The following is a 72,089-nucleotide window of genomic DNA, read 5'->3' as shown; positions in this document are numbered from 1 at the left end:
TGATATGTTGACAGTTATTGGACTAAGGAAAAGAGAAAAACACCTGAAGGGCTATTTTGCCCATGGGCAGTCAGGAAGGGAAGGGCTTTGGAATATCCTAGGTGGTATTCCCTTTGAACTTGGTAAGACCTCAGGAAGTGCTTTCTTATGTTGATTTGGCTACCTGATTGGGGGCAGAGTCAGCCTGGAGAGATAAGGGAGTTGCAAAGAGAGAAAACATCATGGCATGATGGAGAGACTAGCAAGGGGGACAGACAGAGAAGAATTTAGAAGAGTACAGGGGCAGGGAAGTGGAGAAAAAGAAGGCTCAGATGGGAGATGGAGCATGGAGAGATAATGGAATTGGAGAGAGAAGCAGAGGAGTCAGGAGTGAAGGAAGAGAGGATAGCAATAAACTGCAATGAATACCTATCAACCTGGCTCTTGCATCTTCCTTTGTCTGCCCTTGGCCAACAACTGTCACAATCCAGGCCACACACAGCAACTCAGGAGCACTGAACACGGGCGGTGATACAGAGCGGACCAGAGAGCCCGCAAACACACAACCTTGTGCGTGCATATTTTTTTACATAAATCCATTTTTATTATGATTTCAAACAAGATTATGGGAATGTATTATTATGGGAGAATTGCTTCTAGTTTTTTTTTTATATATTGGTGGTTGATGGTGTCCTTAGAGCATGGATAGAATAGATATTTTGAAAACTATATGGAAGGTAAATGTTACATATTTCCTTTATATAGAGCTGGAGCGATGCCACAGAGGTAGAGCGTTTGCCTTACAAGCAGTCAACATGGGCGACCCGAGTTCGATTCCTCAGCCACTCTCGGAGAGCCTGGCAAGTTACCGAGAGTATCTTGCCGCACGTAGAGCCTGGCAAGCTACCCGTGACGTACTCAATATGCCAAACACAGTAACAACAAGTCTCACGATGGAGACGTTAATGGGCCCGCTCAAGCAAATCGATGAACAATGGGAGGACCGGGACCATGACATCATTTATGATAGTTTCTTTTCCATGCTTTTTATCACTTTCATTCATTCTATTCAAAACATTTTCTTCTAATTTGAAAACAAACTTTCAGTATACTCATTCTCTTTCCTAATTTTATATGCTGATAAATACATGCATGAAGTTTCCCATTTTGTAATTACCTATTTCTTCTTTTTGAGTGATCTCTTCCATTTTCAGCAAATAAATCTTTAAATGAAAATTTTTATTTATATATATATTTTTCTTCTTACATTCATTTTGCCAATTTAAAACTGGTATCTCTGAGAACCTCACTGATCATTACTTAAAATATCCCTTCCTCATGGTAGCAAAGTGATCCACTACATCTGAAATTGGAAAGGGAGATCATGAGACATTACGAGGGTGGCATTATCGAATGTGAATGGAAGCCCCAAAAAGTTGAAAAACATTACTGGAACTAAAAGAACCAATGAATGCTGATTGTCAGGGCGTTTTGACCAGTTTATAAACATCATGTAATATCTGAGAGTAGAAGAGAACTTACTGGAAATAAAACAAATCTCATATGCACATTTTTATATAACCTTGACATACAAATCAAGAGTCACTAACCTAACTGGTTTTAAATTAACAAAATCTCATTTATATTACTCCAAACCTTAATGAAGAAATTTTAATGTGCTCCATTTACAAGTTTAATTTAGGTATTTTTGATAGTTTATTATGCAATAATATATAAACACAATATTACCCTTCAAATGTCCACTGGAATCATTGTGGGGTGTTTTTTTTTCTTTTTGGGTCATACCCAGCGATGCACCAGAATTACTCCTGGCTCATGCACTCAGGAATTACTGTTGGCGATGCTGGAGGACCATATGGCATGCTGGGAATCGAACTCAGGATGGCTGCCTGCAAGGCAAATGCCCTAACCACTGTGCTATTGCTCCAGCCACTATATTCACTTTTTATTTTTAAAATTTCCTGATAGATTATGTCAGGATTCCTCATAGAAATTGAAATTCTCTCCCCACAAAGAATACATAAATGTGATCAACAAAGACAAGCTTTATTTATTTTAAAAATCTTTCTTACAGCTGACTTAACAGCTTTATTTCTCAGGCTGTAGATCATTGGATTGAATGTTGGTGGAACTATTGTATACATAATAGTGAGTAAAATATCTGACACCGTTGGAGAGTCTGAATGAGATTTAAAGTACTCAAATGCAGCTGTAGAAAGAAATAATAAGACAACAGCGAGGTGGGGGAGGCAAGTGGAAAAGGCCTTAGCTCTGCCCTCTGCAGATGGCATCCGCAGTACAGAAGAAAATATGTGCATGTAGGAGAATCCAATAAAGGTAAAACAAAGAAATGTCACCAAACCCAGGAAAACAGAGACACTGAGCTCATAGATATAGTCATTAGAGCAGGACAGTTTCATAATCTGGGGGATATCACAGAAGAACTGGTGAATGACACGGGTACCACAGAAGTGGATGGAGAAAGTAGCTGCTGAATGCATGACTCCAGAGATGACCCCACTGACCCAGACGCCAGCAACTCCATGGACACAGGTTCTGACGTCCATGATGATGTCATAGTGCAGGGGCAGGCAGATGGCCACGTAGCGGTCATAGGACATCAGCGTGAGCATGGCCATCTCTGCACCTGAACAGAGGATGAAGAAAAAGCACTGAAAAACGCATTCCCAGAAGGAAATGTTTCCTCTATGCATGAAAGAGTTGATAACAAATCTTGGTACAGTCACGGAAATGTAGCAGAGATCCAGCAAGGAGAGATGCTTCAGGAAGAAATACATGGGAGACTGGAGACTGTCATCCAGGGAAGTTGTTGTGATGATGAGCATGTTGCCAGTTAAAGCCAACAAGTACAGAATGAGGAACAAAGAAGCATAGAAGATTTCTAGCTCAGGCTTGGTAGAAAATCCTATGAGGAGAAACCCACTTGTCGTGAAATTAGTCATAGTCTTCATTAACTTTATATGATGTTTGTTGGAAATCACAGGTCAACTCTCTAGAGTTGCAAAACAATGGTAAAGTAAACAAACCAATAAATTAATATCTAAATATAAGTCTATCTCTTCATAAATACAAAAATGATATGTTTGAGATAATGCCTATAAGTAATGATGTAAAAGTAACAATTATATTACCATAATCATCAATTGGGCTGGAGTGTTAGCACAGTGGGTAAGGCATTTGCCTTCCATGCGGCTGACATGGCCGACCAGGATTTGATTCCTCTTCCTGTCTCAGAGACCCCGGCAAGCTACTGAGAGTATCTTGCCCACATGGCAAAGCCTGACAAGCTTCTTGTGACATATTCAAAATGCCAAACACAGTTAACAACAAGTCTCACAATTTGTTGTGAGAGAGTACTGGTGCCCGCTCAAGCAAATTGATGAACAACGGGAGGACAGTATTACAGTGCTAATCATCAATTAACCCAAATCCTATCGATTAATAAATTTATATAATTCTTATTTCAAAATGTCTAAAGAAAAGCTTTGAAATCTTTTTTGAAAAATAAAATTACCTGTCCAATTACTACTGATTACATAAACAGTATCATTTATAATCATTTTTATTAAAATAAGAATAATAGAACTGCAAAATTTTTAAGTAATTTTGTATGTAACATATAAAACTTTTTGTACATTATATACTTATACCATTCGACAAACATTATTTTATCAGGAAAGTTATCTAAAATATATACTATCACGGTCAATTTGTGCCTATATTTTGAAAAAGATCAGAATATTTAACAGAAGATAATTAGTCTATAAATTAAAATAAGTTCATTTACATATAAATAACACTTTGATATAATTAGTAAGTAATTTGCAGCACTGTGGCACTGTCCTCCCATTGTTCATCAATTCACTCATGCTGGCACCAGTAATGTTTCACAACAAATTGTGAGACTTATTACTCTTTTTGGCATATTGAATACATCAGGGGTAGTTTGCCAGACATTGCTGTTTAGGGCCCTGGATATTTCACAGTGCCAGAGTACTGAGGTACTAACGTATGAGTGAGGCAATGAGATCAGTTCTATGCACTTGAAAAAGAAAAGAGAGAAAAATCTATCTCACAATGATTTGCTTATTTATTGAATCACTGTGAGATAGACCCTTAGAAAGCTGTTCACGATTATATTTCAGTGTTCTAATATCCATCCCTCCACCAGTGTACATTTCCTAGTGTCCCGAGATCCCCTTCCATCACCCCATCGTCTCTCTCTCTCTCTCTCTCTCTGTCTCTCTCTCAATTCTTTTATAGTAAGTACAATAGTAAAAACGGACAAATTCTGAAATTAAATGAATAGAAGTTTTTAGATGCTTGAAAATTATGTTATACTTCACCAAGGATATTATATCTAGGATATCAAATGCATGAATTGATAGAATGGAAATGGACACTAAAAAATTAGAAGGTAAAAAAGAACATAGTGTGCAATTAGTTTTCTTTAGAGAATATATGATTGTTTATGTGACTAATAGACTTTCACCCTAAATCTGAGACACACAGAAAAACACTGATCTTGCTGTAAGATTTTTATCACTAGAAAAATTCCAAGGATTAGACTGTACTGATTTAAGATGAAGTCATGTAGTTTCCTTGCATCTCTTATGATTGTAGCACTTACTCCAGTGGGCACCAGTAACTTCTCCATTGTTGTTACTGTTTTCGTCATATCAAATACGCCACAGGGAGCTTGCGAGGCTCTGCCATGCTGGTGGGAAACTTTGGTAGCTTGCTGGCTCTCTGAGAGGGATGGAGGAATCAAGGCCGGATGCAAGGCAAACACCCTACCTGCTGTGCTATCGTTCCAGCTCTCCAAATAATTATACTGGGAAAGCATTCAAGTCTGAATTGAATAAGGACACCATCTCTCAGAACTCAAAAACACAGCACAGATCAAATTTTATATTTCTGGAGATCAATTCACCCTCAATTTCTTGTGTGTGTGTTTGTGTGTGTGTGTGTTCCACAGAAGTCATAAAATAAGATTTAAACTAAATTAAACTATTTAGTTTTATACAAGTATACAGGTACTGGTAAAAGAAAGACTTTGTAGACAATTCTTCTTGAGATCATAATGGGACATTTACTCAATTAGGCATTCTCCTCAGGCCTCTTCAACTTACCAGCTCAATTTTTGTAGCCTCCAGAAGCTTCTTCCATATCAATATATTTGAGAGCATCTGCTTATTTTTCTAGATGGAAATCAAGAAACAATTTATATACATGGAAATTTTGTTCATTAATCCTAAAATCTTATTCTTGATCACTAATATGAAGATGAATGAGAAAATGCAATAGACAGAAACTCATTGTCTTTAGATAGGCCCAATTTGGAATGGAAACATCTATTCAGTCCAAAATCACAATTTACATATACATCTTCGATTCATTGCATGTCTCTGTATTCCTGAAATCGAAGAAAACATGTATATTAAATAATTTTTTTAAATACAGGGCTTCTAATACAGTTGACTACAGAAAATGAACATATTCTTGGGAAAACTGAGTTTATGAATAAAGATGTGTATTTGCAATATTTGAGTTAAGAGAAGGTAAATATCAACATTTATATCACAAATTTAGCTGATTAAATTATATTAATTGGACAAATTGACTAAATTTCATTTTACTTTTAAAGATTATAATTCAAGGTTTTACATCTAAGTGCTAAAAAAGAAATGTATTGGGGCTAGAACAATACAGTGATGGTTTGGATACAAACAGTCAGCTCCCTTAGCTGCCATCTTATAGTCATTTTCTACTTGGATGAAATTTCAAAATGCCTCTAGCTACCTACTTTCAATATGATCCCAATACTTAGAGTTCACTTAAATCCTTGTTTTTGCACAGTGGACAATACCATCCTCTGGAGGGCAGGGGTTGGGAGGGAGGTAGTCGATCAAGAGGGCTCTAGTAGCTGTGATTGCTGTTGGGTGCAAGTTCTCTTTAGTCACTTTTAAATTTCTAGGCGTGGTTTGTTTTCTGAATAGGGGTGCCGAGTTTCATTTGAATTTTTTTCTGACAAATGATTGGCAAACACAGAAGATTTGCAACCAGTCTTTTAGGTGGAGTTGGATGAATTTTAAATATAACCAATGTTTCACGATACACTTATGAAATTTACTATTATTTTTCATAATTTGCTCTCCATTTTTTAATATTTTGACCGTTCATATATCCATTGTAGAACTTTTCTTAAATTTCTTTCTGTCAAAATTCATCTCACCTCCTCCCAAGGTAGAAAAAGTCAGAAATCTGAAGTGGATTGATATTAAATAAAATGTGATCATTCATCATACGCTGACAAAGTTTACCTAGAATTACTTTTGGACAAAAGAAATGTGGTTATTATTGGGGAAGAAAATGTGGTTGCCCAAGCTTTATCAGCTTTTATATTTGTTTATTTGAACAATATGCCTGCAATCTCTAATATGGAAAGTATTTAATAAGTTATGTAATTAAATTTTACAGCATTCATGAATATAAAGATAGAGCAATAAATAATTCTGTCCATTGATCCACACATTCACCCTGAATTACTTCTTATTTGTCTATATGAAGAAAGAAATTCCCCACTCCGCACCCCCGATCATTCCAAAATATGTTGTCTACAGTGTTCTCTTCCATATACCTAGTTTTTATGGACGTTTCTTAGCTCATGCGTTTCCTTTCATTTCTCAAGTCAAGGACAATGATATTTTATCTTATCCAGTCAGAAGTTCTACCTTAGAGGCATTCCACTGTTCAACCCACTCTGTCTTTCTGAAACCTTTGACTCACCAGATGACAGACAGGAGCCTCTTCCCTCAACATAAGGACAGGCATCAGTGGGTGTAATTCGCACTTAGTGAAGGTTTGATCTCTGTAATGAACCAACCTCAGAAAACTATCTTCTTCTGAGAGAAAGAAATTAGTCTATTTCAATCCTCAATGGTCTCAAGAGGTTACACCAGGAATTTATTCAAAGCAAACTTCCTGACCTCTGGATATTTTGAAGTCTTAATAAATTCCCTTGGGTCAGAACTTGAAATTATATGTTGGAGCTGATTTAATGACCATAATAAGCAAGGTGAGTTTTTATTTTTTTTGTGTGTCCATGGAATAATTTATTGAAAAACACTAATCTCTATTTATAATTCAAGGATAGCCTACAATTGATTTCATCAATTAAAGTAGCTATTGTGGGAAATCACACTGTCCTGAAAGCCCTGTCCTGGGCTATTGTGGGAAATCACACTGTCCTGAATGCCCTAAGATATGTGCAGTGTCCCGGGTTAAATAAGCCTAAAGGACACAGTGTTCCTTGGATTTCTACAGTAATACTGAGAGAGGGAATTCGACACTGCTGCTGGGACTGGTGTTAAAACACTATCTTCCTCGAACTGACTATCAATAACTTTGTAAATCACAGTTCTTTAAATTTATAAAACTTTTTAATAAAGAAAAACATTTCCTTGGTAAGGCACCTGCCTTGCATGCAGCTGACCCCAGGTTCAACCCCCAGGACTCCAGATAGCCCCTGAGCTCACCAGAAATGAATCTTGGGTGCAGAACCAGGAGTAAGCCCTGAGCACTGCCAGGTATGGCCCCAAAAGTAAAAATGCATTTTCTTCCCTTAAAAGTTTCAAAACTGAATGAGTGCTTATTTTTGGGTGAAGTCTAAAACACAAATTACCTGCATGACCTCTGTTATAATGAACAGCATTCCTTCTATGCCTTATTTTTTGTGTGCTTTTTGTGAGGAAGAGTGGGGTGGTTGGATGCTTTGCCAAATGTTTTTCATTGTTTCTTATTGTCTGTTCAATATTTGTTATTTCTACCACTAACTTTGGGCTGGATCGATAGCACACCTGGAAGGGTGTTTGCCTTACATCCGGCCGACCCGGGTTCAATTCCTTCGTCCCTCTTGGAGAGCCGGTAAAGGTAAAAAGGTAAAGGCCCTCCCGTTGATCGTCGATTTGCTCGAGCGGGCCCAGTAACGTCTCCATTGGAGACTTTGTTGTTACTGTGTCTGGCATATCAAATACTCTCGGTAGCTTGCCGGGCTCTCCGAGAGGGGCGGAGGAATCGAACTCGGGTCGGCCATGTTAGCCGCTTGTAAGGCGAACGCCCTACCCACTGTGCTATCGCTCCAGAGCCGGTAAGCTACCAAAACTATCCTGCCCGCACAGCAGAGCCTGGCAAGCTCCCCAATGGCATATTCCATATACCTAAAACAGTAACAGGGAGTCTCACAATAGAGACATTACTGGTGCCTGCTCAAGCAAATTGGTGAACAACGTGATGAAAATGCTACAGTGCTATCACTGACTTCACTTAACTAACATACCCTCCAATTCCCTCTAAAATATAGGGAAATGCATTGTTCTATCTTTGTTACAACCCCATTGGGTTTATGGGTATATATATATACCCTATGTGATATATATATATATATATATATATATATATATCACAACTTATTATTTTATTCATCTCTGTTTGAATATTTCAGTTGCCTTCACATCGTGATTATTGTACCAGGTGTTCCACTGGACTTAGGTTGCACATACCTTTTAAGATAGATGTTTTTTTGGTTGAAAGTCAGATGCCAAGAAGTAGAATTGCTGGATCCAGTGGGAGTTCTGTTCCTACTTACTTGGAGATTTTTAAGGATGACTTCATGGTCACGGTCACGGTCCTCCCGTTGTTCATCGATTTGCTCAAGTGGGCCCAATAACGTCTCCATCATGAGACTTGTTGTTACTGTGTTTGGCATATCGAATACGCCGCGTGTAGCTTGCTAGGCTTTAGCTTGCCAGACTTTGCCGTGCGGGGGAGATACTCTCGGTAGCTTGGTGGGCACTCCGAGAGGGGCAGAGGAATTGAACTTGGGCCGGCCATGTTGGCTGCATGCAAGGCAAATGCCCTACCGCTGTGCTATCGCTCCAGCCCAATGATGACTTCGATAGAGAAAATTCAGAAGTAAATTCCAGCAACAGTGAATATCCCACATCTCTGCCAATACTCATTGTTTCCATTCTTTTTCCATATGTGTTGTTTTCACTGCTGTGAGACGCTATCTTACTGTTGTTTTGATTTGTATTTCCCTGATAATAGTGACACTGAAAACGTTTTCACTCTCTTCTTCAGGCAAGTGTCTATACGTCTATCCCTCCCATATTTTTATAGCTTATTGAATTTCTTACTGTTGATATTTTAGTGCTTTAAAAATCTAGGATAGTAACTTTTTATATATATATATATAACTCATATATAAAGTGTGAAAATGCTTTCTTCCTCTCATTGAGGTTACTTTAACAAATTAAATTAAATTAATTAAATTAAATTACTGTGAATTAAATTAAATTACTAAATTAAAGGCCCTTTGAAATATTTAGTATTATCCTGTTTACATATACATATATAAAAATGTTTAGGAGCGATAGCAGAGCAATTAGGGCATTTGCCTTGCATGCAGCCAACATGTTCGACCCGAGATTGATTGCTTTGCCTCTCTCGGAGAGCCTGGCAAGTTACCAAGAGTATTTCGCACGCATGGCAAAGCCTGTCAAGCTCCCCGTGACGTATTCGATATGCCAAACACAGTAACAACAAGTGTCACAATGGAGACATTACTGGGCCCGCTTGACTAAATCGATGAACAGTGGGAGGACCGTGACTGTGACTGTGACTATGATCATTATAGTTCAGTGATCATGATTTAATGATATAAGAATTGCAATTAAAATTTACAACTTAAGTCCTACTCAACCTAGAGTTCCAAGTAAACATAAAAGATAAACCGTAGTTTTAAATCCTGAGATGGAAAAATTAAAAACCTTTCATCACAGATAATAGTGTTTACATAGAAAATCAGAGCAACCTGTGAAGTTTCTATCATAAGAAAACTGAACAAATCCATTAACATCACTTGATCACTGATCCCCCGTTATTCATCGATTTACTCGAGCAGGTGCAAGTAACATCTCCATTCAACCCTGTTGCGTGCTAGCATAGCCCAATGGCATCTGTTTGTTCAAGGAACATGCAGAGCCTCAAACCGAGCATTCTGGGTCTTGACGAAGAAGTCTGACCATCTTGTAGGTGGGCGTCCTTGTGATCTTTTGTCGTCCCGTGGAATCCAGTCAGTAATGGCTCTAGTCCAGCGGTTGTCTGTAAACCTCATTACGTGTCTAACCCATCTTATTATTGATGCCTTGGCAAATGAGACAGCGTCCCTGATTCTTGAGTGTTGATGGAGATCAGAACTCCGGATTCAATCTCTCATTTCAGTGAATCGTGATATTCCAAGCATAGCTCTTTTGATTCCTCTTTGAGAGACCCAAATAGTGTTCTCATCCTGTTTTCATAGGGCCCAGGTCTTTGAGGCATATGTTAGCAGGAAGAACATTGGAATCTAAGAGATGTGCTTATAGCTGGAGGTTCTTTGTCCTCTTAGTTATATCTTCGATGCTCTTGAAGGCATTCCAAGCCGCTCTCTTCCTCCTGCGCAACTGAGGTGCCAGGTCATTCATCATGTTGATTTCTCAACCTAGGTATATATATCTGTTGCATTCGGAGATGGTGGCTCCATTGAGAGCAAATGGAGCGTCAGGAACAAGACTGTTTCTCATAAACATTGTCTTCGTAAGATTCAGCTGTAGTCCGACCTTTCCACACTCACGGTCTAAGTCGGCCAGCATTTGTGCCTCTTGGCTGATGTTTGGTGTCATTAGAATGATGTCATCAGAAAAGTGGAGGTGGTGCAGTTGCCAACCCCATTCTTCACTCCCATTCTTTCCCATTCCAGTCATCGCATATTGCTCTCGAGGGTGGCACTGAAGAGTTTTGGTGAAATGGCATCACCCTGCCAAACCCCTCTCTTGACAAGGATGATTACTTCTTTGTAGAATGGTGAGATCCTGGTAGTGAATCCGCAATAGAGCTCATGGAGAATCTTGATGTACTGGGCTTGAATGCCCTGATTGGGTAGGGCTTCTATGACTTCTTCTGTCTCAACAGAATCTAAGGCCTTCTTTATATCAGTGAACGTTAGACAGAGCGGCATCTGGAACTCCTGAGAAACCTCAATGAGCTTATTAATCGTGTGGATATGGTCGATGGTACTGAATCCTTTTCGGATTCTGGCTTGTTCACATGGTTTCCTTCATCTAGTGTTCTGCTAATCCTATTCAGGATTGCATTCAGACAGGTAGCGTGTGAATAGCCGAGCCAGTGTATTGATGAGTACTGATGGTAAGTTCTTCAGGTGTTTGGGTCTGATCTTGTCTGGGCCAGGTGTTCTTTGTATCTTTACCGACGAGATGGCATGTTGGATTTCGGAAGGGCGAACATTGGGAACGACATATCCATCATGCGGAATGTGGTATGTGGGCAAGTGGAAGTGGTTATTAAAGAGATCTGATTAGAAATCATGAATAATCTTCTCCATTGCCCTTCTGGAAGATGTGATAGATCCATCAGGATGTCAGAGGGCAGTCACTTTGGTCCTGTAGTTGCTGAATTACAAATGCTTTTCCCGGCTTCTGCCACATCTACCAGAATCACTTCTCTCCTTTCTTGGAGGTCATCCTTGATGGCTTCTCTGCATTGTTTTGTCAGCTTGGACGTTCGCTTGTGGTTACCTGAGGCATGTGCCAAGTCACGTTGGCAAATAAGTTCAAGAGTGTTCGACGAAAGGTGGTTTTTTGTGGTTATCTCTCTCTTGGCATTCCTCGCACAATCATGGAGGTGCTGAATCATTCGATTGTATTGCTCATCAATGTTGTCTATGACGGCATCTTCCATGTTGCCACAACAGAGCCAAAGAGCTCCCCAGTTGGTGGTCATTCTGGGAGTCCTCTTTTTAAACTTTGTATTCTTTTCTCCTCGTTCTGTGAGGTCGAATTTTGCACAAAGGAGATGGTGCTCTGATCCCGTTTGGAATTTTGGGACAACAGCAACATCGGTTAGGCAAAACCGCCGATTGAATATGATGTGGTCTATTTCATTGTGGATCTGTCCACCGGGAGAATCCCATGTCCAACATTTAGATTCAGCCTTTTGGAACTGTGAGTTACCATGGAAGTTCTTGGTTGACATGATGAACTCAGTCAGTTTGGCACCCTGTTCGTTCCATTCTAGGCCATGGGTCCCAATGTGGAATTCATCAACTGATCTTCTTGGTCCTATCTTGGCATTAAAATCACCGACAATGATCTTGTAGAAGGTGTAATCTTTATAGAACTTCTCCAGCTCCATGTAGAACTTCTCAATTTCTCTTTCACTATAATTGGATGTTGGTGCATAGAAAACAAAGATAGAAACTCCCGGCAGTGAGCCACTTCTATTCAAGTGTAATCGTCCGATTCGGGTTGTTAGGCATTCTAATGAATCAATGCTCTTGACTAAGTTTGTGTTGACAAGGATACTGACACCACTGATGCCTCTTTTATCACATGTTCCAAGGAACAGTTCTTCTCCAGTGTCGAAAACGGCGTGATGTGATTGATGTCTTCTCATTTCGGTCAGACCAATGATGTCCTACTTGATCTTTTGCGCTTGTACCATCCGGTCTTCAATGGATGCATCAGATGCCAGCGTACGAGCATTAAAAGTACAGACAATCATTTTTGTCTTTCTTCAATTTGGCAACCTATTTCTGCATTGGGATTTTATCAGCCTCTCCTTCCACATCCTTCTCGATTCTGCCGTATTCAGGGTCAGGGGAATGAGATCCATTTTTTTTACTGGGTATGTCATATGAAATAGACCACGGATAGCTTGCCAGGCTCTGCTGCGTGAGTGGGATATTTAAGGTACCCTGAAAAATTCAAAGAATGTAAATAAAAAGTCGCGCTGCCGCAAATGCGGCCACGCACTCCTGGGAGCTTGGTGTGATAATCTCTGGATACTGGCCGTTGTTGGGGCTACACGGCAGTTGGTGTGTGTAACTGTCTAGCTACTAGCAGGTCCAGTCCCAAACCGTGCAGGGTTGGAGATCTCAGCCCCGGGTCCCACACACCTGGGTTCCTCTGCCAGTTCTTTATGCATGAGGTTCATCCAAGTGTGTGGAGAGTGGTCCCAGCATAGCTACTAACATACAGTCCATTATAGCATATAATCGATTAACATACAGTCAATAATTGATCATTTATTGCATTTTGAAATACTGGTACCAGAACAGATCATTTTCAAATCCACTTTATATAGCTTCAAACACTTTGAAATAAATATATAAATTGTATAAAGACTCTACACTAAAAATACATTCATTGATGAGAAAATTTTAAATACACCTAATATGCAAGAAAAGATACAAGTAACAAATTGGAAGACACAATGTAAGGAAGAACACAATTCTCTTATGCTTGATGTGTTCGTTCAATGTAATTCTAATCAAAATCTTAGCAGGCATGTTTCAGAAAGTGAAAGAACTGAATCTAAAACTCCTATAGCAATATAAAGTACCTGAAATAGTTAAAATATATTGAAGAAGGAAACAGAAAAAATTAGAGTACATCCCCAAAGAAGAATCTGCAACCTGTAGACCAAATCTTCTGAGTTTGTAAATGTAATTTAAATTCGCTTTTCTCTTTTCTTTATGCCCTTTACATAGTTTGCTTTAGAGCAATGTCCATTTTGTATGCAGGAAGGCAGTGAAAGCTATACTTTTGTAACTTGGATGTTAACTGACTCTAAAGAATATTTACTCCGGCAATCTGTATATTTACTTGACATAAGCCTCAGTTGCTCTGATTTGCTAGTACCATAATGGGGGTCCTAGTGAGGAATTTGGATTTGGATGGACCCAGGAGAAGCTGTAGCTACCCTGAATAGTAAAGGGACAGTTCAAGTGCCACAAGAAGTATAATAGGTTAAGAGTACAGTCATGTACCAAACTCTGTAATAAGCCAATAGGATGTAACTGTAATAGGACTTTTCTGGGGTGAGGAAAGACTCACCTGATCTGAGGACTGTAGAACATGGCGGTTGCCCCTTTCTCTCCAGCTGTCTCAGGGATGTCCCTGTTATCTCAGATGGGTGGCACATGTCAGGCTTTGGGGCAGCTGTGATCTCAGATAACGAGAACAGCAGTCTTTCTGCCCCCCATTATCTGTCTGGGCTGGTCTCAGAGTGGCGACTCCTGGCACCTTCTGGCAGCCATCAGGTTGCCACTCGCTGCTCTTGCCCTGCTCTGACAATGTTCCTGCTCTGTCTCCCTCTCTGTTGCTCTTAGTCTAGATCTGTTGTGTTTTCTCTATCTCTCTGTCTCTGTCTGTTATTGTCTCTCTGTCTCTCTCTCTGTTTTTCTTTCTCTTCATTTTTTTTTGTTATTTCCCAAATTTATTATGACACAATTGACATATGACAGTGTATAAGTTTAAGGGGTACAAAGTGATGATGTGTGGGAGTACACATTTTGTAGAATGACTACCATTTTAAGAACACTGCTATTGTAAGGAACTGCTTTTTTCTAGTTAATATCCATCAAATCAAAGTTTGTCATTCTTTTTTCTTTTCCTTTGAGATGATGTCTTGTTATTGATTTGATTGCATCTCCCTGATGATTAAGGCTGACTGAGACAGTTGGAGTTCATCATATTGACCAAGACTATCCATGGTAACTCACAATTTCAGAAGGCCGAATCTAAGTGTTGTACATGGAAGTCTCCTGGTGGATGATTCCTCAACAAAATTCACCATGCCATATTCAATCAAAGGTTTTGCCTGACTAATGTTGCTGTTGTCTTAAATTCCAAATGAGATCAGACCACCATCTCCTTCATGCAAAATTCTACTTAACAGAGTGGGCATAAAGGGCTGCAGAGTTTAAGAAGAGAACTCCCACAATGACCACCAACTGGAAGCTCTTTGGCACTATTGTGGCAACATGGGAAGATGCCATCACTGACAACATTGATGAAGAATACGATCAACTATTTCAGCACCTCCATGATTGTGCGAAGAACACCAAGAGAGAGATAGCCACAAATAGACACCTGTCTTCAAAAACTCTGGACCTCATTTGGCAACATGGCTTGGTGCAAGCCTCAGGCAACTGCGAGCAAATGTCCAAGCTCCCAAAACAGTGCAGAGAAGTGATAAAGGAAGACCCCATAGAGAGAAGAGCAGCAATGCTGGCAGATGCGGCAGAAGGTGGAAAAAGCATTCACAACGCCCACCTGTCCTTCCCCAACTACAAGACCAAGATGACTGGCCTCAGACATCCTGATGGATCTATCACATCCTCCAGAAGGGCAATGGAGAAGATTATCCATACTTCTCGGATCTATTCAATAGCCATGTCCACCTGCCCAAAATCTCAGTCTGTATGTTTCAGTGAGAAACTGAATCTAAAATGTGTACGGATATAAAAACTTCCAGAGTAGCCCCCAGTGTGGAGAGACAGAGGGAGAAATGATATAATATTTTAATATAGTATTGAGTCTGATATTATAAGGATGAACAATTCATCAGATTAAAAACTCCCACATCTATATTTTCCTGATTCCAGACAAGTTGTTGCTACAATTTGCAGAAAAAACCCTAGTTATTTCATCAATCCTAGTAAAACAACATTTTAGTGAATAAAATGAACCAAGATTCTACAGCATACCCGAGCACACGCTATCTTCCAGTGACTTCAAGGATGTGGAAAACACTAGAAACTGTGAAAATTTAACATTAATTATATGCCTTAAAAGAAAATTCTACTCGTGGTTGTATCTTACATACAAAAATCTGAAAGATAACACTGTTTTGTCTTTCCTGCATAGCCTCAAGTAGTGTAGGTATATTGGGTTGTTCCCATCACAGTGCTCCCATTCCTCTGTGTTTACTTGTAACTTCTTTCTTTGTGCTCTGTTGACTTGTAAATATTGTTTTTCTCTTCTTCCTAAGACCTTTGCATAGTTTATTCAGAGCAATGTCCATTTTGTATGGACACAAGTAGATAAGCTCTTGTAATGTTACTCTCAGCGATATTTCCTTCCTGGGCATCTGTTCTCTCCCCTAATCCTCAGCTCCCTTTACGTCCTAGGGACCCCCAAATCAGGGTCCCAACGAGGGACTGGATGGAACCAGGGCAAGTGGTAAGCTATGTGCTGCCCTGGCATCAAGATGGGCCGGGCCAAAGTGCCATAATGCTTAACTAAAAGTTAAGAGGTTGGTCATGGGCAAATTCTGTCATGATCCAAAAGTAATAACTACAATTGGACCCTGCTAGGGATAGGAATAATTAATCTGGCCTGAGAAATGTAGTCTGAGTCTTTGGCAAGGTGTTCCCTGGAGAGAACATCTGCCCTGCAAGTCTCAATGTTATCTCTTACAGTAAAAAGATAAAGGCCCTCCCGTTGATCGTCGATTTGCTCGAGCGGGCCCAGTAACGTCTCCATTGGAGACTTTGTTGTTACTGTGTCTGGCATATCGAATACTCTCGGTAGCTTGCCGGGCTCTCCGAGAGGGGCGGAGGAATCGAACTCGGGTCGGCCATGTTGGCCGCTTGTAAGGCGAACGCCCTACCCGCTGTGCTATCGCTCCAGCCTTACAGTGTCTATACAAAAATAGCTAGTATTGATATGTTGACAGTTATTAGACTAAGGAAAAGAGAAAAACACATCAAGGGGTATTTTGCCTTGGGCAGTCAAGAAGAGCTTTGGAATATCCTAGGTGGTGTTCCCTTTGCACTTGTTTAGCCCTCAGGAAGGGCTTTCTTATGTTGATTTTGCTACCTGACTGGGGGCAGTGTCAGCCTGGAGAGATAAGGGAGTTAGAGAGAGAGAGAGAGAAAGAAGCAAGGCAAGATGGAGAGGCTAGCAAGGAGGACTGAGGGAGAAGAATGTAGAAGAATACAGAATCAGAGGAGGAGAGAGAGAGAGAGAGAGAGAGAGAGAGAGAGAGAGAGAGAGAGAGGTGAGCAAGCTCAGATGGGAGATGGAGCATGGAGAGGTAAGGGAGTTAGAGAGAAGCAGAGGAGTCAGGTGTGAAGGGAGAGAGGACTGTAATAAACTGCAAGGAAGACCAACCAACCTGGCTCTCACGTCTTCCTTTGTCTGCCCTTGGCCAACAACCATCACAATTCAGGCTACACACAGCGGCTCAAGAGAACCGAACACGGGGGGTGGGGGGGGGTTGATACAGAGTCGTCCAGAGAGCCCGCAAACACACAACTTTCTGCGTGCATAGTTTTTACATAAATTTACTTTTATTATGATTTCAAACAAGATTATTGGAATATATTATTAAGGAACCACCATCTCCGAATGCAACAGTTATATATACCTAGGTCGAGAAATCAACATGATGAATGACCTGGCACCTGAGTTGCGCAGGAGGAAGAGAGTGGCTTGGAATGCCTTCATGAGCATTGAAGAAATAACTAAGAGGACAAAGAACCTCCAGGTACAAGCACACCTCTTCAATTCCACTGTTCTTCCTGCATTAACATATGCCTCAGAGACCTAGGCCCTGCGAAAACAGGATGAGAACGCTATTTGGGTCTTTCCAAGAGGAATCTAAAGAGCTATGCTTGGAATATCACGATTCACTCAAATGAGAGATTGAATCCAGAATTCTGATCTCCGTCAACGCTCAAGAATCAGGGATGATGTCTCATTTTCCCAGGCATCAAAAATCAAATGGGTTGGACACGTAATGAGATTTACAGACAACCGCTGGACTAGAGCCATTACTGACTGGATTCCAAGGACATCAAAAGATCGTGTGGACGCCCAACTACAAGATGGTTAGACTTCTTCATCAAGACCCTGAATGATCGGTTTGAGGCTCTGCATGTTCCTAGAACGAACAGATGCCATTGGGCTACGCTAGCATGCAACAGGGATGAATGGAGACGTTACTGGCTCCCGCTCGAGTAAATCGATGAATAACGGGGATCAAGTGATCAATTGACTAGGGGAGAATTGCTAATAGTTTTTTCTTATATATTGGTGTTGATGCTGTCCTTAGAGCATGGATAGGATAGATATTTTGAAAACTATATGGAAGGTAAATATTACATATTTCCTTTATATCATTTGTGATAGTTTCTTTTCCATGATTTTAACACTTTCATTCATTCTCTTCAAAAAATTTACTTCTAATTTGAAAACTAACTTTCAGTATACTCATTCTCTTTCCTAATTTTATATGCTGATAAATACATGTATGAAGTCTCCCATTTTTAATTACCTTTTTCTTCTTTCTGAGTGATCTCTTCCATTTTTAGCAAATGAATCTTTAAATGAAAATTTTTATTTATATATATATATTTTTCTTCTTTCGCTCATTTTTCGAATTTAAAGCTAGTATCTCTGAGAATCTCACTAATTAGTACTTAAAACATCCCTTCCTCATGAGTAGCAAAGTGATCCACTACATCTGAAATTGGAAAGGGATATCATGAGACAGTGCGAGGGTGGCATTTTGGAATGTGAATGGAAGCCCCAAAACGTTGAAAAACATTAATGGAACTAAAAGAACCGATTAATGCTGATTGTCAGGGGTTTTTATCAGTTTGTAAACATCATATAATATCTGAGAGTAGAAGAGAATTTACTGAAAATAAAACAAATCTCATATGCACATTTTCATGTAACCTTGACATACAAATCAAGAGTCATTAACCTGACTGATTTTAAATTAACAAAATCTCATTTATAGTACTCCAAAATTTAATGAAGAACTCTTAATGTGTTGCATTTACGAGTTTAATTTAGGTATTTTTGATAGTTTATTACCCAATAATATATAAACACAATATTCGCCTTCAAATGTCCACTAGAATCAGTGTGGGGTATTTTTTTTATTTTTTTGCTTTTTGGGTCATACCCAGCGATGCATAGGCATTACTACTGGCTCATGCACTCAGGAATTACTGCTGGCGATGCTCGGGGGACCATATTGGGTGCTGGGAATCGAACCCAGGATGGCTGCTTGCAAGGCAAATGCCCTACCCACTTTGCTATTGCTCCAGCCACTATATTTACTTTTAATTTCTGAAATTTACTGATAGATTATGTCAAGATTGCTCATAGAAATTGAAATTCTCTCTCAACAAAGAATACATAAATGTCATCAACACAGAGAAGCTTTCTTTATCTTAAAATCCTTCTTACAGCTGACTTAATGGCTTTATTTCTCAGGCTGTAGATCATTGGATTGAATGTTGGTGGAACTATTGTATACATAATAGTGAGTAAAATATCTGACACGGTTGGGGAGTCTGAATGAGATTTAAAATACTCAGATGCAGCTGTAGAAAGAAATAATAAGACAACAGCGAGGTGGGGGAGGCAAGTGGAAAAGGCCTTGGCTCTGCCCTCTACAGATGGCATCTGCAGTACAGAAGAAAATATGTGCGTGTAGGAGAATCCAATAAAGGTAAAAGAAAGAAATGCCACCAAAGCCAGGAAAACAGAGACACTGAGCTCATAGATATAGTCATTAGAGCAGGACAGTTTCATAATCTGGGGGATATCACAGAAGAACTGGTGAATGACGCGGGGGCCACAGAAGTGGATGGAGAAAGTAGCTGTCGTATGCATGGCTCCACAGATGGTCCCACTGACCCAGACGCCGGTGACTCCACGGACGCAGGTTCTGACGTCCATGATGACGTCATAGTGCAGGGGAAGGCAGATGGCCACGTAGCGGTCATAGGACATCACCGTGAGCATGAACACCTCAGCAGAACAACAGAGAGTGAAAGCAAAGACCTGCATGATGCATTCCAAGAGGGAAATAGTTTCACTATGCATGAAAGAGTTGTAAACGAATCTCGGTACCGTCACAGAAACATAGCAGAGATCCAGCAAAGAGAGATGCTTCAGGAAGAAATACATGGGGGACTGGAGACTGTCATCCAGGGAAGTTGTGGTGATGATGAGCATGTTGCCAGTTAAAGCCAACAAGTACAAAATGAGGAACAAAGAAGCATAGACGATTTTTAGCTCAGGCTTGGTAGAAAATCCTATGAGGAGAAACCCGCTTGTTGTGAAATTAGCCATAATCTTCAATAACTTTATATGATGTTGGTTGGAAATCAGAGGTCAACTCTCTAGAGTTGCAAAACAATGGTAAACAAACCAATAAATTAATATCTAAGTATAAATCTATTCTTCATAAATACAAAAATGTTAAGTTTGAGATAGTGCCGACAAGTATTTATGTAAAAGTAACAATTATATTACCATAATCATCAGTTGGGCTGGAGTGTAAGCACAGTGGGTAAGGTGTTTGCCTTGCACGCAGCTGACATGACCGACCAGGATTTGATTCCTCTGCTCCTCTCAGAGAGCCCGGCAAGCTACTGAGAGTATCTTGTCCACAAGGCAAAGCCCAACAAGCTCCCCGTGACGTATTCAATATGCCAAAAAAAGTAACAACAGTGCCCACTCGAGCAAATCGATGAACAACGGGAGGACAGTGCTACAGTGCTAATCATCAATTAACCCAAATTCTATCAATTAATATATTTATATATTTCTTAATTAAAATATCTAAAGGAAAGCTTTGAAATCTTTTTTGAAAAATAAAATTACTTGTGCTATTACTACTCATTACATAAATAGTAGCATTTATAATCATTTTTATTAAAATACAAATAATAGAATTATGAAATTTTTAAGTAGTTTTGTATGTAACATATTAAATCTTTTGTACATAATATACTTATCCCATTCGACAAACATTATTTTATCAGGAAAGTTTTCCAAAATATATAATATTACGTCAATTTTTGCCTATATTTTAAAAAAGATCAGAATATTTAACAGAAGAAAATTAGTCTATACAATAAAATGTGTTAGTTTACATATAAATAACACTCTGATGTAATTAGTAAATAATTCGTAGCACTGTAGGACTGTCCTCCCATTGTTCATCAATTTGCTCAAGCGGGCACCAGTAGCATCTCATTACAAATTGTGAGACTTATTACTCTTTTTGGCATATTGAATACATCACAGGTAGCTTGCCAGACTTTACTGTTTAAGGCCCTGGATATTTCACAGTGCCAGAGTACTGAGGTACTAACCTATGAGTGAGGCAATGGGTTCAATTCTATGCACTCACGAAAGAAAAGAGAGAAAAATTGATCTCACAGTGATTTACTTTTTTATTGAATCAGTGTGAGAGAGACCCTTAGATGTTCACGATTAGATTTCAGTCATAGTGTTCTAATATCCATCCCTCCACAAGTGTAAATTTCCTAGTGTCCCGAGATTCCCTTCCATCACCCTACCGTCTCTCTCTCTCTCTCCCTCTCTCTCTCTCCTTCTCTCTCAATTCTTTTATAGTTAATACAGTAGTGAAACGGACAAATTCTGAAATTAAATTAATAGAAGTTTTTAGACACTTGAAAATGAAGTTATACTTCGCCAAGGATATTTTATCTAGGATATCAAATGCATGAATTGATAGAATAGAAATGGACACTAAAAAATTAGGAGGTAAAAAAGAACATAGTGTGCAATTAGTTTTCTCTAGAGAATATACGATTATGTTTATGCTGATTAATAGACTTTCACCGTAAATCAGACACACCCAGAAAACGCTGATCTTGCTGTAAGTTTTTCATCACTAGAAAAATTCCAAGGATTAGACTGTACTGATTTAAGATGAAGTAATGTAGTTTCCTTGCATCTGTTATGATTGTAGCACTTGCTCGAGCAGGCACCAGTAACGTCTCCATTGTGAGACTTGTTGTTACTGATTTTGGCGTATCAAATACACCACTGGGAGCTTGTGAGACTCTGCCGTGCTGGTGGGATACTTTGGAAGCTTGCCGAGTTCTCCGGGAGGGAGGGAGGAATCAAATCTGATGCAAGGCAAACACCCTACCTGCTGCTCCAGCCCTTCAAATAATTATACTGGGAAAGCATTCAAGTCTGAATTGAATAAGGACACCATCTCTCAGAACTCAAAAACACAGCACAGATCAAATTTTATATTTCTGGAGATCAATTGGTGAATTGATCAATTTCTTGTGTGTTTGTTTGTGTGTGTGTTCCACAGAAGTCATAAAATAAGATTTAAACTAAATTGAACTAAAGCATTTAGTTTTATATAGGTATACACGTACTGGTAAAAAAAGACTTTGTAGACAGTTCTTCTTGAGAACATAATGACACATTTACTCATTTAGGCATTCTCCTCAGGCTTCTTCAACTTACCAGGTCAAATTTTGTAGCCTCCAGAAGCTTCTTCCATCTCGGTATATTTGAGAGCATTGGCTTAATTTTCTAGATAGAAACAAAAAAACAATTTATATACATGGAAATTTTGTTCATTAATCCTAAAATCGTATTCTTGATCATTAATATGAAGAGGATGATAAAATATAATGGACAGAAACTCATTGCCTTTAGATAGGCCCAATTTGGAATGGTAACATCTATTCAGTCCAAAATCACAATTTACATATACATCTTCCATTCATTGCATACCTCTGTATTCCTGAAATCGAAGAAAACATATATATTAAATAATTTTTCTAAATACAGGGCTTCTAATACAGTTGACTACAGAAAATAAACATACTCTTGGGAAAAATTGAGTTTATGAATAAAGATGTGTATTTGCAATATTTGAGTTAAGAGAAGGTAAAAATCAACATTAAATCTCAAATTTAGCTGATTAAATTATATTAATTGGACAAATTGACAAAATTTCATTTAATTTTTAAAGATTGTAATTCAAGGTTTTACATTTAAGTGCTAAAAAAGAAATGTATTGGGGCTAGAACAATACAGTGATGGTTTGGATACAAACAGTCAGCTCCCTTAGCTGCCATCCTATGGTCATTTTCTTCTTGGATGAAATTTCAAAATGCCTCTAGCTACCTACTTTCAATATGATCCCAATACTTAGAGTTCACTTGAATCCTTGTTTTTGCACAGTGGACAATACCATCCTCTGGAGGGCAGGGGTTGGGAGGGAAATAATAAACCAAGAGGGCTCTAGTAGTTTTGATTGATGTTGGGTGCAAGTTCTCTTTAGTCACTTTTAAATTTCTAGGCATGGTTTGTTTTCTGAATAGGGGTGCTGAGTTTTCATTTGATTTTTTTCTGACAAATGACTGGCAAACACAGAAGGTTTGCAAACAGTCTTTTAGGTGGAGGTGGATGATTTTTAAATATAACCAATGTCTCTCGATACGCTAATGAAATTTACTATTATTTGTGCTAATTTGCTCTCCATTTTTTAATATTTTGACCAGTCATATGTTCATTGTAGGACTTTTCTTAAATTTCTTTCTGTCAGAATTCATCTCACCTCTTCCCAAGGTAGAAAAAGTCAGAAATCTGAAGTGGATTGATATTAAATAAAATGTGATCATTCATCATACTCTGACAAAGTTTATCTAGAATTCCTTTTGGGAAAAAATGTGGTTAGTAGTGGGGAAGAAAATGTGGTTGCCCAAGCTTTATCAGCTTTTATATTTGTTTATTTGAACAATATGCCTGCAATCTCTAATATGGAAAGAATTTAATAAGTTATGTAATTAAATTTTACAGCATTCATGAATATAAAGATAGAGCAATAAATAATTCTGTCCATTGATGCACACATTCACCCTGAATTATTTCTTTATTTGTCTATATAAAGAAAGAAATTCCCCACTCCGCAGCCCCGATCATTCCAAAATAGGTTGTCTACAGTCTTCTCTTCCATATACCTAGTTTTTCTGAATGTTTCTTAGCTCATGCGTTTCCTTTCATTTCTCAAGTCAAGGACAATGATATTTTATCTTATCCAGTCAGAAGTTCTACCTTAGAGGCATTCCACTGTTTAACCCACTCTATCTTTCTGAAACCTTTGACTCACCAGATGACAGACAGGAGCCTCTTCCCTCAACATAAGGACAGGCATCAGTGGGTGTAATTCGCACTTAGTGAAGGTTTGATCTCTGTAATGAACCAACCTCAGAAAACTAACTTCTTCTGAGAGAAAGAAATTAGTCTATTTCAAACCTCAATGGCCCCGAGAGGTTACAGCAGGAATTTATTCGAAGCAAACCTCCTGACCTCTGGACATTTTGAAGTCTTAATAAATTCCCTTGGGTCAATACTTGAAATTATATGTTGGAGCTGATTTAATGACCATAATAAGCAAGGTGAGTTTTTATTTTTGGTGTGTATGTCCATGGAATAATTTATTGAAAAACACTAATCTCTATTTATAATTCAGGGAGAGCCAACAATTGATTTCATCAATTTAAGTGGCTATTGTGGGAAATCACACTGTCCTGAATGCCCTAAGATATGTGCACTGTCCCGGGTTAAACAAGCCTACAGGAAACAGTGTTCCTTGGATTTCTACAGTAATACTGAGAGAGGGAATTCGACACTGCTGCTGGGATTGGTGTTAAAACACTATCTTCCTCAAACTGACTATCAATAACTTTGTAAAACACAGTTTATTAAATTTATAAAACTTTTTAACAAAGAAACACATTTGCTTGGTAAGGCACCTGCCTTGCATGCAGCTGACCCCAGGTTCAACCCCCAGGACTCCAGATAGCCCCTGAGCTCACCAGAAATGAATCTTGGGTGCAGAGCCAGGAGTAAGCCCTGAGCACTGCCAGGTATGGCCCCAAAAGTAAAAATGCATTTGCTCCCCTTAAAAAGTTTCAAAACTGGGGAAAGAAAGATGGAGGCCGCACGGGAGCCTTGTGGACAGCAGGTTTGAGCCGGGGGTGTGAACGGCAGGGACCTCATGGGAAGGGGGGCGTTGTGGGCCATCCCTCACGCCCTACCGAGGTCACCAGCTGCCCCCCACGAGCGGCTATCCGGCACGGCCACGACTCCAGAGCACAGAAACCAATCTCTTAACTATCTAACTTTTAATAGAAATTCTTCCAGGGTTAATAAGTAAAATATCAGAAATCCAAACCGCGCGACATCATTTTATTCTTAAACCCAGCTGTAGAATGCAAATCATTTCACAATGCTGTTTTAGCATGTCTGATTGGGGGGGGGGGTCGTAAACTCTAAACAATAATTGTGCATCTTCTATCGAAACAAAGTATCTAGTCAAAGTAGATAGAGTATTAACTAGAAGTCATCTGCCTCACAGGAATTGGGAGGGGTGGGAGGTGGGGTTCTATTGGGGTTCGCGGTTAAAAATAAGTATTGGTAAAGGGAAATGTGTTTGATATTTACATGACTGAGACCTAAACCTGAAAGCTCTGTAACTTTTCCCACAGTGATTCAATAAAGAAATAAATTTTAAAAAAGTTTCAAAACTGAATGAGTGCTTATTTTTGGGTGAAGTCTAAAACACAAATTACCTGCATGACCTCTGTTATAATGAACAGCATTCCTTCTATGCCTTATTTTTTGTGTGCTTTTTGTGAGGAACAGTGGGGTGGTTGGATGCTTTGCCAAATGTTTTTCATTGTTTCTTATTGTCTATTCAATATTTGTTATTTCTACCACTAACTTTGGGCTGGATCGATAGCACACCTGGAAGGGTGTTTGCCTTACATCCGGCCGACCCGGGTTCAATTCCTTCGTCCCTCTTGGAGAGCCGGTAAGCTACCAAAACTATCCTGCCCGCACAGCAGAGCCTGGCAAGCTCCCCAATGGCATATTCCATATACCTAAAACAGTAACAGGGAGTCTCACAATAGAGACGTTACTGGTGCCTGCTCAAGCAAATTGGTGAACAACGTGATGAAAATGCTACAGTGCTATCACTGACTTCACTTAACATACCCTCCAATTCCCTCTAAAATATAGGGAAATGCATTGTTCTATCTTTGTTACAACCCCATTGGGTTTACGGGTATATATATATACCCTATGTGATATATATATATATATCACAACTTATTATTTTATTCATCTCTGTTTGAATATTTCAGTTGCCTTCACATCGTGATTATTGTACCAGGTGTTCCACTGGACTTAGGTTGCACATACCTTTTAAGATAGATGTTTTTTTGGTTGAAGGTCAGATGCCAAGAAGTAGAATTGCTGGATCCAGTGGGAGTTCTGTTCCTACTTACTTGGAGATTTTTAAGGATGACTTCATGGTCACGGTCACGGTCCTCCCGTTGTTCATCGATTTGCTCGAGTGGGCCCAATAACTTCTCCATCATGAGACTTGTTGTTACTGTGTTTGGCATATCGAATACGCCGCGTGTAGCTTGCTAGGCTTTAGCTTACCAGACTTTGCCGTGCGGGGGAGATACTCTCGGTAGCTTGGCGGGCACTCCGAGAGGGGCAGAGGAATTGAACGTGGGCCGGCCATGTTGGCTGCATGCAAGGCAAATGCCCTACCGCTGTGCTATCGCTCCAGCCCAATGATGACTTCGATAGAGAAAATTCAGACGTAAATTCCAGCAACAGTGAATATCCCACATCTCTGCCAATACTCATTGTTTCCAGTCTTTTTCCATATGTGTTGTTTTCACTGCTGTGAGGTGATATCTTACTGTTGTTTTGATTTGTATTTCCCTGATAATAGTGACACTGAAAATGTTTTCACTCTCTTCTTCAGGTAAGTGTCTACACGTCTATCCCTCCCGTATTTTTATAGCTTATTGAATTTCTTACTGTTGATATTTTAGTGCTTTAAAAATCTAGGATAGTAACTTTATTTATATATATAACTCATATATAAAGTGTGAAAATGCTTTCTTCCTCTCATTGAGGTATGTTACTGTGAATCAAATTAGTTTAACAAATTAAATTAAATTACTGTGAATTAAATTAAATTACTAAATTAAAGGCCCTTTGAAGTATTTAGCATTATCCTGTTTACATATACATATATAAAGATGTTTAGGAGTGATAGCAGAGCAAGTAGGGCATTTGCCTTGCATGCAGCCAACATGGTCGACCCGAGTTTGATTCCTTTGCTCTCTCAGAGAGTCTGGCAAGTTACCAAGAGTTTCTCACCCACACGGCAAAGCCTGGCAAGCTTCCCGTGACGCATTTGATATGCCAAACACAGTAACCACAAGTCTCACAATGGAGATGTTACTGGGCCCGCTTGACTAAATCGATGAACAATGGGAGGACTGTGACTGTGACTGTGACTATGATCATTATAGTTCAGTGATCATAATTTAATGATATAAGAATTGCAATTAAAATTTACAACTTAAGTCCTACTCAACATAGTGTTCCAAGTAAACATAAAAGATAAACCGTAGTTTTAAATCCTGAGATGGGAAAATTAAAAACCTTTCATCACAGATAATAGTGTTTACATAGAAAATCAGAGCAACCTGTGAAGTTTCTATCATAAGAGAACTGAACAAATCCTTTAACATCACTTGATCACTGATCCCACGTTATTCATTGATTTACTCGAGCGGGTGCCAGTAACGTCTCCATTCATCCCTGTTGCGTGCTGCATAGCCCAATGGCATCTGTTTGTTCTAGGAACATGCAGAGCCTCAAACCGAGCATTCCGGGTCTTGACGAAGAAGTCTGACCATCTTGTAGGTGGGCGACCATGTGATCTTTTGACGTCCTGTGGAATCCAGTCAGTAATGGCTCTAGTCCAGCGGTTGTCTGTAAACCTCATTACGTGTCCATCCCATCTGATTATTGATGCCTTGGCAAATGAGACAGCGTCCCTGAATCTTGAGTGTTGACAGAGATCAGAACTCCGGATTCTAGCTCTCATTTCAGTGAATCGTGATATTCCAAGCATAGCTCTTTTGATTCCTCTTTGAGAGACCAAAATAGCGTTCTCATCCTGTTTTCGTAGGGCCCAGGTCTCTGAGGCATATGTTAATGCAGGAAGAACAGTGGAATCAAAGAGATGTGCTTATAGCTGGAGGTTCTTTGTCCTCTTAGTTATATCTTCGATGCTCCTGAAGGCATTCCAAGCCGCTCTCTTCCTCCTGTGCACCTGAGGTTCCAGACCATTCATCATGTTGATTTCTCGACCTAGGTATATATAACTGTTGCATTTGGAGATCGTGGCGCCTTTGAGAGCGAATGGAGGGTCAGGAACGAGACTGTTTCTCATAAACATTGTCTTCGTAAGATTCAGCTGTAGTCCGACCTTTCGACACTCACGGTCGAAGTCGGTCAACATTTGTGCCGCTTGGCTGATGTTTGGTGTTATTAGAACGATGTCATCAGAAAGTGGAGGTAGTGCAGTTGCCAACCCCATTCTTCACTCCCATTCTTTCCCATTCCAGTTGTCGCATGATGCTCTCGAGGGTGGCACTGAAGAGTTTTGGTGAAATGGTATCACCCTGCCAAACCCCTCTCTTGACATGGATGATTACTTCTTTGTAGAATGGTGAGATCCTGGTAGTGAATCCGCAATAGAGCTCCCGGAGGATCTTTATGTATTGGGCTTGAATGCCCTGATTGGCTAGGGCTTCTATGATTCTTCTGCCTCAACAGAATCTAAGGCCTTCTTTATATCAGTGAACGTTAGACAGAGCGGCATCTTGACTCCCAAGAAACCTCAATGAGCTTAGTAATCATGTGGATATGGTTGATGGTACTAAATCCTTTTCGGAATCTGGCTTGTTCACATGGTTGTCCTTCATCTAGTGTTCTGCTAATCCTATTCAGGATTGCATTCAGACAGGTAGCGTGTGAAGAGCCAAGCCAGTGAATTGATGAGTACTGATGGTAAGTTCTTCAGGTGTTCAGGTCTGATCTTGTCTGGGCCAGGTGCTCTTTGTATCTTTACCGACAAGATGGCATGTTGGATTTCAGAAGGGCAAACATTGGGAATGACATATCCATCATGCGAAATGTGGTATGTGGGCAAGTGGAAGTGGCTATTAAAGAGATCTGAGTAGAAGTCATGAATAATCTTCTCCATTGCCCTTCTGGAAGATGTGATAGATCCATCAGGATGTTGGAGGGCAGTCATCTTGGTCCTTTAGTTGCTGAAGGACAGGCGGGCATTACGACTGCTTTTCCCGGCTTCTGCCACATATACCAGCATCACTGCTCTCCTGTCTTTGAGGTCATCCTTGATGGCTTCTCTGCATTGTTTTGTCAGCTTGGATGTTCGCTTGTGGTTACCTGAGGCATGTGCCAAGCCACGTTGGCGAATAAGTTCAAGAGTGTTCGAAGAAAGACGGTTTTTTGTGGTTATCTCTCTCTTGGCATTCCTCGCACAATCACGGAGGTGCTGAATCATTCGATTGTATTCCTCATCAATGTTGTCAATGACGGCATCTTCCATGTGCCGCAACAGAGCCAAAGAGCTCCCCAGTTGGTGGTCATTCTGGGAGTCCTCTTCTTAAACTTTGTATTCTTTTCTCCTCATTCTGTGAGGTAGAATTTTGCACGAAGGAAACGGTGGTCCGATCTCGTTTGGAATTTTGGGACAACAGCAACATTGGTTAGGCAAAACCGCCGATTGAATATGATGTGGTCTATTTCATTGTGGATCTGTCCACCGGGAGAATCCCATGTCCAACGTTTAGATTCAGCCTTTTGGAACTGTGAGTTACCATGGAAGTTCCTGGTTGACATGATGAACTTAGTCAGTCTGTCACCCTGTTCTTTCCATTCTAGGCCATGGGTCCCAATGGGGAATTCATCGGCTGATCTTCTTGGTCCTATCTTGGCAATAAAATCACCGACAGTGATCTTGTAGAAGGTGTGATCTTTATAGAACTTCTCCAGCTCCATGTAGAACTTCTCAATTTCTCTTTCACCATAATTGGATGTTGGTGCATAGACAACAAAGATAGAAACTGCCAGCAGTGAGCCACTTCTATTCAAGTGTAATCGTCCTATTCGGGTTGTTAGGCATTCGAATGAATCAATGCTCATGGCTAAGTTTGTGTTGACAAGGATACTGACACCACTGATGCTTCTTTTGTCACATGTTCCAAGGAACAGTTCTTCTCCAGTGTCGAAAACGGCGTGATGTGATTGACGTCTTCTCATTTCGGTCAGACCAATGATGTCGTACTTGATCTTTCGCGCTTGTACCATCAGGTCCTCAATGGATGCATCAGATGCCAGCGTACGAGCATTAAAAGTACAGACAATCATTTTTGTCTTTCTTCGTTTTGGCAACCTATTTCTGCATTGGGATTTTATCAGCCTCTCCTTCCACATCCTTCTCGATTCTGCCGTATTCAGGGTCAGGGGAATGAGATCCATTTTTTTTACTGGATATGTCATATGAAATAGACCATGGATAGCTTGCCAGGCTCTGCTGTGTGGGTGGGATATTTAAGGTACCCTGAAAAATTCAAAGAATGTAAATAAAAAGTTGCGCTGCCGCAAATGCGGCCGCACACTCCTTGGAGCTTGGTGTGATAATCTCTGGATACTGGCCGTTGTTGGGGTTACACGGCAGTTGGTGTGTGTAACTGTCTAGCTACTAGCAGGTCCAGTCCCAAACCGTGCAGGGTTGGAGATCTCAGCCCCGGGTCCCACACACCTGGGTTCCTCCCCCAGTTCTTTTATGCATGAGGCTCATCCATGTGTGTGGAGAGTGGTCCCAGCATGGCTACTAACATACAGTCCATTATAACGTATAATCGATGAACATACAGTCAATAATTGATCATTTATTGCATTTTGAAATACTGGTATCAGAACAGATCATTTTCAAGTCCACTTTCTACAGCTTCAAACACTTTCAAAGAAATATATAAATTGTATAAAGACTCTACACTAAAAAATACATTCATTGATGAGAAAATTTTAAATATACCTAATATGCAAGAAAAGATACAAGTAACAAATTGGAAGACACAATGTAAGGAAGAACACAATTCTCTTATGCTTAATGTGTTCATTCAATGTAATTCTAATCAAAATCTTAGCAGGTACATTTCAGAAACTGAAAGAACTGAATCTAAAACTCCTATAGCAATATAAAGTACTTCGAGCAGTTCAAATATATTGAAGAAGGTAACAAATAAATTAGAGTACATCCCCAAAGCAGAATCTGCAACCTGTAGGCCAAATCTTCTGGGTTTGTAAATGTAATTAAAATTTGCTTTTCTCTTTTCTTTATGCCCTTTGCATAGTTTACTTTAGAGCAATGTCCATTTTGTATGCAGGAAGGCAGTGAAACCTATACTTTTGTAACTTGGGTGTTAACTGACTCTAAATAATATTTACTCCGGCAATCCGCATATTTACTTAACATAAGCCTCAGTTACTCTTATTTGCTTATACTATAATGGGGGTCCTAGTGAGGAATTTGGATTTGAATGGACCCAGGAGAAGCTGTAGCTACCCTGAATAGTAAAGGGACAGTTCAAGTGCCATAAGAAGTATAATAGGTTAAGAGTACAGTCATGTACCAAACTCTGTAATAAGCCAATAAGATGTAACTGTAATAGGACTTTTCTGGGGTGAGGAAAGACTGACCTGATCTGAGGACGGTAGAACATGGCGGTTGCCCCTTTCTCTCCAGCTGTCTCAGGGATGTCCCTGTTATCTCAGATGGGTGGCACATGTCAGGCTTTGGGGCAGCTGTGATCTCAGATAACGGGAACAGCAGCCTTTCTGCTCCCTATTATTTGTCTGGGCTTGTCTCAGATAGGCAACTCCTGGCACATTCTGGCAGCCATCAGCTTGTCCACTCGCTGCTCTTGCCCTGGTCTGGCATTGTTTCTACTCTGTCTCCCTCTCTGTTGCTCTTAGTCTAGATCTGTTGTGTTTTCTCTATCTCTCTGTCTCTGTCTGTTATTGTCTCTCTGTCTCTCTCTCTGTTTTTCTTTCTCTTCATTTTTTTTGTTATTCCCCAAATTTATTATGAAACAATGGACATATGACAGTGTATAAGTTTAAGGGGTACAAAGTGATGATGTGTGGGAGTACACATTTTGTAGAATGACTACCATTTTAAGAACACTGTTGTTGTAAGGAACTGCTTTTTTCTAGCTAATATCCATCAAATCAAAGTTTGTCATTCTTTTTTCTTTTCCTTTGAGATGATGTCTTGTTATTGATTTGATTGCATCTCCCTGATGATTAAGGACCGCCTGAGACTGTCTGAGTTCATCATGTTGATCAAGATTATCCATGGTAACTCACAATTTCAGAAGGCTGAATCTAAATGTTGTACATGGGAGTCTCCTGCTGGATGGTTCCACAACAAAATTAACCACGCCATATTCAATCAAAGGTTTTGCCCGACAAATGTTCCTGTTGTCTCAAAATTCCAAACGAGATCAGACCAGCATCTCCTTCACGCAAAATTCTACTTCGCAAAGCGGGAAGAAATGGCTGCAAAGTTTAAGAAGAGAACTCCCAGAATGACCACCAACTGGGAGCTCTTTGGCACTATTGTGGCAACATGGGAAGATGCTGTTGTTGACAAGATTGATGAGGAATACAATCAGCCAGTTCAGCACCTCCATGATTGTGCGAAGAACGCCAAGAGAGAGATAGCCACAAAAAGACACCTGTCTTTAAAAATTCTCGAGCTCATTTGCCAGTGTGGCTTGGCACAAGCCTCTGGCAACCGCAAGCAAATGTCCAAGCTCGCAAAACAGTGCAGTGAAGTGATAAAGGAAGACCTCATAGAGAGAAGAGAAGCAGTGCTGCTGCCAGAAGGTGGAAAAAGCATTCACAACGCCCACCTGTCCTTCGCCAACTACAAGACCAAGATGACTGCCCTCAGACATCCTGATGGATCTATCACATCCTCCAGAAGGGCAATGGAGAAGATTATCCATACTTCTCGGATCTATTCAATAGCCATGTCCACCTGCCCAAAATCTCAGTCTGTATGTTTCAGTGAGAAACTGAATCTAAAATGTGTTCTAATATATAAAGTTCCAGAGTAGACCCCAATGTGGAGAGACAGAGGTAGAAATGATATAATATTTTAATATAGTGTTGAGTATGATATTATAAGCGTGAACAATTCATCAGATTAAAAACTCCCACATCTATAGTCTCCTGATTCCAGACAAGTTGTTGCTAAAATTTGCAGAAAAAAAACCCAAGTGATTCCATCAATCCTACTACAACAACTTTTCAGTGAATAAAATGAACCAAGATTCTACAGCATACCCCTAGCACACTCTATCTTCCAGTGACTACAAGGATGTGGAAAGCACTAGAAACTGAAAATCTAACCTTAACTATACACCTTAACAGAATATTCTACTTGTGGTTGTATCTTATGTACATAAATCTGAAGGATAACACTGTTTAGTCCTTCCTGCATAGCTTCAGGTAGTTTAGGTATATTGGGTTGCTCCCATCACAGTGCTCCTATTCCTCTGTGTTTACTGGTAACTTCTTTCTTTGTGCTTTGTTGACTTGTAAATATTGTTTCTCTCTTCTTCCTAAGTCCTTTGCATAGTTTATTTAGAGCAATGTCCATTTTGTATGGACACAAGTAGATAACCTTTTGTAATATTACTCTCAGTGATATTCCCCTCCTGGTCATCTGTTCTCTCACCAAACCTCAGCTGCCTTTATGTCCTAGCGTCCCCAAAATCAGGGTCCCAATGAGGGACTGGATCAAACCAGGGCAAGCGGTAAGCTATGTTGCACCCTGGCATCAAGATGGACCTGACCAAAGTGCCATAATGCTTAACTAAAAGTTAAGAGCTTGGTCATGGGCAAATTTTGTCATGATTCAAAAGTAATAACTACATTTGGACCCTCCTAGGCATAGGAATGATTAATCTGGCCTGAGTGATGTACTCTGAGTCTGTGGCAAGTAGTTCCCAGGAGAGCTTCCCTACAAGTCTCAATGTTATCTCTTACAGTGTCTATACAAAAATAGCTAGTATTGATATGTTGACAGTTACTGGACTAAGGAAAAGAGAAAAACACCTGAAGGGTTATTTTGCCCTTGGGCAGTCAGGAAGGGCTTTGGAATATCCTAGGTGGTGTTCCCTTTGAACTTAGTGAGCCCTCAGGAAGGGCTTTCTTATGTTGATTTGGCTACCTGACTGGGGGCAGTGTCAGCCTGGAGAGATAAGGAAGCAGAGAGAGAGAGAGAGAGAAAGCAGGGTGGCATGATGGAGAGACTTGCAAGGAGGACTGAGGGAGAAGAAAGTAGAACACAGGAGCAGGGGAGCGGAGAGAGAGCTCAGATGGGAGATGGAGCATGGAGAGATAAGGGAGTTGGAGAGAGAAGCAGAGGAGTCAGGAGTGAAGGAAGAGAGGATTGGAATAAACTGCAATGGAGACCTACCAACCTGGCTCTTGCGTCTTCCTTTGTCGGCCCTTGGCCAACTACCGGCACAATCCAGGCCATACACAGCGGCTCAAGAGCACCGAACACGGGCGGTGATACAGAGTGGTCCAGAGAGCCCGCAAACACACAACCTTCTGCGTGCATACTTTTTACATAAATCCTCTTTTATTATGATTTCAAACGAGATTATTGAAATATATTATTAGGGAAGAATTGCTTCTAGTTTTTTCTTATATATTGGTGGTTGATGGTGTCCTTAGAGCATGGATAGAATAGATATTTTGAAAACTACATTGAAGGTAAATGTTACATATTTCCTTTATATCATCTGTGATAGTTTCTTTTCCATGGTTTTTTATCACTTTCATTCATTCTATTCAAAACATTTTCTTCTAATTTGAAAACAAACTTTCAGTGTACTCATTCTCTTTCCTAATTTTATATGCTGATAAATACATGTATGAAGTTCCCCATTTTGTAATTACCTATTTCTTCTTTGTGAGTGATCTCTTCCATTTTCAGCAAATAAATCTTTAAATGAAAAATTTTATTTATATATATTTTTTCTTCTACATTCATTTTGCCAATTTAAAACTAGTATCTCCAAGAATCTCACTGATTATTACATAAAACATCCCTTCCTCATGAGTAGCAAAGTGATCCACTACATCTGAAATTGGAAAGGGAGATCATGAGACATTACGAGGGTGGCATTATCGAATGTGAATGGAAGCCCCCAAAATGTTGAAAAACATTAATGGAACTAAAAGAACCAATTAATGCTGATTGTCAGGGGTTTTTATCAGTTTGTAAACATCATGTAATATCTGAGAGTAGAAGAGAACTTACTGGAAATAAAACAAATCTCATATGCACATTTTTATATAACCTTGACATACAAATCAAGAGTCACTAACCCGACTGGTTTTAAATTTAAAAAATCTCATTTATATTGCTCAAAAATTTAATGAAGGAATCTTAATGTGTTGCATTTACAAGTTTAATTTAGGTATTTTTGATATTTTATTACCCAACAATATATAAACACAACCTTCCCCTTCTAATGTCCACTAGAATCATTGTGGGTTTTTTTTTTCTTTTTGGGTCTTACCCAGCAATGCTCAGGAGTTACTCCTGGCTCATGCACTCAGGAATTACTGCTGGCTATGCTCGGGGGATCATATGGTGTGCTGGGTGCTGGTAATTGAACCCAATATGACTGCCTGCAAGGCTAATGCCCTACCCACTGTGCTATTGCTCCAGCCGCTATAATGAATTTTTATTTCTGAAATTTTCTCTCATTCTTGCACACACTATCTCCTTTTCTTTTTCCTCAAAAGAATATTTTTTTCTGTTTTGTAAATTTTCTAATTGCGATAGCTTAATCTGTCACTGTCACTGTCAGTGTCCTCCCATTCATGGATTTGCTCGAGTGGGCCCAGTAACGTCTCCATTGGAGACTTTGTTGTTACTGTGTTTGACATATTGAATACATCATGGGTAGCTTGCCAGGCTCTGCTGTGTGGGCAAGATACTCTCAGTAGTTTGCTCCAAGAGGGGCGGAGGAATCGAACTCGGGTCGGCCATGTTGACTGAGTGCAAGGCAAACGTCCTACCACTGTGCTATCACTCCAGCCCACTAAATTACCTTAACATATCCTCCAATCCCATCCACGTTATAGGGAAATGCATTATTCCTTCTTTGTTACAACAGTATTGTGTCCCATCGGGTATATATACCACAACTTATTATTTTATTCGTCTCTGTTCAAATATTTCAGTGGCTTCCACATTGTGATTATTGTACAGGGTGTTCCACTGGACTTAGGTTGCACATACCTTTTAGGATAGACGTTTTTGTGTGTTTGAAGGGCAACTGCCAAGAAGTGAAATTGCTGGATCAAGTGGGAGTTCTGTTCCTAGTTACGTGGAGATTTTTAATGATGATTTCTATAGAGAAAAATCAGAAGTAAATTCCAGCAAAAGTGAATAAAGTTTCTTTTCCCTGCCACATCTCTGCCAACACTCATTGTTTCCAGTCTTTTTCCATGTGTGTTGTTTTCACTGCTTTGAGATGCTATCTTATTGTTGTTTTGGTTTGTATTTCTCTCATAATAGTTATAATGAAAAAGTTTTCTTTCTCTTCTTCAGGGAAGTGTCTATACATCTCTCCTTCCCACATTTTAATAGCTTATTGAATTTCTTATGATTGATATCTTAGTGCTTTAAAAATCTAGTATATTAACTCTTATCATATATATATAAAGTGTGAAAATGCTTTCTCTCTTGAGGTATGTTACTGTGAAGACTAAATTAAGTGCACTTTAAAGTATTTAGTTATCTAGTACACATATACATATACTAGTTGAAAATTTTTCTTTAGTACTGTGATCATTATAGTTCGGTGATCGTGATTTAATGATATAATTATTGCAATTAAAGATCTACAACTTAAGTCCTATTCAACATAGTTTCAAGGAAACATAAAAGATAAACCAAAGTTTCTTAATAATATTCAAATAATTATAACACTTATAGCAATAAATAACTTTTTATACAAGTGTTCTTTATGTGTAAGAAATGTTGTAAGTTCTTTTAAGAAACTATGACTTTCTTCTCTTTTTAAAAAATTTTTATTAATGAATCACCGTAAGGTACAGTTACAGACTTAAAAACTTTCATACTCACGTTTCAGTCATACAATGGCAAAGTAACCATCCATCCACCAATACCCATTTTCCACCATCATTGATCCCAACATCCCTCCCACCACCCCCACCCAGTTGCCTCTACCCAACCCACCTCTGTGGCAGGGCATTCCCTTTTGCTCTCTCTTCTTCGGTGTTGTGGTTTGCAATATAGGTATTGAGTGGCCTTCATGTTCAGTCTATAGTCTACTTTCAGCCCACATCTCCCATTCTGAGCAGGCCTTCCTAGCACACTTCGCTTGCTGGTTCCTTCTCTTTCATTCCACTGTTCTTCCTGCATTAACATAAGCCTCAGAGACCTGGGACCTAAGAAAACAGGATGAGAACGCTATTCGGGTCTCCCAAAGAGGAATTGAAAGAGCTATGCTTGGAATATCACGTTTCACTCAAATGAGAGAAAGAATCTGAAATTCCGTCCTCCGTCGACGATCAAGAATCAGGGATGCTGTCTCGTTTGCGAAGGTGTCAAAAATCAGATGGGCTGGTCACGTAATAAGATTTAAAGACGACCACTGGACTAGAGCTGTTACTGACCGGATTCCACTGGATGTCAAAAGACCGTGTGGCCACCCACCTACCAGATAGTCAGACTTCTTCATCAAGATCATGAACGATTGGTTTGAGGCTCTTCATGTTCCTAGAGCAAACAGACGCCATTGGGCTACACTAGCACATGACAGGGACAAATAAAGACGTTACTGGTACCTGCTTAAGCAAATCGACAATTAACGGGAAATCAAGTGATCAAGCGATATCACAACTTATTATTTTATTCATCTCTGTTCGAATATTTCAGTTGCTTCTACATTGTGATTATTGTACCGGGTGTTCCATTGGACTTAGGTTGCACATACATTTTAGGATAGATGTTTTTGTGGAGGAAGGGCAGATGCCAAGAAGTAGAATTGCTGGATCAAGTGGGAGTTCTGTTTCTAATTACTTGGAGTGTGTGTGTGTGTGTGTGTGTCTGTGTGTGTTTTATATTCTTGCTTTACTTTCTTTTTAATTTTTATTAAAAACACTCGGAAACACTATGGCATACTATTGTAGACTTATAAATTTTTGTGCTTAGATTTCAATTATACAATGATCAAATACCCATCCCTCTACCAGTGACCATTTTCCACCACCACGGGTCCTAGTATCCCTCCCACACACCAAACGCCTAATCCTCCTCTGTGGCAGGGCGTTCCCTTTTGTTCTTTCTCTCCTTTTAGGTGTTGTGGTTTGCAAAAGAGGGATTGAGTAGCAATCATGTTTGGTCTATAGTCCACTTTCAGCATGATTCTCCCATCCTGGGAGGATCCTCCCAACACACTTTATTTGGTGCTCCCTTCTCTATCTGAGCTGCCTTTTCCCCTAGCATGTGTGGCTGGCCTTCAAGTGATGGAGCAAAACTCCTGGTACTAATGTCGGCCACTCTTGGCTGTTAGTCTTCTATTTTATTACTTTATGTTCCCCAGATGAATGCAATCTTTCTGTGTCTATCCCTCTCTTTCTGATTCATTTCGCTTAACATGATACTTTCCATGTAGTACCACTTGTATGTAAATTTTATGACTTTATCTTTTCTAACAACTACATAGTACTCCATTGTGTAGATGTACCAAATTTTCTTAAACCGATCATCTGTTCTCAGGCACTCAGGTTTCTTCCAGTTTCTGGCTATTGTAAAGAGTGCTGCAATGAACAAACGAGTGCAGATGTCACTTCGACTATAGTTTTTTGCCTCTCTGGGATATATTCCCAGGAGTGGTATTGCTGGGTCCAAAAGGATCTCAATTTAAAATTTTTTGAGAATCATCCATACTGTTTTCCAAAAGGGCTGAACCAGTCAGCATTCCCACCAGCAGTGAAGGAGGGTCAATTTCTCGCCCCATCCACGCCAGCACCGGTTACTTTTGTTCTTTTGGATGTGGGCCAGTCTCTGTGGTGTGAAATGATATCTCATATTTGTTTTGATCTGCATCTCCCTGATGATTAATGATGTAGAGTATTTTCTCATGTGCCTCTTTGCCATTGGGATTTCTTCTTTGAGAAAGTTTCCGTTCATTTTGTCACCTCATTTTTTGATGGGGTTCTATTTTTTCTTCTTGTGGAATTCAACCAGTCCTTTGTATGTCCTTGATATCAGCCCATTGTCGAATGTGTATTTGGCAAATATCCTTTCCCATTCTGTAGACTGTCTTTGTATTTTGGTCACTGTTTCTTTGGAAGTGCAGAAGCTTCTTGGTTTAAGATAGTCCCGTTTATCTATCTCTCTTTTCACTTGCTTGGCCAGTGGCGTGGCATCTTTGAAGATACCATTAGCTTCAATGTCATGGAGGGTTTTGCCAACTTTGTCTTCAATGTACCTTATGGATTACGGTCTGATGGTGAGGTCTTTAATCCATTTCGATCTTACTTTTGTACATGGTGTTAGGCAGAGATCTAAGCTCAGTTTTTTGCATGTAGTCGTCCAGTTTTGCCAGCACCATTTGTTAAAAAGGCTTTCCTTACTCCACTTCGCATTTCTTGCCCCTTCATCAAAGATTAGATGATCATATGTTTGAGGGGAGATGTCAGTATATTCAACCCTGTTCCATATGTCTGCAGCTCTGCCTTTGTTCCAGTACTTTGCTGTTTTAATTATTACTGCTTTGTAGTAGAATTTGAGGTTCGGGAGGTTAATTCCTCCCATTTTCTTTTTCCCAAGAAATGCTTTAGCTATTCCAGGGGGATTATTGTTCCATATAAATTTCAGGAATGTTTGCTCCATTTCTTTGAAGAATGTCATGGGTATCCTAATAGGAATCGCATTGAATATGTACAGTGCTTTGGGAAGTATTGCCATTTTGACTATATTAATTCTCCCGATCCATGAACAGGGGATATTTTTCCATTTCCTCGCATCCTCTTTCATTTCCTGAAGTAGCGTTTTGTAGTTTTCTTTGTGCAGGTCCTTTACTTCCTTAGTTAAACTAATTCCTTGGTAGTTGATTTTCTGGAGTTCAGTTGTAAATGGGATTGTTTTCTTCATGTCATTTTGTTCTCTCTCACTATTTGCGTATAGGAAAGCCATGGACTTTTGGGTATTGATCTTATAGCCTGCAACTTTACTATACAAGTCTATCGTTCCTAGGAGATTCTTGGTAGGGGTTTTGGGGTTCTCTAAGTATAGTATAATATCATATGTGAATAGTGAGAGCTTGATATCTTCCTTCCTATTCGGATGCTCTAAATCTCTTTTTCTTGCTTAATCGCTATTGCTGTATTTCCAGTACTATGTTGAACAGTAGTGGAAACAGTGGGCATCTTTGTCTAGTTCCTGATCTTAGGGGGGAGGCTCTCAGTGTTTCCCCATTGAGGATGATGCTTGCTGTAGGCTTGTGGTAGATGGCTGTAACTATATTGTGGAAAGTCTCTCTATCCCCATTTTGGCACGGGTTTTCATCATAAACGGTTGCTGGATCTTGTCAAATGCTTTCTCTGCATTTATTGATATGATCATATGATTTTTATCTTTTCTTTTGTTGATATGATGGATTATGTTGATTGATTTCCGAATGTTAAACCATCCTTGCATCCCCGGGATGAATCCCACTTGGTCATGTTGTATGATCTTTTTGATGAGTTGCTGAATTCTATTTGCTAGTATTTTGTTGAGAATCTTCGCATCCGTGTTCATCAGGGATATCGGCCTCTAGTTTTCATTTTTTGTAGTGTCTTTGTTTCCGTTTGGCATTGGAGAGATATGGGCTTCATAGAAACTGTTTGGGAGAGTTTCTGTTTTTTCAATTTCTTGGAAAAGCTTGAGAAGGACTGGCAGTAGGCCCTCTTTAAATGTTTGGAAAAATTCGCTAGTGAGTCCATCTGGACCTGGGCTTTTGTTTTTGGGAAGACTTTTATTTACAGTTTCAATTTCCTTGATGTTAATAGGTCTATTCAGTATTCCATATCCTCTTGACTCAGCGTTGGGAGATTTTAGGAATCCGGGAATTTATCCATTTATTCTAGGTTCTCTTGTTTCGTTGTATATAGAGTTTCTAAGTAGTCTCTGATTATCCTTTGAATTTCTTTGGTTTCTGTTGTGATATCCCCATTCTTATTTCTGATTCGGTTTATTAGGGTTCTCTCTCTTTCTGTTTCTTTGTGAGTGTTGCTAGTGGTTTTTCTATCTTATTTATTTTCTCGAAAAACCAGCTCTTGGTTTCATTGATCTTTTGGATTGTTTCTTTGGTTTCCATGTCGTTGATTTCTGCTCTAAGTTTGATGATATCTTTCCTTCCGCCTGATTTGGGCTCCTTCTGTTGATCCTTTTCTAAGATCTTGAGCTGTGAAGTCAAGTTGTTTATGTGCATCCTTTCCTCCATCCTGAGATATGCTTACAGAGCTATAACTTTTCCCATTAATATGGCTTTAGCTATTTTGTATGAAAAATAGTTCTTTATTGCTATAAGTGCTATAATTATTTGCATACTAAACAAATTTGATTCATCTATTGCAGTTAGAAAATATTTTCTTCAGGAGCTGAAGCAATTGTATAGCAATAAAACACTTTCCTTGTATGTGACCCCCCACATTAACAAACAACTCAATTTAATTGAACATACAACAAGAATTTAATAAGAAGGGTTTAAATCTTGGAATGGAATGAACACAATTCTTTACTAACAGATAATATGTACACATAGAAATTTAAAGAACCTCTCTAATTTTATTGCGATTTATAAAAATAGCTAGGCTCTTTGAATGAATTTTAGTGTCAATAAATAAAAATTGATGTTATTTACAAATACTTACACAAAAGTAGACTAATTCTAAAATACAATTTAGAATAAGAGATACAGAAATAAATATATGAAAAATTAATGTATACTCCATTGCACTAAAAATATGTATCATTGACGAGACAATTATATTCCAGTTGTTTGGGGTTTATTGTTTTGCTATGCTTAAATGCCAGGAATGCATATAGGACCTCATACTGAAGTTTGTCCTGTTTTATATCTGGATAAAGCCATGGCTCTACTTGATTAAAAACAATTTTGAAGATTTAAATCTAAGCAAGATAGTATCCTAGTGACCATTGGGAGACATTATGCATCGAAGACACAATTCTCCTCTACTTGACTTGGAGATTCATTGCAATTCAAACCAAAAATTCAGTATGTGTGTTTTAGTGAGAAATGGAATATAAAATGTGTACGAATAAATAAAGTTCCTATAGTAGGTCCCAATCTGGATAGATAGAGGGAGAAAGTTAGAGTTGTGATGTAAAATTGAGTATGATACTATAATCATGAATACTTCAATTCAGTAGATTAAAAACTCCCACACCTGGGGCTGGAGCAATAGTACAGTGAGTAGGGCATTTGCCTTGCAAGTGGCCGATTTGGGTTCAATTCCCAGCATCCCATATGTCCCCTGAGTACCGCCAGAAGTAATTTTTGAGTGCAAATCCAGGAGTAACCCCTGTGCATTGCTGGGTGTGACACCTAACCCCCAAAAAACAACCTCCCACACCTATATTCTCATCTTATTCCAGACAAGAATAAGGGTGCTAAAATTTGCTGAAAAAAAAACTCAAATGAGTCAATTAATGTTAGTAGTACAATGGCTTTTCAGTGAATAAAATGAACAAATATTCTATAGCACACCATCAGCACACACTATCTTCCAAATAACAAGCAGAAACTACTAAAAAAATTCAAATTCTAACCATATAAATAATATTTTAATAGAATTTTCCTTGTATTTTATGTACATAAGTCAACTTTTATTATGTTTTCAAAAGAGACTATTTGAATGCATTATTTGAGAAGAAGTGCTTAGTTTCTTCTTGTACATTGATGTTTGATGGTGTTCTCAGATGATGCGGAAATGGATAGAATAGATATTTTGAAAACTAAGTATAGGTAAATGTTACATATTCCCCTTCGCTCATTTATGATGGCTTTTTTCCATGATTTTTATTTATTTTATCCAAAAATTTATTTTCTACTTTGAAAGCGAACTTTACGTACTCATTCTCTTTTCTAAACTTATATGCTGCTAAATACATGCAGGAAGCTTTCTATTCTAACATAGTAGCGTATTTGTGGAAGTAGCTTTTCCTCACTTGAGTGATCTGTTCCACTTCTTAGCAAAGGAGTCTTTTAAAGAATATTTTTATATATCGTTTTATTTATTCTTTCATTAATTTTCCCATTTAAAACTGGTATCTCTGAGAATCTCACTGATTATTCCTTAAAACACCCCTTCCTTATGAGTGCAAATAGGTGCACTACATCTGAAATGGTAAAGTAATGGAGATAATGAGGCTTTACAAGGGTGACATTACTATATGTGAATTAAAGCTAAAAGAAGTTGAAAAGCATTGATGTAAATTCAAACAACCAATGAGTGCTGATTGTCAGAGGGTTTTGATCAGTTTCTAAACATCAAGTAATATCTAAGAGGACAGCAGAACTTATTGAAAATAAGTCACCTATGCATATTTTTACATCACCCTCACATAAAAATTGTAAGTCACTAACCTGATTGGTTTTAAATTAGCAAAGCTTCATTTATGTTACTCTCAAACTTCTTAATCTTAATCTGTTGTATTTACAACAGATCACAAAGTTCAGTTTAGGTATTTTTGATACTTTATTACCCAACAGTATATAAACACAACGTTCCCATTCAATGTTTGTGATCATCATTTTTGATTTACTGAAATTTCCTGATAGGTTACATTGTGAATGCCCGAAAGAATTGAAATTCTCTCCCAACAAAGAATATATAAATGTCATCCACACAGATATGCTTTATTTCCCTTAAAAACCTTTCTTACGGCTGACTTAACGGCTTTATTTCTCAGGCTATAGATCATTGGATTGAATGTTGGTGGAACTACTGTATACATAACAGTGAGAAAAATGTCTGACACAGTTGGAGTCTCTGAATGGGATTTTAAGTACTCAAAGGAAGCTGTAGAAATAAATAATAAGACCACAGTGAGGTGGGGGAGGCAAGTGGAAAATGCCTTGGCTCTGCCCTCAGCAGATGGCATCCTCAGTACAGAATAAAATATGTGCATGTAGGAGAATCCTATGAAGATGATACAAAGAAATCCCACCAAAGCCAGGAAGAAAGTGACACCAACCTCATAGATATAGTCATTAGAACAGGAGAGTTTCAAGATCTGAGGAATATCACAGAAGAACTGGTGAACGATGCGAGGACCACATAATTTTATGGAGAAAGTAGCTGCTGTATGCATGACTCCAGCGATGGTCCCACTGACCCAGATGCCAACGACCCCATGGACACAAGTTCTTACATTCATAATGATTTCGTAGCGAAGCGGCTGGCAGATGGCAACGTAGCGGTCATAGGACATCAGTGTGAGCATGTACATCTCAGCACAAGCACAGAGGGTGAACACCAAGCACTGAAAAACACATTCCCAGAAAGAAATGTTCCCACTCTGCAGGAAAGTGTTGATAATGAATCTTGGAACAGTCACAGAAATATAGCAGAGATCCAGGAAGGAGAGATGCTTCAGGAAGAAATACATGGGGGACTGGAGACTGTCATCCAGGGAAGTTGTGGTGATGATGAGGATGTTGCCAGCTAAAGCCAACACGTATATAAGACCAAGAACAGAGAAGCATAGAATAATTCTAGTTCGGGCTTGGTAGAAAATCCTATGAGGAGAAACCCAGTTGTCGTGAAGTTAGCCATAGTGTTTGTTAACTTCTTAAAGATGTTGTAGCAGATCACAGGTCCTACAAGGATGCAGTACTCCCCAAATTCTGTAGTCTTGTAAAACAATGGTAAATTAAACAAAGCTGTGAATTAAAAAGTAACTATAAAACTTTTTTCATAAATATAAAAACATTAAGTATGTGATAGTGCCTAGCAAATAATCATGATGTAAAAGTCATGGTCACAGTCACGGTCCTCCCGTTGTTCATCGATTTGCTCGAGCGGGCCCAGTAATGTCTCCTTCATGTGACTTGTTGTTACTCTGTTTGGCATATCGAATAAGTCACGGGTAGTTTGCCAGGCTCTGCCATGCAGGCGAGATACTATCGATGTAAAAGTAATACTTGGATTAATCATAATCATCAATTAACTAAAATCCTATGAAGTAATCTGATGTATTTCTTAGTGTAAAATGATTATACGTCCAATTAAGATGTGTACATATATTTTTTGTCATTTAAAATAATTTTAATTTAATAAAAACCAAGAACTATGACTTCTGAAGTAATTTTTATTAAATATATTAAGTTCTTTTGTACACAATATACTCATAATCATTCGATTATTATTTTTATGAAAAAAATCTAAAATATATAATAACATGATCAAGATTGTACATACATTCTGAAAAATGACAGAGTACTTAATAGAAGAAAAAATGGTCTGTAAGATAAAATAAGTTCATTTGCCAATTGACTAGCACTTCCATGTGATTAGTGAATAATCCATGTTTAAGAAAATTTGTTCAGGTCACTGAATGTCTCACAGTGCTAGAATGATGAAGTACTCACGCATGAGTGAGGCTCTCAAATCAATTCCATGCACTGGCAAAAAATAGAGAAAAAAGAACACTAAATTCATTAAAAATTGCTAAAGTAGTAAAAACAGACAAATCCTAAACTGAAATTAATCTAAGACTTTAGAATGTTTTAATATGATGACTATAAGAGGGCAAGAATATTATACCTAGGATATCAAAATGCATAAATTGGGCAGACGCAGCCACTAAAATACTAGAAGAAAATAAGACCGTAACAAGCCATTAGTTCTGTGTAAGGAATATATGATTATGTTTGTGCTGATTAGTAGATTTTCACCTAAATCAGAGACACACACAAAAAATGATTCTGCTTTTAGTTTTTTAAATTAAACTAAAAAAATTCCAAGGATGGGGACTGGAGCAATAGCACAGCTGGTAGGGCATTTGCCTTGCACGCAACCAACCCGGGTTCGGTTCCCAGCATCCCCTATGGTCCCCCGAACACTGCCAGGAGTAATTCCTGGGTTCATGAGCCAGGAGTAGCCCCTGGGTGTGACCCAAAAAGAAAAAAAAATTCCAAGGATGAGACTGTATTGATTTCCAAATATTTATATTTGGAAAACATTCAAGTCTGAACTGGAAAAGAACAGAGTCTCCCATAACTCAAAAACACAGCACATATCCAATTTAATATTTCTGGAAATCAATTCACTCTCATTTTTTTAATTATCTGTATTAGTGTTGCAAGGAGTCATGAAATAAGAACTTTTAATTAAACCAAATCATTTTATATAGATACTGATATAAAAAGTCTTTGAAGATAATGCTTCTTGATATCATAATGCTTAAGCATTCTCTTGCTTTTCCAACTCACCAGGTCAATTTCTGTAGTGTTCAGCAACATCTTCCATATCTATATACTTGGGGGCATGTTGCATAATTTTCTAGATAAAAACCAACAAAAAGAACTTAATTTAGGCACATGGAAATAGTGCTTATTTACCCTAACATCTGCTAGGCACATGGGCGCGTGCCCAGGGGAAAAAAATTAAAATTTAAAATACGTATATAGACCTTGGGCTGGAGCGATAGCACAGCAGGGAGAGCGTTTGCCTTGCACGAGGCCAACCCAGGTTTGATTCCTCCATCCCTCTCAGAGAGCACAGTAGGCTACTGAGAGCATCCCGCCTGCATGGCAAAGCATGGCAAGTCCTTATGGCTTGGATGCATGCTATTATCTCCCTTAGGTGCCATCTATAGGTCATTCTCTTCTTGGGTGAAATTTCAAAATGCCTCTAGCTATCTGCTTTCAGTATGAATCTCAAATACTTAGTGTTTACTTAAATCAGTGTTTGCATAGTGGACAATGTTATTCTCTGGTCGGCAGGGGCTGAGAGGCAAATATTAAATTTAGAGGGCTCTTGTAGCTTTGGGAGAAAGTTCTGTTTAGTAATACTTAGATTTTGAGGGCTGATTTGCTTTCCAAAAAATGGTGCTGAGGGCCTGGAGCGACAGTACAATGAGTAGGGCGTTTGCCTTGCACATGGCTGATCAGGGTTCAATTCCCAGCATCCCATATGGTCATCTGAGCACCGCCAGGAATGGTTCCTGAGTGCAGAGCCAGGAGCAACCCCTGAGCATCGCTGGGTGAGACCCCCAAACCCCCAAAAAAGTGATGAGTTTTGAGGTTTTTTTGCTGACTTTTTATCTCACAAATGGTTGGCAAACTGAGTAGGTTTTACCTGTCTGGTAGGTGAGGCAGATGATTTTTAAATATAACCAATGTTTCACGATACACTATGAATTTTAACATTATTTTTGTTATTTATACGTTACTCTCCACTTTTAAATATTTTAACCATTCTCATATCCATTGTTGATCTTTTCTTAAATTTCTTTTCTGTCAGAATTCCTTCTACCTCCTCCCACTTCAGTCATATGCTTGAAGTGATTGGATATTAAAAGAAGCCTGATCTCATCAGACTGACCACGTTTACCAGAGTTACCTTTGTTCAAGGAAATGTGGTTATTTGTGGAAAAGAAAATGCGGTCGCCCACACATTATAATTTTTATATTTGTTTCATTCGAACAGTATGCTTGCACTGTCTAACATGGAAAGTATTTCACGAGGTTTGGAAATTAATTTTATAAGCATCCATGAAGTTAAACAATAGAGCAATAACAAATTCTCTCAATTGATCCACACATTCACACTGAATTACTTCTTGTTTGTCTATATAAAGAGAGAAACTAGGGATTAGGATTTTAACTCCACCTGGTCATTTCAAAATATGTTGCTTACAATGTTGTCTCCCAGACAGTCAGTTTTCATTGATGTTTCTAGCTTATTCATTTTCTTTCATTTTTCAAATCAAGGACAATGAGATTTTATCTAATCCAGTCAAAAGTATTTAGAAGCATTCCATTGTTCAACCCACTCTGTCTTTCTGGAACTTTGGAACTCACCAGTGTATGGTCAGGAGCCTCTTCCCTCAACATAAGGACAAGCATCAATGTGTGTAATTCACACTTAGTGATGGTTTGATCTCTCAAATGAACAGACCTCAGAAAAATATCTTCTGTGGAGAGAAAAATAATGAGTCCATTTTAATCCTTCGTGGCCCCTAGAGTTTATACCATGAAGTTGTCAGGAGAATAGTCTCTGAATATTTGGAAGTCTTAATAAATTCCCCTGGGCCCGAACTTGAAATTAGATGAGGTTTTCCTACAGAATAATTTGTTGCAGTTGATGTAATGACTGTAGTGAGTCATTTGAGTTTTAAATTGTTTGTACCATAGTAAAAATGTATTGAAAAAAGACTGTATTTAAAAAACGACTTCCAGCTGTTAGGAGAGATGAAGTCATGAAATTTGCCTATAAATGGGTAGATATGGAGAGTGTCATGCTAAGTAAAATGAGTCAGAAAGAGAGGGACAGACATAGAAGGACTGCACTCATTTGTGGAGTATAAAACAACATAACATGATGCTGACGCCTAAGGATAGTAGATACACGGGACAGGAAGATTGCTCCATAGCTGAAAGCCTGCGTCATGATCAAAGGGGAGAAGGCAGCTGGAATAGAGAAGGGATCATTAATAAAATAATGGCTTGAGGAACTCGCTGGGATGAGAGATGTGTGCTGAAAGTAGATAATGGACCAAACATGAAAATATCTCAGTATCTGCATTGCAAAACATAATGCCCAAAAGAATATAGAGAGAGTATGGGGAATATTGTCTGCCATGGAGGCAGGGGGATGGTGGGAAAGATGGGGTGTATACCAGGGATATTGGTGGTGGGGAATGTGCACTGGTGGAGGGATGGGTGATAATTGCGTGATTTTAACCCAAACAAGCATGAAAGCTTGTAACTATCTCACAGTGATTCAATAATATTGAAAAAAAAGACTGCAATTTACATTTTGATTTATGAAGATCTACAGTTAATTTAATAAGTTCAGTTGACTACTGTGGGAAATCTCTCATACTGAATGTGCTGATATGGGTGGTTAAAGAATCCTGCAGGAAACAGTGCTCCCATGGTTCCTATGAAGTAGAAAATAGAGGGAAATTGACACTGTTGGTGGAATTGGTGTTGAAATATTATATACCCAAAACTCAACATTGTAAGTCACAATTCTTTAAAATAAAATTTAAAAATAGTGTTAATTAAAAATGCATTTTCTTGATAAGGTCTATTTGTTTTGTATGCTGTGGCTCAGCTTCAATTCCCAGGACTCCAGATGTCCCCTGAACTTGCCAGGAGTTGAGTGTAGAGCCAGGAGTAAGCCCAAACCACTGCTAGTGTGGTCCCAAAACTCATTTTTTTAAATACATTTGCTTTTGTAAATGAATGGATGCTTTCTGTTGTGTGAAGTCCCAAAATCAAATTACATGCATGACCTCTAGGGCATTGCATTCCTTTTATCCTCATTTTGTGGTGTGCATATCATGGAGAACTATGGGGTTGTCTATTGCTTTGCCCAATGTTTTTCCTTGTTTCATATTGTCTATTTGATGTTCTACCACTAACTTCACTTAATGTGACAATCTCCTGTTCTATCCACATAGCAGGGGAGTGCATTATTTCATCTTACAACTAAATAGTACCTTATTGTGTGTGTGAATATGTGTGTGTGTGTGTGTTGTGTATACCACAACTTATGTCCATTCATCTGTGTTCGAGTATTACAGTGGCTTCCATATCCTGACTATTGTAGCAGATGCTACACTGCACTTAGGTTGCACACACCTTTTAGGATATATGTTTTTGTGTTTGAAGGGTAGATGACAAGAAGTGGAATTGCTGGACAAGGAGTTCATTCCTATTTTCTTGTCAAAAATTAATAATGACTTCTATAGAGAAAAATCAGAAGTAAATCCCGGCAACAATGAAAAAAGTTTCTTTTTCCTCCCAAATTTCTACCAATACTCATTGCTTCCAGTCTTTTTGGATATGTGCCATTTTCACTGCTGTGACATGCTATCTTAATGTTGTTTTGATTTGTATTTCCCCGATTATAGTGACGATGGAAACATTTTCATGTGTATTCTTCAGGGAAATATCTATACATCTCTCCATATTTTTACAGGTTATTAAATTCCTTATTGTTGATATTAATGTAATCTCAGTTCCTACATTTGTTTAGCAAAAGGGAACAATTCATTTTGGACTCTGCTGTAAAAAGTTATTTTATATATTTATGTATTTTATAACATAAGACATTAGTTATTTCAGTAGAAATTATGTCCTCTAAACATACATTCTCACTTTATTATTCTATTTTTTATTATTGGATAATCACAAATTTTTTTTTACATTTTATTTTTATTTATTTATTTATTTAAATTTTTATTAGTGAAACACCATGAGGTACAGTTGTAGACTTATAAACTTTTGTGCTTAGGTTACAGTTATACAATGATTGAGTACCCATCCCTCCACCAGTACCCATTCTCCATCATTTACATTTTTTAAAAAATTTTTAAAAAATGTAAAAATTTTTAAATTTTAAATTTTTAAAAATTTTTTTTTTTTTTGCTTTTTGGGTCACACCCGGCGATGCTCAGGGGTTACTCCTGGCTCATGCACTCAGGAATTGCCCCTGGCGGTGCTCAGGGGACCATATGGGGTGCTGGGAATTGAACCTGTGTCGGTCATGTTGGCTGCGTGCAAGGCAAACGCCCTACCCGCTGTGCTATTGCTCCAGCCCCAATTTTTAAAAATTTTTTAAAAATTTAAAAAATTTAAATTTTTAAATTCCTGATGCCCCATTCGCTCTCAACGGAACGACCATCTCCGAATGCAACAGCTATGTGTACCTAGGTTGAGAGGTCAACATGACAAATGACCTGGCACCCGAGCTACGCAGGAGGAAGAGAGCAGCTTGAAACGCCTTCAAGAACGTCGAAGAAATAGCTAAGAGGACGAAGAACCTCCGGCTCCGGGCACATCTCTTTGATTCCACTGTTCTTCCTGCATTAACATATGCCTCAGAGACCTGGGCCCTACGCAAACAGGATGAGAATGCTATTCAGGTCTCCCAAAGAAGAATAGAAAGAGCTATGCTTGGAATATCACGTTTCACTCAAATGAGAGAAAGAATCCGGAGTTCCAACATCCGTGGACGATCAAGAATCAGGGACGCTGTCCCATTTGCCAAGGTGTCGAAAATCAGATGGGCTGGTCACGTAATGAGAGTTAAAGATGACCGCTGGACTAGAGCTGTTACCGACTGGATTCCACGGGATGTCAAAAGACCACGTGGCCGCCCACCTACCAGATGGTCAGACTTCTTCGTCAATATCATGAGCGATTGGTTTGAGGCTCTTCATGTTCCCGGAGCGAACAGATGCCATTGGGCTACACTAGCACGCGACAGGGACAAATGGAGACATTACTGGCGCTCGCTCGAGCAAATCGACGACTAACGGGAAGTTAAGTGATTAAGTGATTTTAAAAAAATTTTTTATTGAAAAAAATTTTAATAGTGAGACATCATGAGGTACAGTTGCAGACTTACACATTTTTGTGCTTGGGATTCAATTATACAATGATCAAATACCATTTCTCCACCAGTGCCCATTTCCCACCACCTCGGATCCCAATATCCCTCCCACCGCCCATCCCCGCCATCCTACCCTGTCTCTGTGGCAGGGCATTCCCCTCTGTTCTCTCTCTCCTTTTGGGTGTTGTGGTTTGCAAAAGAAACATTGAGTGGCAATCATGTTTGGTCTATAGTCTACTTTCAGCATGCTTCTCCCATCCTGGGAGGGTCCTCCCAACACCTTTATTTGGTGTTCCCCTCTTTATCTGAGCTCCCTTTCCCCCTAGTATGTGTGGTTGGCCTCCAAGTCATGGAGTAAAATTCCTGGTACTAATCTCGGCCATTCTTGGCTGTTAGTTTCCTATTTTGTTACTATATGTTCCCCAGATGAATGCAATCTTTCTATGTCTATCCCTTTCTTTCTGAGTCATTTCGCTTAACATGATACTTTCCATGTAGTACAACTTGTATGTAAATTTTGTGACTTCGTCTTTTCTAACAGCTACATAGTACTCCATTGTGTAAATGTACCAAAGTTTCTTTAAACAGTCATCTGTTCTCGGGCACTCAGGTTTTTTCCAGATTCTGGCTATTGTAAAGAGCGCTGCAATGAACAAACAAGTGCAGATGTCACTTCGACTATACATTTTTGCCTCTCTGGGATATATTCCCAAGAGTGGTATTGCTGGATCAAATGGGAGCTCAATTTCTAATTTTCTGAGAATCGTCCATACTGTTTTCCAAAAGGGTTAAACCAGTCGGCATTTCCACCAAAAGTGAAGGAGTGTCCCTTTCTCACCACATCCGCACCAGCACCGGTTGCTTTTGTTCTTGTGGATATGGGCCAGTCTCTGTGGTGTGAAGTGATATCTCATTGTGGTTTTGATCTGCATCTCCCTGATGATTAATGATGTGGAACATTTTCTTATGTGCCTTTTAGCCATTCGGATTTCTTCTTTGTGAAAGTTTCTATTCATTTCATCTCCCCATTTTTTGATGGGGTTGAATGTTTTCTCTGTGTGGAGTTGAACCAGTACTTTGTATATCCTTGAAATTAACCCCTTATCAGATGTGTAGTTGGCGAATATCCTTTCCCATTCTGTAGACTGTCTTTGTATTTTGGTCACTGTTTCTTTGGAGGTGCAGAAGCTTCTTAGTTTAAGATAGTCCTATTTGTCTATTTCTGTTTTCACGTGCTTGGCCAGAGGTGTGACATCTTTGAAGACACCATTAGCTTCTATGTCATGAAGGGTTTTGCCAACTTATTCCTCAATGTACCTTATAGATTCTGGGCTGATTTTGAGGTCTTTAATACACTTAGATCTTACTTTTGTACATGGAATTAGGCAGATATCTGAGCCCATTTTTTTGCATGTAGCCGTCCAGTTTTGCCAGCATAAATTGTTAAAGAGGCTTTCCCTGATCCACTTCACTTTTCTTGCCCCCTTATAGAATATTAGATGCTCGTATGCTTGGGGGAAGATGTCAGTATATTCAACCCTGTTCCATTGTTCTACAGCTCTGCCTTTGTTCCAATTCCATGCTGTTTTAATTATTATTGCCTTGTAGTAGAGTTTGAAGTTAAGGAGGTTGATTCCTCCCATTTTCTTTTTCCCAAGAATTGCTTTAGCTATTCGTGGGGGCTTATTATTCCATATAAATTTCAGGAGTGTTTGCTCCACTTCTTTGAAGAATGTCTTGGGTATCCTTATAGGGATTGCCTTGAATTTATACAGTGCTTTGGGAAGTATTGCCATTTTGACAATGTTAATTCTCCTGATCCATGAACAGGGGATATCTTTCCATTTCCTCGTATCCACTTTTATTTCCTGAAGTAGCATTTTGTAGGATTCTTTGTACAGGTCCTTTACTTCCTTATTTAAGCTGATTCCTAGGTACTTGATTTTCTGGAGCAAAATTGTGAATGGGATTGTTTTCTTCATGTCACTTTCCTCTCTTTCACTATTTGCATATAGGAAAGCCATGGACTTTTGGTTATTGATTTTATAGCCTGCCACTTTACTATACAAGCCTATTTCTAGAAGTTTCTTGGTAGGGGTTTTAGGATATTCTAAGTATAGTATCATATCATCTGCGAATAGTGAGAGCTTGATTTCTTCCTTTCCTACCTGGATGCCCCTAATATCTTTTTCTTGCCTAATCGCTATTGCAAGTACTTCCAGTACTATATTCAACAGCAGTGGAGAGAGTGGACATCCTTGCCTCTTCCCTGATCTTAGAGGGAAGGCTCTCAGTTTTTCGCCATTGAGAATGAAGCTTGCTGTAGACTTGTGGTAGATAGCTTTAACTATATTGAGAAAGTCTCTTCTATCCGCATTTTGGCTAGGGTTTTCATCATAAATGGGTTCTGGATCTTGTCAAATGCTTTCTATGCATCTATTGATATGATCATATGATTTTTATCTTTTCTTTTGTTGATATGGTGGATTATGTTGACTGATTTCCGAGTGTTAAACCAGCCTTGCATCCCTGGGATGAATCCTACTTGGTCTTGGTGTATGATCTTTTTGATGAGTAGTTGAATTCTATTTGCTAGTATTTTGTTGAGAATCTTCGCATCCGTGTTCATCAGGGATATCGGCCTGTAGTTTTCTTTTCTCGTGGTAGCTTTGTTTCCTTTTGGTATTAGAGAGATATGGGCTTCATAGAAACTGTTTGGGAGAGTTTCTGTTTTTTCAATTTCCTGGAAAAGCTTGAGAAGGACTGGCAGCAGGTTCTCTTTAAATGTTTGGAAAAATTCGCTAGTGAATCTATCTGGGCCCGGGCTTTTGTTTTTGGGAAGACTTTTGATTGCAGTTTCAATTTAATTGATGTTAATAGGTCTATTCAGATACTCCAGATCTTCTTGATTCAGTTTTGGGAGATTTATAGGAGTCCCGGAATTTGTCCATTTCTTCTAGGTTCTCTTGTTTTGTGGCATACAGACATTCAAAGTAGTCTCTGATGATCTTTTGGATTTCTTTGGTTTCTGTTGTGATATCCCCCTTCTCATTTCTGATTCGGTTTATTAGGGTTCTCTCTCTCTGCTTCTTTGTGAGTGTTGCTAGTGGTTTATCTATCTTATTTATTTTCTCGAAGAACCAGCTCTTGGTTTCATTGATCTTTCTGATTGTTTCTTTGGTTTTCATGTCACTTATTTCTGCTCTAAGTTTTATGATCTCTTTCCTTCTGCCTGATTTAGGCTCTTTCTGTTGATCCTTTTATAAAGTCTTGAGCTTTGAGGTCAAGTTGTTTATGTACATCGTTTCTACAGACCTAAGATATGCTTGCATAGCTATAAATTTTCCCCTTAATACGGCTTTCGCTGCATCCCATAGGTTCTGGTAGCTCGTGTCTTCATTCTCATTTGTTTCCAAGTATCTTTTGATTTTGTCCTTGACTTCATTCTGACCCACTCGTTGTTCAGCATCGAGTTGTTTAACTTCCAGGTGTTTGATTTGGTTCTCCATGTCTGTGTGTGATTCACTTCTATCCTCAGTGCATCATGGTCTGAAAAGATGGCTGATACTATTTCTATCTTCCTGATTCTGTTGAGGTATGTTTTGTGGCCTAGCACATGGTCTATTTTGGAAAATATTCCATGCGCACTGGAAAAGAATGTGTATTCTTTCTTTTGGGGGTGTAAAGCCTAGTATAGTTCTATAAGCCCTTTCTCTTCTATTTCTTCTTTAAAAACCAATGATTCCTTGCTGGTTTTGTTCTTGTTGATCTGTCCAGAGGTGATAGGGCAATGTTGAAGTCTCCAATACTATTGTGTTGCTTGCAATGTCCTCCTTAAAATCTGTTAGCAGTTGTTTTAAATACTTAGCTGTTCCCTCATTAAGTGCGTATACATTTAAGAGTGTGATTTCTTCCTGTTGTATGTTTCCCTTGATGAAGAGAAAATAGCCTTCACTGTCCCTTCTCGAGTTCAAGCTCGAGCGGGCCCAGTAACGCCTCCATTGGAGACTTTGTTTTTACTGTGTCTGGCATATCGAATACTCTCGGTAGCTTGCCGGGCTCTCCGAGAGGGGCGGAGGAATCGAACTCAGGTCGGCCATGTTGGCTGCGTGCAAGGCAGACGCCCTACCCGCTGTGCTATCACTCCAGTCCCTTCTAGTCTTTTTCAAGGTGAAATTAATGTTGTCGGATACTAGTTTGGCCACCCCAGCTTTTTAGCAGGAGCTATTTGCTTGCAGGATTGTTTTCCATCCTTTGACTTTGAGTCTGTGTTTGCTCCGAGTGTTGAGATGAGTTTCTTGTAGGCAGCAGAATGTTGGGTTCTGTCTCTGTATCCATTTTGCCACTCTGCGTCTCTTAAATGATGAATTTAGACCATTAATATTGAGAGAGAGAGTATGGTTATGGGGTTTTGTGTCATGTTTCTGTGTGGGTGTGTTGTGGTTATAGGGTTTGTCTTGTCTTATAGTAGCCCCTTTAGGCCTTGTTTTAGGTTTGGTTTTGAGTCTATGAAGTTCCCGAGCTGCTGTTTATCTAGAAAATTGTGTAGATTTCCTTCTATTTTGAGTGAGAGTTTAGCTGTATAGAGTATTCTTGGTGAAGCATTCATTTCAGTGAGTTTTTTGACTATATCTCGCCACTGCCTTCAGGCTTATAGGGTTTCCTCTGATAGGTCTGCTGTGAATCTCAGGGGTGCTCCTTTGTATGTGATTTCCTTTTTTGCCCTTGCTGCTTGCAGTATTGTGTCTCTATCGGCAGCATCGGTCATTCTAACTATCATATGTCTTGGAGTGTTTCTGTTCAGGTCTCTTTTAGCTGTCACCCTTTGGGCTTCTTGAATCTGAATGGCTGTATTGTGGAGCTCTGGGAATTTCTCGGTGATGATTTGTTTAAGCATGGTTTTTTCATTGGGATTGTTTCCCTGAGCTTCTGCTATTCCAATGATTCTAATGTTGTTTCTTTTGGAATCGTCTCATAGGACTCTGATTCTCTGTAGAGCTATTTTGAGGTCCTTTGCCACTGTTTGTTGTTGCCTGTTGGCTTGGTGCAGCTGATCTTCCAGCTCACTGATTCTTTCCTCATCTGTGGTCATTCTATTTTTGAGGGCAGAGAGTGAGTTTTTGACTTCATCTATGGAATATGTGATGTGTGCCATTTCTGTGCGAAACTTTCCAGTATCGGCTCTCATTTCTTGCTGTATTTTGTCGATTGTGCAATCGATTGCTTCTTTCATATCCTCTTTCAATTTAGCGAATATCTGTCTGACTGTTTCATCAAGTTGATTGAACATCTTAATGACTTCATATCTAAATTCTTTGTCAGAGAGGTCTCTAAGGTGGCTAGCACCTATTGAGGCTACTGGACTTATTTCCTCGTGGTCTCCCTGTGGCAGGGATTTGCTTTTTTTTCTTCATGTTGTTGTGTAGGTGTAGGGATGAGATTTCTTGATTTGAGTAAACTACCCACTGCTGTGTAAGCGTTGGCCCTCCAAAAATTAGGCCACGCCCACTTTTTAAAAGCCACACACATTTCTAAAGTGGCTACACCCCAACGGATACCTGGTGTGTGTCCAGGGAGTAAAGACTGGGTGGGGAGAAGAGATCAGCTCAGCTTGGGCTGCGGAAAGGGAGAGGCAGAGAGGCTCAGATCAGCTTTGTCTCCTGGAGTCTAGGGGACGCCTCCAGGGCTTGCACGGTGCAATCCAAGTCCCGGGTCCGAGAAAAGGGGCGAAAAGTGACCTTGGGATTGGGGAAGAGAGACCGGCTCGGCTTGGGCAGGGGAAAGGGAGAGGCAGAGAGGCTCAGATCAGCTTTGTATCCCAATGTCTGGGGGACGCCTCCGGGTCTTGCACGGTGCAATTCCTCACTGTATTACTCTTATGCCTCTATTAAAAAGTTTAATGGGAATTACACAAACTTTTCTCAAAATAAAAGCATATTTTTTCTCCAACATACCTTATTTTTCACAAAAATATCACAGCTCTCACATTTTATTTCTGATTAAAATAAAGAACAATAACTGGCTTCATCTCACCCACTTCCAATCAATAACTTGCAAGCATCCCCGTTACTCATCCCAGATCTTCTTTCTGCAACTTGGGAGACTCACTGAAGCACAGTTAGCAGTTTCTCTCCACATACAGGCTAGTCGTCAGTCTCAGAGGTTGACCTTTAGATAAATTCTGATCTCAGCAAGTAGCTGCCTTTAGAAAAGCATCCTTTATGTATGGACAAAGTCCATGTCAACCCTTCTTGTCCACTAGAGATTAGGTCATGATGTCTCAATGGAAGAAGTATAGCTCCTGGATCTCTGGGCCTTTGAAACTCTATATAATTGCTTAGGGGTCAAATGTAGTAATTATATTGAGGTTTCTTACAGAGTATTTTTCTAGTGAATAGATTTAATGACAAAGCCAGTTATTTGCAGGTATAGTTTTCTTTATATTCATTCTAAGAAAATTATCAAAAACACTGTATGTTATATTTTGATTCAAGAAATTAAAACAAAACAAATAGCAGTACTCCTACATTAAAAAATTAAAACAAGAAGAGGTAAATAAATAGACTTGTTGATTGACTATTCATTTAATTCATAGTTTATTATAAATCCTAATAGAAGAATAACTTTAATCTGGAATGTAAATATTCATATTACAAACAATGCAGCCAATACATTTTTCATAATCTTATCTCACTTTATCACAATCTCATTTAAATCTGACTGGGGAAGCAAAAATTATCCAATTTTTAAAAATCCAGTTCAAACAATTGTTTGACTAAAATAAAACTAATACATATTTATAAAAATGCATTTATTTCTTCAAATAGGCCTGATTTGGAGGGATAGATTTTATGCACTCAAAAAGACAAATTATGTTTATGTACCAGATGTTAGTTATTATTTCAAAATTGAGAGCTTTTATTTTCTTTTTTTTTCTTATGGAGGAAACAATGTGAAGATTGTTCTATTTTGGCAGAGGACATTAAGACATTCTTTAGGAAATCACTAACATGTTGTTAAACGTTGAATGATGTGAGTTTTCATATACATATCTGAAAATATTATGTATATCACTTGATCATTTGACATCCCGTTACTCATCGATTTGCTCAAACGGTCGCCAGTAACATCTCCATTCGTCCCTGTCAAGTGCTAGGTGCTAGTATAGCCCAATGGTGTCTGCTTGTTCTAGGAATATGAAGAGCCTCAAACCGATCTTTCAGGGTCTTAACGAAGAAGTCTGACCATCTCGTAGGTGTGCAGCCATGCAATCTTTTGACATCACGTGGAATCCAGTCAGTAATGGCTCTAGTCCAGTGATCATCTCCAAATCTCATTACATGTCCAGCCCATCTGATTTTCGAGGCCTTGGCAAATGAGACAGCGTTTCTGAATCTTGACCATTGACAGAGGTCAGAACTCTAGATACTTTCTCTCATTTGAGTGAAACATGATACTCCAAGCATAGCTCTTTTGATTCCTCTTTGGGAGACCCGAAGAGCGTTCTCATCCTGTATCCGTAGGGCCCAGGTCCCTGAGGCATATGATAATGCAGGAAGAACAGTGGAATTGAAAAGATGTGCTCAGAGCTAGAGGTTCTTCGTCCTCTTAGCTATTTCTTTGATGCTCTTGAAGGCATTCCAAGTTGCTCTCTTCCTTCTGCACAACTTAGTTGACAGGTCATTTGTCATGTTGACTTCTCGACCTATGTACACATAAATGTTGCATTTGGAGATGGTCGTTCCGTTGAGAGAGAATGGAACATCAGGAACGAGACTGTTTCTCATAAACATTGTCTTCGTGAGATTCATCTGGAGTCCGACCTTTCCACACTCACAGTCAAAGTCGGCCAGCATTTGTGCCCCTTGGCTAATGTTTGTTGTTATTAGAGCAATGTCATCAGCGAAGCAGAGGTGGTATAGTTGCCGACCGTCTATCTTCACTCCCATTCTTTCCCCTTCTAGTAGTTGCATGATGTTCTCGAGGGTGGCACTGAAGAGTTTCGGTGAAATAGTATCACCCTGCCAAACTCCTCTTGACATGGATGATCATTTCTCTGTAGAATGGTGAGATCCTAGTAGTGAATCCGTAATACAGCTCATGAAGGTTCGTGATGTATTGATCCTTCTTGTACATTAGTACGTCGTGCTGGTTTTTCATTTGAATGGAATTTTGCATTCAGACAGGTAGCATATGAAGAGCTGAGCCAGTATATTGATGAGTACTGATGGCAGGTTCTTCAGGTGTTTCGGTCTGACCTTGTATGGGCCAGGTGCTGTTCACTTTTTTACTGACGGAATGGTGTGTCGAATTTCAGAAGGGAGAACATTGGAAACGACATATCCATCCTATGGAATTTGGTATGTGCGCAGGTGGAAGTGGCTATCGAAGAGATCTGAGTAGAAGTCATGGATAATCTTCTCCATTGCCCTTCTGGATGATGTGATAGATCCCTCAGGACATAGGAAGGCAGTCCTCTTATAGTTGGTGAAGGACAGGCGAGTGTTGTGAATGCTTTTCCTGGCTTCTGCAACATCTGCCAGCACTGCTGCTCTTCTCTCTTTGAGGTTTTCCTTGATCGCTTCTCTGCACCGCTTTGCAAGCTTGGATGTTTGCTTGCAGTTGCCTGAGCCATGCGCCAAGCCACATTGGCGAATGAGCTTGAGAGTTTTTGAAGACAGGCATCTTTTTGTGGCTATCTATCTCTCGGCATTTTTCGCATAATCGTGTATGTGCTGAACCATTCAATCTTATTCCTCATGTTGTCAATGACGGCATCTTCCCATGTTGCCTCACTAGTGCCAAAAGAGTTCCCAGTTTGTGGTCATTCTGGGAGTTTTCTTAAACTTTGCAGTCCTTTCTCCCTGCTCTGTGAAGTGCAATTTTGCACAAAGGAGACGGTGGTCCAATTCCATTTGGAATTTTGGAACCACAGTGACATTGGTCAGTTCAAACCGCTGTTTATATTTGATGTGGTCAATTTCACTGTGGAACCATCCACTTGGAAACTCCCATGTCCACCGTTTAGATTTGGCCTTTTGGAACTGTGAGTTACCATCGATGGTTGGTCGACATGATGAACTCAGACAGTCTCTCTCCTTGTTCGTTCCATTCTATGCCATAGGTCGCAATGTGGAGTTCTTCGGCTGATCTTCTTGGTCCTATCTTGGCATTAAAATCACTGACAATGGTCTTGTAGAAGGTGTGGTCTTCTTTATAAAACTTCTCCAGCTCCATGTAGAACTTCTCAATTTTTCCTCCATCAGAATTGGATGTTGGTGCGTAGACAACGAAGATAGAAACTGCCGGCAGTGAGCCACATCTATTCAAGTGCAATTGTCTGATTCATGTTGTTAGGCATTCGAATGAATCAATGCTCATGGCCAAGTTTGTGTTGACAAGGATACCGACACCACTGACCCCTCTTTTATCGCTTGGTCCGAGGAACTGTTCTTCTCCTGTGTCGAAAATGGTGTGATGTGATTGATGCCTTCTCATCTCAGTCAGACCAATGATGTCATACTTGATCTTTCACACTTGTACCATCATGCCCTCAATGGATGCATCTGATGCCAGCGTATGTGCATTGAAAGTACAGATAGTCATTTTGTCATTTTTGTCCTTCTTCGTTTTAACAGCCTAGTTCTGCCTTGAGATTTTGTCAACCTCTCCTTTCTCATCCTTCTTAACTCTGCCATATTGGTGGCTCTTTCTTGGTGAGGGGAATGAGACCCATTGTATTAATTGGTTTTGGCATATCGAATAGGCCACAGATAGCTTGCCAGGCTCTGCTGTGTGAGCGGGATATTGTCATAGCTTGCCAGTCTCTCTGATAGGGATAGAGGCTTTTAGGGTGGCCTCTAATCTTCCTTGCAGGTGTTCCCATGGTTCAAACCATATTTGAACCCTACAATTATGGAGTGCTAATCTTGTATTAAGCAGCCACGCAGTCTGGAAAGCATCCTGGAGCATGGAGGAGGCTGGGTAGTGGAGGTAGTGAAGGTCTGCCAATGAGGTAATTACCTGGTACCGGTAGGGTGGGTTCTGTGTGTAATCCCTGGGTCACTGGAGGTTGATGGAAGCAGACAGGGCAGGGTAGGGTGGGGCTTCTGGTTTTAATCCCTTGGTCACCAGATATTGGTGGGAGCAGGCAGAGAATCTCTGTTCCCTGATCCGTTGAGCCTGGAGTCCAAGGTCACCAAGTTCCACTTACCTGATTCTGTGGGGCTTCATTCATGCGAGAGTCTCGGTCCGGGCATCCAGAAAGCGTCCTGGAGCATGGCAGCATCTGGGTAGTGTAGGTATGTATATGTATATGTATATGTATATGTATATGTATACGTATATGTATATGTATATGTATAATATATATTTACTCTATAATTTGTTGCACATCATCAAATGTGGTGTGGTATTTATGGAGAATTGGTAGGGAGTTTATGGCTGCGTGGTCCAGGAATATGTTCACTCATACATGAGGCTTGGCCTGAGTGTCTGGGGAGTGACCTTGAGCTTAGCGACTCGGTTCTGGAGGTTTTTGGCTGCAGGGGCTGGGTCCCTTGGGACAGGGAGGGCTGAGGGCTTTTCAGTCACAAACGTTGCCACAAAATAAAACACGAATGTTTTTAAAATAAACATTTTCTTTCAAACTATCTTCAAACCAGTTGTCAAAATGTGCGAGCATTATATTTTTTCTAAAGAACTTACAAAAGACACATCTAAATCTGCCATTCCATACCTGCCTCTTTGTTCTTAAACTTGAGTGGTAATTCTTTCCTATTAAACACGCTTAAAAGACTATAGCTTTCTCAGTGAACAAGAGCAAGAAAATGTTTTCTCTGAGACCATCAGAGGTAGCATGTCAGATGCAGATTTGAACTCATGAACACATAAAGCAGGAATTACCAAAACATAGAGAGAGCAAAGAAGGTTGACATTATCCAAAATTATTTAAGTGACTATAGAAAAATCTCAGAGGCTCAACTTGTGTGATGAATTGGTATTGTTAGAGGAACCATCTCTGCTTCTTCACATATTAGATAAGGAGAAGTAAAGTAGCTCAAAATAAAAAAAAAGTCTGAATAGGTTGGTAGAAGTCTAAATTTCTTTAGTGAATCCTAAATTTGAAATCCTAAAAAACATATTCAATAGCTAACAGGTAACAAAGAATGATATCCTACAAAGAAATAAAACAAAAGCTTTCTTTGGGTTGGATGTTAGATGAAATTACATCTAACATCTAACATTTAGTAAGTTTGAAAAGTTATAAATTTATAGTGATATATTATTTAGAAATATGAGAATCACAAAATTCAGTTTAACTCTGCTTTGTGTAGAGCATAAAGGGGACATATTGTCATAAATACCTCATATACTATTTCCATTAACAATTAAGACAATAAAGTAAAAATTTTGTAGGGTATTACTTAATCTGAAATATCGATTATTTTTATATATATGTGAGCCTGTAGGATATTGAGGAACAAATTCTTTGCACCTAATATTTACTGTTCTTTTTGAAAGAGTATTAAATTTTTCATTTCTTTGTTTAAATGATGAAATTCCACTGAGCAAAAATCCAATAATATATTACATTAATGTATATGGCTCTTGAAGTGATTTTTTTAGCTTTTACTATTTTTTAAGTTAGTATTTATTTAAGTTTATTTTTATTAGTTTCAATAACATGTTTATAATATTATTATCATATTTAATTCAGATATACAAATTTTGGCACCACTACCAAAGTATCAATGACTTTCAGTCATTGTCTTTTTATAAAATTTTTTTAAAAAAATTGCTATTGTTAGGCCATGTATGTACAATAATGTGGACATGTATGATTTTGATGCTTATAAGTTATCTCACCTCTTCACCCCATCGTGTCCAAGATCCTCCACTAATAGAATAAGTTGCTCACTTCCAGTCCACCTCATCATTCTTCCTACACTCACCCCATAACCTGGTACTCTCCGATCTTTAATCCAGTGCACCAGGTTTGTTAGCAACTGATATTCTTATACCCTTTCTTGTTTTATCTATATCCTAGAGAGGAATGAGATCATTCAGTGCTTGACCATCTTCCTCAGCCTTATTTCCCTCAATCTGTGCAGAAGGAGAAAGTTAGAATTCTGATAAAAAATTGAGTCTGATATTATAAGTATGAACTCTTCAATTCAGCAGATTAGAAACTCCTACACCTATGTTCTCATCTGATTACAGACAAGGTGTTGTTAAAATTTGCTGAAAAGAAAGCATATAATTCAATTTATGATACTAGTACAATGACTTACAGGATGCAAACTATAAGCAGAAACTACTTTAAAAATGTCTGCGGAATATAAAGTAACAAAATAGGAGACTAACATCCAAGAACAGTCGAGATAAGTATCAGGAGGTTCACTCCATAGCCTGAAGGCCAGCAGCAAATGTTAGGGGGAAAGGGAGCTCAGATAGAGAAGGGAGTACCAAGTAAAGGGTGTTTGGAGGATCCTCCCAGGATGGGAGATGCATGCTGTAAGTAAACTATAGACTGAACATAATTGCCACTCAATGCCTCTTTTGCAAACCACAGCACCCAAAAGGAAAGAACAAAAGGGAATGCCCTGCCACCGAGGAGGGTGGGATGGGGGATGGGGGGGTCAGAGGGATACTGGGATTTGTGGTGGTGAAGAATGGTCACTGGTAGGGAGATGGGTACTCAATCATTGTATAACTGAAACCCAAGCACAAAAACTTGTAAGTTCACAGCTGTACCTCATGGTGTTTCACTAATAAACATTTTTTAAAAGTCAAAATAAAATTATAATTAAATAATTATAATTATATAATTATAACTATAATTAATACTTTAATATAATATCTACTTGTGATTGTATTTCATATACATAATTCAACTTTACAATAATGTATGTGAGTTGAAGCCCAAAGAAGTTGAAAAGCATTAATGGAACTCCAAATAACCAATGAGTGTTCTTTGTCAGGGGAGTTGGATCAGCTTATAAATATCATGTAATATCTAAGAGTACAGAAGAACCTTTTTTTTAAATAAACAAGGCTCAAATGCACATCTTTACATCACATTGACATACAAATCTTAAGTCAAAAATTTGAATGGTTTTAAGTAAACAATTTCATTTATTTGACCCTCAAACTTCAATGAGTGAATCTTAATCTCTGATATTTACAAAAGTTTAAGTATTTTGTCATTTTATTACTCCAAAGATATATGAACAAAACATTCCCATTCAAATGGTCCCTATAATTCATTTTTGATTTACTGAAATTTCCTGGTAGTTTATATCATTATTGACCAAGAGAATTTGAAATTCTCTGCCAACAAAGAATAAAGACATGTTATCAATCCAGGTATGCTTTATTTCTCAAAAAAATCTTTCTTACTGCTAATTTTACAGCTTTATTTCTCAGACTATAGATCACTGGATTAAACGTTGGTGGAATTACTGTATACATAATAGTGAACAGAATGTCTGACACAGTTGGAGAGTCTGAATGAGATTTTAAGTACTCAAAGACACCTGTAGAAAGAAATAATATGACAACAGCGAGGTGGGGGAGACAAGTGGAAAAGGCCTTGGCTCTGCCCTCAGCAGATGGCATTCTCAGCACCGAAGAGAATATGTGCACGTAGGAGAACCCAATAAAGATGACACAAAGAAAAGACAGCATAGCCACGAAGGCAGTGACACCGATCTCACCCAGGTACTCATTAGAACAGGAGAGTTTCATAATCTGGGGAACATCACAGAAGAACTGGTGAATGATGCGGGGTCCACAGAAGTGGATGGAGAAAGTAGCTGCCGTATGCATGGCTCCACAGATGGTCCCACTGACCCAGACTGCGACCACTCCATGGACACAGGTTCTGATGTCCATGATGATTTCATAGCGCAGAGGCAGGCAGATGGCCACGTAGCGATCATAGGACATCAACGTGAGCATGGCCACCTCAGCACCCGCACAGAGAGTGAAGAAAAAGCACTGAAGAACGCATTCCCAGAAGGAAATGTTTCCTCTATGCAAGAAAGAGTTAGTAATGAATCTCGGGACAGTCACGGAAATGTAGCAGAGATCCAACAAGGAGAGATGCTTCAGGAAGAAATACATGGGGGACTGGAGACTGTCATCCAGGGAAGTTGTGGTGATGATGAGCATGTTGCCTGTTAAAGCCAACAAGTACAGAACGAAGAACAGACAGGCATAGAAGAATTCTAGCTCGGGCTCGGTAGAAAATCCTATGAGGAGAAACCCACTTGTCGTGAAATTAGCCATAGTCCATTAACTTCTTATGGATGTTGGTTGCAAATCACAGATCCTGAATGTGTACAGTATTCCCCAAATTCTCTAGAGTTATAAAACAATTGTAAAGTAAAATAACAGTTCATTAAAAACCAACTATCAATATTTTTCTTCATAAATATAGCATGTATTTATGCCTTAGTGCTTAACAATAATGATGATGTAAATGTAACCCTTGTATTAACCAAAATCATCAATTAACCCAAATCTTATATATTTCTTAGTTGAAAATGGTTAAAGAAAAATTTTGAAATCTATTTTCAGGAGTATAATTATCTTTACAATTAATCATTGCTTACATGTATTTTGTGTCATTTATAATCCTTTTTAATTTAATAAAAACAAGAGAACTATGAAATTCTTAAATTTTTGTTAGATTTACTAAGGACTTTTGTACAAAATATGATCGTTAAATACTATTTTATCAGGAAATTAAACTAACTTATATAACATGGTCAAGTTTGCATATATTCTGAAAAAGATCAGACATAACTCATGTTTAAGAAAATTTGTTTAGGGCCCTGGGTGAGTGGTTGAGCACTGGACATACTCACCCAGGACTGATGACCTGAGTTCAATTCTATGCACAACATAAAGAAAAGAGTTAAAAAAGGGAACCAAATTCATTTAAATTATTACAGTAGAAATACGGATAAATCTTAATCTTAACCTAAGGTTTTAGGATGACTGAAAATGATGGTTATAAGTAGCCAAGAATATTATACCTAGGACATCAAAATGCATAAATTGATCAGACAGAAACAAACACTAAAATGCTAGAAGAAAATAAGACCATAACAAGCAATTAGTTCTGTGTAGGCAATATATGGGCTGGGCACAGCGGGTAGGGCATTTGCCATGCATGTGCCCGTCCCGGGTTCAATTCCTTAGTCCCTCTCGGAGGTCCCGGCAAGCTATCAAGAGTATCCCACCTGCACAGCAGAGCCTGGCAAACTCCCCAACACGTATAAATATGCCAAAAACAGTAACAACAAGCCTCACAATGGAAACGTTACTGCTACCCACTCAAGAAAATCGATGAACAATGGAAGGAGAGTGCTACAGTGTTATGGGCAATATATCATTATGTTTATGCTGGTTAATAATAGACTTTCACTACCACTAGGAGGCAGGGGGGAAAAAGCTGATCCTGATTTAGCTTTTCAGCACTAGAAAAATTCCAAGGATGAGACTGTACTGATTTAAGAAAAAGCTAATAACATTTCCTTGCATCTGTAATATTGTAAATAAACATATTGGGTAATGACAGCATCTCCCAGAAATTAAACACACAGCAAGAAGCATAACAAATTTACAATTTCTGGAAATCAATTCACCCTCATTTTCTAATTGTGTGTGTGTGTGTGTGTGTGCGTGTGTGTTCCACAGGAGTCATAGGTAAGAGTTCAATTAAACTAAAGCATTTCATATAGATACTCGTACAAAAAGCCTTTGAAGATGATGCATCTTGACATCATAATTATACACTGTTAACTTAGGCATTCTTTTCTTGTTTTTCAAACTCACCAGGTCAATTTTTGTAGCCTCCAGAAATTTCTCTCATCTCTATGTACTTGCAAGCACGTTGCATAATTTTCTAGATGAAAGACAACAGAAAGATTTTAATTTATATACATGAAAGTGTTGCTCAGTTATCCTAAAATTTTAAGCTTGATCAGTAATTCATATGAAGATGAATGAGAAAATATTCTAAAAAGAAACTCATTGTTTTTAGATAGAGCCAATTTGGAATGGTGACATCGATTCATTCCAAAATCACAACACAACTATGCATCTTCTATTAGTGCATGCCTCTGTATTGCTGAACTTACAGAAAACACTTACATTAAGTAAACTTTTTAATTCATGTTTTCTAATACTGATGACTACAGAAAGTAAATAGGGTCTTAGAGAAAATTAAAACTGATGAATGAAGATATATATTTGCACTATTTGAGCTCTAGAGAAAGCAAAATGCATTTAAATCTCCAAAGTTTAGTTGATTAAATTTTATTAATTGGATGCATTGACAAAATTTATTAAATTTTATAGATCACAATTAAAGTTTTTACATTTAAATCTTAAAAATATGTGAACCGGGACTAGCACAACACAGTGATGATTTGGATGCATGCTATTACCACCTTAGCCGCCATCCATTGATCATTCTCTTTTTGGGTGAAATTTCAAAATGCTTCCAGCTATCTACTTTCATCCTGAATCCCAAATACTTAGTGTTTACATAAATCAATATTTTGTGAAGTGCTCAACACCATCCTCTGGAGGTCAGGGGCTGAAAAGGGGTATGACATCTAGAGAGCCCTGATAGCTTGGTTGCCACTGGAGCAAGTTCTGTGTAAGCACTTTTAAATTTCCAAGAGGGATTTTGCTCTCTGAAAAGGGAAGCTGAGATTTTGGTGGTTTGTTTTGTTTTCTTTTGTTTTGCTTTGCTTTGCTTTTTCTGAGAAAAAAATAGCAAACCCAACAGGTTTAGATAGATGATAATGCTAATGATTTAGATAGATGCTAATGATTTTTAAATATAACCACTATTTCATGATAGACTTACAAATTTGATAGTCATTTTTTATATTTTATATACCCTTTGAATGAGACCAGTTGTAGTTACCAGTTGAGGTTTCTCGGGAGTTCAAGATGCCGCTCTGCTTAACGTTCATTGATTTAAAGAAGGCCTTTGATTCTGTTGAGACGGAAGCGGTCATTGAAGCCCTAGCCAATCAGGGCATACAAGCCCAATACATCAGGATCCTCCGTGAGCTGTATTGCGGATTCACTACCAGGATCTCACCATTCTACAAAGAAGTGATCGTTGATGTCAAGAGAGGGGTGCGGCAGGGTGATACCATTTCACCAAAACTCTTCAGTGCCACCCTCGAGAACATCATGCGACGACTGGAATGGGAAGGAATGGGAGTGAAGATAGATGGTCGGCAACTACACCACCTCCGCTTTGCTGATGACATTGTTTTAATAACACCAAACATCAGCCAAGCGGCACAAATGCTGGCCGACTTTGACCGTGAGTGTGGAAAGGTAGGACTACAGCTGAATCTTACGAAGACAATGTTTATGAGAAATAGCCTTGTTCCTGACTCCCCATTCGCTCTCAATGGAACGACCATCTCCGAATGCAACAGCTATGTGTACCTAGGTCGAGAGGTCAACATGACAAATGACCTGGCACCCGAGCTGCGCAGGAGGAAGAGAGCGGCTTGGAACGCCTTCAAGAACGTCGAAGAAATAGCTAAGAGGACGAAGAACCTCCGGCTCCGGGCACATCTCTTTGATTCCACTGTTCTTCCTGCATTAACATATGCCTCAGAGACCTGGGCCCTACGCAAACAAGATGAGAACGCCATTCAGGTCTCCCAAAGAAGAATAGAAAGAGCTATGCTTGGAATATCACGTTTCACTCAAATGAGAGAACGAATCCGGAGTTCTGACATCCGTCGACGATCAAGGATCAGGGACGCTGTCTCATTTGCCAAGGTGTCGAAAATCAGATGGGCTGGTCACGTAATGAGATTTAAAGACGACCGTTGGACTAGAGCTGTTACTGATTGGATTCCACGGGATGTCAAGAGACCGCGTGGCCGCCCACCTACCAGATGGTCAGACTTCTTTGTCAAGGTCATGAACGATCGGTTTGAGGCCCTCCATGTTCCTGGAGCGAAGAGATGCCATTGGGCTACACTAGCACGCGACAGGGACAAATGGAGACGTTACTGGCGCCCGCTCGAGCAAATCGACGACTAACGGGAAGTTAAGTGATTAAGTGATATACCCTTTACTCTTTATTTTTTAAATGTTGACCATTCACATGTCTAAAGTGGGATATTTCTTCAATTTCCATTCTGTCAGAATTCTTCCCGTCTCCTCCCTAGGTAGAAGTCAGAAGCCTGAAGTAACCGGATATTAAAAGAAGCCTGACCTCTCACCATCCTCTGACAAAGTGTACCTAGAGTTACTTTGGGACAAGGAGATATGGTTATTTGTGGAGAAGAAAATATGGTCACCCCATGCATTATCAGCGTTTATGTTTCCTTAATTTGACCTATATACCTGCAATATCTAATATGGAAATATTTCACAAAGTTTGGCAATTAATTTTACAAGCATCCATGAGCACAAAGAATAGAATAACAAATTCTGTCATTAAATACACACATTCACACTAAACTATTTTGTGTTGATGTATAAAAAGAGAGAAATTCTAGGGATATAAGAATTCAATTCCACTGAGCATTCCAAAATAGTTTGTTTACAATGTTCTCTTCCATATACCTAGTTGTCATAGATGTTTCTTAAAGTTCATTTTCTTTCATTTTCAAGTCAATGACAAAGATATTTTATCTTATCCAGTCAAAAGTTCTACCTTCGAGGCATTCCACTGCTCAACCCACTCTGTCTTTCTGGAACCTCAGACTCACCAGAGGACGGTCAGGAGCCTCTTTCCTCAACATAAGGACAAGCATCAGTGTGTGTAATTAGCACTTAGTGAAGCTTTGATCTCTGTAACCAACCAAACTCTGAAAAATATCTTCTACATAGAGAAAACAATGAATTTATTTCAGTCCTCCTTGGACCCTAGAGGTTACACCGTGGAGTTGTCAGGAGCAGAGCTCCTAGCCTCTGGACATTTGGAACTCTTAATAAATTCTCTTGGGCCAAAACTTGAAATTGTATGGAATCTTCCTACAAAATATTCTGCTGGATTTGATTTAATGACCATAATATTTTATGTGAGTTTTCATAATGATTTGCACCATCTATACCTTCTAAAGTAGATAACGGAGAAGTAGAGAGGGAGCCAGCTAGTGTAGATAAGTGAGGAGTAGTAAGGTTCACCAACTCGATGGTTCACCGCCTCATCCTGGCAAGAGGGCAGCAAAGGTTTCAAGCAGACCAACAGGTGCTGCCCAGAGATACAGGCAGGTGCATGGCTATACTCCTTGAATCGACTGTGTCAATCTGGCCAGTGCTTTCTATACGCGAGCAGCACGTCCATACACAGGGTGTGTGGCGTGTTTGTCAGTGTACAGATCGTTACAACATGCCACCTGCACAGCAGAGCCTGCAAAGATACCAGTGATGTATTCGACATGCCAAAAACAGTAACAAAAATAGGCCTTATTCCACCTGCTCTGGAAGAGCCCCCAATATGGCAACGTCGAGAAGGACGAACAAGGACAGGCTGCTAAAAATCTCAGGGTTAAACTAGGTTGCCAAAATAAAAAAGGACTAAAATGACTACCTGCATTTTTTTTTCCCTTTATTGTATTTTATTTTTTTTTAAAGTTGTAGATTTACAATTTTTTGTGCTTTGGTTTCAATTATACAATGATCAGATACCCATCCCTCCACCAGTGCCCATTTTCCACCACCATGGATAATATCCCTCCCACCCCCATCCCCCCATCCCCCCTGTCTCTGTGGCAGGGCAATCCCCTGTGTTCTCTCTCTCCTTTTGGGTGTTGTGGTCTGCAAAACAGGCATTGAGTGGCAAACATGTTCAGTCCATAGTCTACTTTCGACATGCATCTCCCCTCCTGGGAGGGTCCTCCAAACATCCTTTATTTGGTGCTCCCTTCTCTATCTGAACTGCCCTTTCCTCTAGGATACCCGGCTGGCCTCTAAGTTATGGAGTAATCCTCCTGGTGCTGATCTCAGCTATTCTTGGGTATTAATCTCTTACTTTGTTACTTTATATCCCCCAGATGAATGCAATCTTTCTATGTCTATCCCTCTCTTTCTGACTCATTTCGCTTAGCATGATACTTTCCATATTGTACCACTTGTATGTAAATTTCATGACTTCATCTTTTCTAAGAGCTACATAGTACTCCATTGTGTAGATGTACCAAAGTTTCTTTAACCAGTCATCTGTTCTTGGGCACTCAGGTTTCTTCCAGTTTCTGGCTATTGTAAAGAGTGCTGCAATGAACAAACAAGTGCAGATGTCACTTTGACTATACATTTTTGCCTCTCTGGAATATATTCCCAGGAGTGGTATTGCTGGGTCAAATGGGAGCTCAATTTCTAATTTTTTGAGAATCGTCCATACTGTTTTCCAGAAGGGCTGAACCAGTGAACATTCCCACCAACAGTGAAGGAGTGTCCCTTTCTCGCCACATCCACGCCAGCATCGGTTGCTTTTGTTCTTTTGAATGTGGGACAGACTCTGAGGTGTGAGATGGTATCTCATTGTGGTTTTGATCTGCATCTCCCTGATGATTAATGATGTAGAGCATTTTCTCAAGTGCTTTTTTGCCATTCGGATTTCTTCTTTGAGAAAGTTTCTGTTCATTTCATTGCCCCATTTTTGGATGGGGTTGGATGTTTTCTTCTTGTGGAGTTTAACCAGTATTTTGTATATCCTGGATATCAACCCCTTGT

General features: G+C 39.2%; 4 protein-coding genes across 4 annotated transcripts; all 4 read right to left on the bottom strand.

The window, feature by feature from the left end:
- Positions 1 to 2,030: 2,030 nt before the first annotated feature.
- LOC130040202 (olfactory receptor 14J1-like) lies at positions 2,031 to 2,963 on the bottom strand. Its single transcript, XM_056132212.1, has one exon. The coding sequence runs from the start codon at positions 2,961 to 2,963 to the stop codon at positions 2,031 to 2,033; it is 933 nt and encodes a 310-aa protein (XP_055988187.1).
- Positions 2,964 to 19,109: 16,146 nt separating this feature from the next.
- On the bottom strand, positions 19,110 to 20,021 carry LOC130040201 (olfactory receptor 14J1-like). Its single transcript, XM_056132211.1, has one exon. It carries the CDS (start codon positions 20,019 to 20,021, stop codon positions 19,110 to 19,112), a length of 912 nt encoding a protein of 303 aa, XP_055988186.1.
- A 12,075-nt stretch (positions 20,022 to 32,096) lies between these two features.
- LOC130040200 (olfactory receptor 14J1-like) lies at positions 32,097 to 61,586 on the bottom strand. Its single transcript, XM_056132210.1, has 3 exons — positions 61,567 to 61,586; positions 43,666 to 44,521; positions 32,097 to 32,207 (listed from the first exon to the last, which is right to left on the bottom strand). Exons 1-3 carry the CDS (start codon positions 61,584 to 61,586, stop codon positions 32,097 to 32,099), a joined length of 987 nt encoding a protein of 328 aa, XP_055988185.1.
- Positions 61,587 to 62,142: 556 nt separating this feature from the next.
- Positions 62,143 to 65,645, bottom strand: LOC130040199 (olfactory receptor 14J1-like). The gene is made up of 2 exons (XM_056132209.1): positions 64,747 to 65,645; positions 62,143 to 62,176 (listed from the first exon to the last, which is right to left on the bottom strand). Exons 1-2 carry the CDS (start codon positions 65,643 to 65,645, stop codon positions 62,143 to 62,145), a joined length of 933 nt encoding a protein of 310 aa, XP_055988184.1.
- Between the last annotated feature and the right edge of the window lie 6,444 nt (positions 65,646 to 72,089).

This window comes from Sorex fumeus, unplaced genomic scaffold (genome assembly GCF_029834395.1).
Source record: "Sorex fumeus unplaced genomic scaffold, SorFum_2.1 ptg000094l, whole genome shotgun sequence".
NCBI lineage: Eukaryota > Metazoa > Chordata > Mammalia > Eulipotyphla > Soricidae > Sorex > Sorex fumeus.
The sequence above is the reverse complement of the archived record's forward strand: the minus strand, read 5'-3'. Positions and strand labels throughout refer to the sequence as shown.

What these genes read in the sequence shown, in the direction of transcription:
- LOC130040200 (XM_056132210.1), bottom strand. Translation starts at nt 61,586, where the DNA reads ATGAAGCCCCACAGAATCAG. An exon ending in ATGAAGCCCCACAGAATCAG is followed by an intron (nt 44,522 to 61,566) that starts GTAAGTGGAACT and finishes TTCTCCTCATAG; the next exon opens with GATTTTCTACCAAGCCCGAA. An exon ending in ATAAAGCCGTTAAGTCAGCC is followed by an intron (nt 32,208 to 43,665) that starts GTAAGAAAGGTT and finishes TAAACTTTGCAG; the next exon opens with CCATTTCTTCCCGCTTTGCG.
- LOC130040201 (XM_056132211.1), bottom strand. Translation starts at nt 20,021, where the DNA reads ATGGCTAATTTCACAACAAGCGGGTTTCTCCTCATAGGATTTTCTACC.
- LOC130040199 (XM_056132209.1), bottom strand. Translation starts at nt 65,645, where the DNA reads ATGGCTAATTTCACGACAAGTGGGTTTCTCCTCATAGGATTTTCTACC. An exon ending in GTAAAATTAGCAGTAAGAAA is followed by an intron (nt 62,177 to 64,746) that starts GATTTTTTTGAG and finishes AAACATTTTCTT; the next exon opens with GCTCTTGTTCACTGAGAAAG.
- LOC130040202 (XM_056132212.1), bottom strand. Translation starts at nt 2,963, where the DNA reads ATGACTAATTTCACGACAAGTGGGTTTCTCCTCATAGGATTTTCTACC.